At 40.2% G+C, this 60,948-nt stretch overlaps 3 protein-coding genes across 4 annotated transcripts; all 3 read left to right on the plus strand.

Annotated features, from left to right (window-relative positions):
• The first annotated feature begins 34,505 nt into the window (after positions 1-34,505).
• Positions 34,506-38,317, plus strand: LOC309697060 (uncharacterized protein). Its single transcript, XM_082518694.1, has 4 exons — positions 34,506-34,624; positions 36,922-37,256; positions 37,352-37,432; positions 37,513-38,317. The coding sequence occupies exons 2-4, from the start codon at positions 36,941-36,943 to the stop codon at positions 37,791-37,793; spliced, it is 678 nt and encodes a 225-aa protein (XP_082374820.1). The 5' UTR covers positions 34,506-34,624; positions 36,922-36,940; the 3' UTR covers positions 37,794-38,317.
• Positions 38,318-39,264: 947 nt separating this feature from the next.
• On the plus strand, positions 39,265-46,414 carry csad (cysteine sulfinic acid decarboxylase). Of its 2 annotated transcripts, XM_082518691.1 has the most exons (14): positions 39,265-39,769; positions 39,853-39,997; positions 40,075-40,201; positions 40,276-40,366; positions 40,860-41,082; positions 41,199-41,278; positions 44,312-44,366; positions 44,467-44,583; positions 44,670-44,734; positions 44,823-44,904; positions 44,993-45,192; positions 45,428-45,479; positions 45,567-45,656; positions 45,825-46,414. In XM_082518691.1, the coding sequence occupies exons 2-14, from the start codon at positions 39,866-39,868 to the stop codon at positions 45,996-45,998; spliced, it is 1,488 nt and encodes a 495-aa protein (XP_082374817.1). In that variant the 5' UTR covers positions 39,265-39,769; positions 39,853-39,865; the 3' UTR covers positions 45,999-46,414. The 2 variants fall into 2 exon arrangements, with proteins under 2 accessions (XP_082374817.1, XP_082374818.1); XM_082518692.1 differs by having other exon boundaries at positions 39,265-39,997.
• Positions 46,415-46,627: 213 nt separating this feature from the next.
• znf740b (zinc finger protein 740b) lies at positions 46,628-56,228 on the plus strand. The gene is made up of 7 exons (XM_082519100.1): positions 46,628-46,759; positions 48,475-48,624; positions 48,791-49,024; positions 49,198-49,326; positions 49,417-49,546; positions 52,345-52,463; positions 54,058-56,228. The coding sequence occupies exons 2-7, from the start codon at positions 48,580-48,582 to the stop codon at positions 54,205-54,207; spliced, it is 807 nt and encodes a 268-aa protein (XP_082375226.1). The 5' UTR covers positions 46,628-46,759; positions 48,475-48,579; the 3' UTR covers positions 54,208-56,228.
• Positions 56,229-60,948: the final 4,720 nt, after the last annotated feature.

Below are 60,948 nucleotides of genomic sequence, written 5' to 3' on the forward strand. Positions count from 1 at the left end.
TTCTTCCATTGTCAAATTTTGATGAGTCTGAGCAAATTGTAGACTCGGTTTCCTGTTCTTATCTAACATAATTGGAACCTGGTTTGCTGCTGTAGCCCGTTTGCTTCAAGATTTGACTTGTCTTGCGGTCAGAGATATAACATACCATGGTTGTAACATGGTTATTTGATTTAGTGTTGGTTTCCTGTCAGCTTGAAGCAAACTGGCCAAAGCAGTTTATTCTTTCCCCTCTGACCTCTGGGATCAACGAGACATTTTGGATGTTTTTTTTAATTTTTCGTATGGTCCTCTGTAATGTAGAGAAGGCTGTGTGGAAAATTTCCAGCAGCTCAGCAGTTTTGGAAATACTCAGAACAGCACATCTGGCGCCAGGAATCTAGACATTCAGAACCGCTTAAATGAACTTTCTTCTTTCTTGACCAGCTCTACACACCTAAAGTCACTGAGTTGCAGTCATGTGATTGGCTGATTAAATATTTATAGCAACATAGCAGTTGATGCATTAATTGCTATATAATATCTCAGCTGCTCATTAACAGTTGAACAGATATAGTTAATGGCGTAGCCTCCAAACGCAATCAAATAACACAAGTATTCTTTTTTAAAGATATTGAGTGACACTACAGCCAGGTATCATATTGTAAGCTATAAAAGCTGCACAGTTTAGATGGTTTATAAATATATGTGTGTTTCTGTAGACAACTGCAACAAAACGCCCAAAAAGATAGGCCCTGCCCACCACACAGTGGTTGTGCTTAATAAGAGAAAGATTTATGGTTTCCAGACAAAAGCTACTTTTATTTGAGGAACATCATTTGAAAGTGGGCAATCTGCAGTTGTTTTCCTTCAGAAAATTTATCTGTGTAGCAAAAAGGATTGTTGTCAAGAAGGTCACCTATCTTTAAGAGGAGCACCTGTGTTTTGTTTAATGCGTCGACATTTTCAGGTACTTTAGCATGTCGAAAACAGGTGAAAGCAGCTTGTTTTTCCACTCAGTCCTATTCCTCCATGTGAATGTCTGCAGCTCTCAGACTCCAGACCTGCACATTTCTGATCTGAGCTGCCTGACCAATTTGCTTGATGTTTATTGTTCAGTGTTTCTTAATGTTCTTCTTTTATCTCTCTGCTATCCACTCACCCAAATCGCATTGGAAGACATTATACAACATTATAATTTAATGATCACTTTGAGAACAAGGGAGACGGGGGGGACTGAAAGTCTGCTCACTAATTTGTCCGTACAGTTTGTGTTGACAAAACATCAGCCTAATATCTGCAGGCAGCTGGCTAGCAAGCATTAGCTGTTTGGCAGGGAGAAATTGAATGAAGTAGAATCTACATACTGTGAACTCAGCGTTGATGGCTTCAGATAAGTAGTGCAGTGCTGTGAGAAAGTATTTGCCCCCTTCCTGTTTTCTTATTTTTTCCCATTACTTACTGGTTTCAGATCACCAAACAAATGTTTACTATTAGACAAAGATAACCCAAGTTAATATAAAATGCAGTTTTTAAATGATGATTCATTTATTAAGGGAAGAAAAGCTACCCAAACCTACTTGTCCTAGTGTGAAAAGTTTACCCTGAACCCAATAACTGGCTGTGCCACCCTCGGCAGCAAGAACTGCAATTAAAAACTGCTGGTAGATTTGGTTAGCTGTTCCCTTCAAACTACATTTTGTATTTACTCAGGCTAGCTCGGTCCAATATTAAAATTTGCTTGATGATCTGACAAATAAGTGTAACAAAATAATAAATCAGAAAGGAGCCAAATGATTTTTCACAGCACTAGATCTCAAAAGGAAACACAAACACAGAATCAGTGGGTGTATAGACCCTGAGTCACCCCAGTGCCATATGGTGGGTATGGAGGGTTAACTCCTCTCAGAGTTCAGCTTTCATCTATACTACTTACTGACTTAAATTAATATTTTTGCTGCAAGCTTTTAAAACTTGATGTTTGCAAAGTGAACATTTAGCTATAACTGAAGCACTTAAAGGAACAACTTCATATTCTGAAAGTTTACATGAACTATGGATCAGAAATATGACTTCTTCAATTCTTCATCCACCTTCAATGTGCTTGATCCCCAGTTTACTTTGCATTGAAGTAGAAAGTTTTTCCATCTCACCTTCTCCTTCCTTCCTCTTTTCTCCTCCCCCTGATGTCAGTGACTCTTCATCAGGGACCACATTAAAACTCAATCAATTACACACACACACCTCCCAACAACTGTCTCTATGTCATCTCTGGGCTTAATGCCAGCATTTCTCCCCGAGTCTCTCTCTGTGCAGTGTTGTCCTCATCTCTCTCATTGTGATCCGGTGGCCTTGCTGGCCCTGGCATTCAATTTAGCTGTCATCCAGATGCATCCGTCTCTGCACAGACAGACACACACACACAAATGGATTTCCTGTCATGACAGTTTGAGACCAATCAGACTGTAGTATGGAAGCGTGGCCAGATGAGGGCTAAAGGCCATCAAGGGACACCCCAGCACAATAGAGTACAGGCTTTAGACACACACACCCACACACATTTAAGGACAAACTTACAAGACGCACACCACTGTTACAGACACATCTGAGGTAAAATCACGTGTTGTATACATTTACAGTGACATATATTCTATAACTTGGATAACATCAGTTTTACTTTGCTCAGTTTTTTGTCTGTATTTATGAAGAGCGCCTCCATTCTGTCATGTTTCCTGTCATTTCTTGTTTTATTTTGTAATCCCAGTTTTTTGTCTGCCCTCTTGCAAAATGCGCAGCTCTGTGACTTTATTGATGATTGTCAGAGTGACAATGCCCAGATGAAAAATTTTAACATTACTAGAAAAGCATAGTGACAGAGAAGACTTCTTATGTGTGAGTGTGTGAGTGCAAAGTTGCCTTTAGGCGCCATCAGGGTGTCACACAATATGGCTTAGCCCACATCCCAGAGGAACTGCTCAGTTTCTAAGAGCAGAGCCAGCAGTGAGAGACAGAGGAGAAGTGACAGACATGCAAAGACTGATGGGGACAAAAGAGTGGCACAGAAAAAGAAGGAGGGACAGACACAAAAATGTGAAAGCCCTTGATGGAAACAGAGAAACAGCAGGGAGGTTAGGATACAAAGCTGGACAGGAGACAATGCAGCACTTAATGGAGGAGGATATCCTGCAAGAAGGAAGAGCATTTTAGATAAGCGAGTCAAGCAGATTTCTTCATCTTTGCCACAGAAAATGTTATTTTAATGTGGCCCAACATCAGCAGCAGAAAATTCAAGAGAATCATAGCAAAGACAGTGAACCTGTTATCTAGCAAATCACAAAGAAACTGCTGCGACTTTTGTGTCCATTTATTACTGATTCACTATTAGTGATTCAGTTTACAGTTGTATGTTTTTAGTAATGGTGATGACGCATAGAAACCAGTCACTACTCAACCAGACCCAGACTGAAACTGCTTCTTCAGAACAAATCTTTACAAATTACATTATAAACCACTGGAAAAAGGAGGAAAGAAAAGAAAATCAGTTTTAAGAAGTGCAGTAAACCTGTTTTACTGAAATTGTTTTTCAACAAATCAGTCTCTGCTCACATCAGTTGCCAGCAAGTGAGCTGTCAGTTTAGATATCATTAATTGAGGACGCTTGCTGCTATTTACTTGTTTATGCTGCTTCACAGTTCACTGCCTCTGAATGCAGTGCATTAGAAAATAGCTCCAGTGATGCAACACTGTGCAATGGAGCGTTTTTACAGCAAACCTGAAAACAAACTGGTTACTGTAAAGTACAGAAATGGTTCTGACTTTCTATATTGTAGTATGCCAATAGTGTAGTAACTGTAGTATAACTTCACATGATAGCTGCATGATATTTAAATTGTGAGTATTCTTTTTCTTTCTTCTTTCAGCTGCTCACTTGAGTGGCCACCACAGAGGATCATCTGGCTTCATCTCATCTCTAGCATCCTCTTCTGTCACTCCAACCCTCTGCATGTCCTCCTTCACTGTGGTCTTCTTCTTTTCCTGCTGCCCGGCAGCTCCATCTTCAACATCCTTTGTCCATTATAGCCATTATCCCTTCTCCATGCATGCCTTGCCACTCTGATTCTATCAAAATGTGTTCTACCTGAGCTGTCCCTCTGATATCTTCATTTCTAATCATGTCCATCCTGGTCACTCCTCTTAAAAATCTTAACACCTTCAACTCTGCCACCTCCAGCTCGGCCTCCTGTATTTTAATCAGGGCGTCCATCTCCAAACTGCACACCATAGCAATGCAGTGATATTTTAAATCTACAATTCATCCCTCTGAAATAGGATACCTTTTTTGTTATTTAGCTAAGCAGAGTTAGCCAGATAATTCATTAGGTCAAGCCGGGTTTTGACTTTTCTCAAACATGGACGGATCTGGAGCCGCACATTTCTTACACCTTAAAACAAGCTGTTGAGTAGATCTAAGAGTAAATGCAACTGCACACTGGTGTGAAAAAGTGTTTCCCCCTTCCCAGTTTCCCCTTTTTTATGTATGTTTGTTGCACTTAAATGTTTCAGATCATTAAACAAATTTAAATATTACACAAAGATAACACAAGTAAACATAAAATACAGTGTCTAAATGAAGATGTTAATTATTAGAGGGGGGGAAATCCAAACCTGCATGGCTCTGTGTGAAAAACCCTGGTTAGGCTATCTTCAGCAGCAACAACTGCAATCTAACATTTGCACTGAATGGCAATGCATCTTTGGCCCAATCTTTCCAAGATTGTTCTAATTCAGACACATTGGAAAGTTTGAGCAGTAACTGGATTTTTCAAGGTCATGCCAAAGCATCTCACCACATTCAGGTCAGGACTTTGACTCGGCCACTCCAAGGTCCTCATTTTGTTTTTTAAGCCATTCAGAGGTGGACTTGCTGGTGTGTTTTGGATCACTGTCCTGCTGCAGAATCCAAGTGCGCTTCAGCTTGAGGTCACAAACAGATGGCCGGACATTCTCCTGCAGGATGTTTTGGTAGATGGCAGAATTCATGGTTCAACTTACCACAGCAAGTCTTCCAGGTTCTGAGGCAGCAGAACAGCCCCAGACTGTAACACTACCACCACCAAATTTGTCTGTTGGTATGATGTTCTGTTACTGTTCTCTGTTACTTTTACACAAGATGCAATGGAGGGCAGACCCAGCCCTCAGGTTTTATTCCCTCTTCAAAAAACAACATTTCTCAGCTTCCCAAATGTTTCCACGGTTTTTCCCAGACTTATTTTCTTAATCTACTTTCCATACCTTCCTCTTTCTCCCCTAATTAAAGTGTGCTATCTAGATGACATATGCTACTAAAATTAATATTTTCTCTCTGTATAAATAATTAATATGTATGCTTAATTTTTTATGTTTATGTATAGCTAAATGCATGTGTACTATGAATAAATAAGTGTGCATATTTGTTTCCAGTCACTGGACCTGCCCTGGGTGCAGGCCAGAGGCGCTGATTACTAGTTGACCGTGGGGCTATTTTAAGGCCCAGTTTAATTTGTGGTGATTGATTGTGATAATTAATTTTCCGTAGGTAGATGATTGTGGTAATTAATTTGCTGCTGCTTGATGATTAAGGGTTGCTGGTATCCCGTTGTGACCAGTACTGTTTGGCCGATTAGCTCCTTCCCTGCCACATTCATTTACCGTTAGAGTGCACCTCTGTTCACAGCTGCACCTCGGGCCCACAGTACTCCGGACCACGTGAGAAAGAAAAACTTTGAACCAACTGTAGTTGGACTTAAATACAAACTATAAAAGTAGTAAATTTAAACCTAAAGAAAGTTCGATCAAAAATCTTTCGTTTGCCTTCTTTGCTCTCGTTTTTTTAGCTCTCGCTCCGCCCAGCTCTTACTTTCAGCTTTTCTTCCTTTCAATCTGACAACTAAATCTACACAATCGAGTTTGACCTGTCATCTATAAGTCAATGATTTTACTGATGTCAAATTTCACTGCTAAATCAATGCAGCTGTCCTCGACCCAAATCCCCTTTCGAGCTCGAGACTCCCTCTGAGGAATTACTGTTCAGCGAATGATATTCATTTCAGTTTCTATTAAGTTTAATTTACATAATCCCAAAACACAGCAACAGTTGCCTCAGTGCACTTTATAATATTAGAAAGCAAACTCCAACAATCAGAACATTTCCTGTGAGTAAGCACTAGGTGATGGTGGAAAGGAGAAACTCGCTTTTGACAGGAAAGAAACCACCAGCAGAACTAGTTTAAGGGAAAGAGAAGAGAAAACGAAAGCGTAGGTAGACAGGACGGATACAAACTATACGAGAGAAGGCCAAATTTTATGTCATGCAGCAGTAAGGTGTTTAAAGAGCTGAAGCCTGAAAAGCAGTGAGTGGAAAAGATGTACTCAGTGCTTCAATCCTCCAGCAGCCTGAGCCTAAAGGGATGCAACTAACGGATGCTTTAGGATCACCTGATCCAGCCCTAAGTTTGATCTTAAACAAAAGAGAAAGTTTTAAGTCTAATTTTAACCTCCTAAGGTCCGAACTCTTCCACATTTTTAATTTCTTTTTGATATTTGGGCTGATTGGGGCCTGATGAATGTAAAAACAAAGAATTACCAGATTTATTTTCTTATTTTCTTATTTATTTTCTTTTCTTTGCAAGCTCCTTTGACTACCAGATTTATTTATTTTTTTTACCTAATTTTAGTTTCTAAGAAAAATCAGAGCCACATATGAGGATATTCATTTAAAATTTCGATAGAACAGTAGCAGTATAATGTCCTCGTGAGTGGATATCAGGCCCTTGTAGAGCAAAATTGAATATTTTGGTCTAAATAACCCAAAATGTGATGTCCATATGTGGACGCAGGTCCTAGGAGGTTAAAGGATACATGGGGTTAGTCTCTCAAATTCAAACTGGGAGATGACAGGAGAGGGCCTGATAGCTGAAGACTGCCTCCTATTCTGCTCCAGAAACCACAAGTTAGACTCCAGTCTGAGAGTGAAGAGCTCTGATAGGATGATATGAGACTACAGAGGTTTTAAGAGAAGACATGGCGTGATTATTCAAGATTTTGCAATTACGGACCTGGACTGCTCAGCCCATGTTTTGGAGTTTTTACATTTTAGATAAGTTATGTTATCATTCATTTCATTTAGATTCATTCATAGTCTTCTTGTAGTGTAGTTTTGAACCTTTGTGCGTTTCCTTTGTATTTATGTCGTGTCAAGGATGTGCTGCAGTTTGTTGTTTATTACCTTGTATCTCCTGAGTATTTTGAGGCTATGATTATTGGTTTTCTTTATCTTTCTTCGAGTTTGGTGTTTTGAGTTATGCGTTATTTTCATGTAGTAGTATTTCCTCAATTAATACTCTCTTAAGTTTGGTCTTTAGGTTTTCTCGCTTTAGTTTCCTGCTCCCAGACCTCATGTTTCTTGTGTCTTGTCTCTGTGTGGTATTTCCATTGTGTTACTTCAGATTTTGTTTTGTTAGTTTTTGTCACTTGCATCAGTTTCCCTGTTGTTGCACCTGTAAGGCTGTAGTCACCTTCCCTGAATAGCTGTGTGTCTTTATACTTTCTGTTCAATGTTGCATTACCTACTGTTACCCATGTCTTCCCACCCTTTTCAGTTTATTCGGTTTGACTCCCGGGTTTCCATTTAGGTTCCTCACTCCACACTATGACATTTGTATGTGAGGAGAAGGATTTTCAAGTTAGTAATAACTCGCCTAACAATGACATTAAACACAATCAGAGTGACATCCTGCTCTTTTGCAGCTGTTAAAATTCACCAAATTCAGATCGCCATTGGTTTCTTCTAAAAACTACAGAATAACTGAAGCTAATCGAAACTGTAATATAAACTCACAGCTGCATGTGCACACATTTCTTAGAAGCTTGCAGACATGGATAAATAGTGCACACTGAAAGCCAAATTTGTCCTCATTTGTTTCCCATAAAGTCTTCAATATATTCTCTCAATACATTCTAATACCTATATTACAAAATGAACTCTGAGATCTGCAAAATGAGATGGTAGAAATATTGTTATTTCTACCCTCCATTTGCCTGCTATTCCCCGTAGTGTCAGGAGGATTGGTGAGGTGGAGTGCTACTCCATCCAACCAAATGAGACTTGCTGTTCAAATGAGAACAAATGGCTTTTCTAACAGCAATATTATTAAACACACAGCACTGGTGTTTCAAACGCATTAGTAGGACTGATATGAAGTTGTTCGGCTGACTGGCTGAACTCTGGCTAACACTATTAATCAGAATCATAAAGCTATTTCTCATCTGGTGTATCAAATAATGAGGTAGTGGGAACCAAGCAAGGTTTTCCATTAAAGCGTGACAGCCACACAATACCATCAATGTTCACACAGACACAAAACAAAATGGGAAACAAAACATGAAAATATCATTTTTGACACCTTTATGTAAGAAATTGGTGTAAATATGGCTGAAATGCAATGTGATGCAGAGCAGAATGACGAGAGTGCATATTTATGATGCGGTAAAGAAACTAAAGAGAGGTTTTGATTATTCATCGTTTTGGGCTGCAAGGAAAACATCTATTACAACAAATGAATCATTAGCAAGACAAACAATTTACTAGACTAACAAGCGTTGCAACAGTCCATGACAAAGAGTGCATTCACAAGCACTCACTCCTGTTTGCTCGGGGTTTGTGTTGCTGTCTAACTAGCCCCAATCTGTGAAAGCTTTCATGGTGAAACAGTCCAGTGCATATTAAAATTAGACTTACGTGGTGTGTGTGTGTGCGCGTGCGCATGTGTGTGTGTGTCTACAAAGACAAGACACAGAGCATAAGACAGATACTGCATAAATCTGTGTAACAGTAAATATCTGCTATTTAAAATGATCAAATATTGTATAAGAACTCAATGAAAATCCATGTTTACTCAGAAATACCTGTAAACCTGTAAGAGCTACACAAAATAAATGAAATACTAATATCACATTGACTGTATATTTTATTATCAAATGTTTATACAGCTTATCTATTGTGTTTCCTTATTCTATTATATAAAGAGTTCATAAAGTATGGAGTTATCCCGTTTTAGACCTTTTCAAAGTTCTTTTCTACGTTGAGTAGTTATGGTCATTTTTGTTGTTCAGTTATTGCTTTAAGAGTAATGGGTACTGATGCCCATTATTGATTTCGTGGCAGAGACTCATCATCGTCCATGAATTTTGAATAGGGTTGAGGTCGGATATTTCAGAGGATTAATGTTAGCCCGCTTTATCGATTCTAAGACCCATTTTGATTTGTCTTTGGGATCATTGTCCTGTTTGAACATCCAATTGTTTCTAAGTTTTAGTGGTTTAGTTGTTGATTTGAGGTGATCTTGAAGACTTTGGAGGTAGTCAAGGCCCCAGAGCAAAATGCTAACTCAACCATGCTCGAAAGCTGTTAGTGTTCCCTTTAAAAGTCTTATCGTTACTCCTCCAAACATAACGTTTGTCATTGTCACCAACTAGCTCAATCTTTGTTTCGTCTGAGCGTAAAGTTTTCATCAAAAGACATTTGGCTTGTCCATGTGGACAGCTACAAATTCAGTCAAGCTTGAAGGTGTCAATTTTGTAGCAGGGACTTCTTTCTTGGTTCGACGCCCTCTTAATGCATGGAGATGTGAAAGTCGCTTCACTTTGATCAATACAGTTGGTGCTCCAGCAACTTCCAGTTGATGGCAGCGTTGAGTCTGTGTGGTTCCTGCGTTGTTCTTGAACATTATAATTAATTTCCATTCATCTGAGGGTGAAAGTTTGGGGAGGAGACCCAAACTTTTGGGTGACACATCCAAATAACTTCTGTTTATGTACACTTGTTTGAACTGATGGACCTAAAATCTGCAGTTGTTTATAAATGGCTCCAAGAGACCTTCCCAACATGTGCATATCTTTGAACAATTCTTTGATACAATCCCAATAGTAGTGGGGAAATTTCACAACTGGACTTTTTGCACCAGTGGCACCTTATCACGGTCCCATGTGAATTCCAACATTTCACAAATGTTTGTAGAAACAATCTGCATGCCTAGGTCCTCGATTTTATGCACCTGTTGCCATTGAAGCGACTGGAACATCTTAATTCAATGCTTTGGGTGGGTGAGTGAATACTTTTGGCAATATAGTGTAGCTGTACAATCCTTCCACCCTGGAAAAAAAACAGTTAAAATAAATAATTAAAAGCCCAAAATTGCCATGTCATTCATGAATGTATGTAAACGTCTCACCTCATTCATTGTGCCATTTCACAATGAATATCTCACTTAGAGCATATGTGGCAAAGAAAGGAGGATTAAATGTTCAAATAGAGGCAGAGAGACAAGCAATCTCTCAAAACATCAAGCAAAGGTTCATCAGTCACAGTCTGAGAAATGAACAGTTTTCAGTTTTCATATTTCATCTCCAGTTACCTCAGCTGTGTCATTTATACTATAAGGTTACAATTTGCCACATTATTCAGTTGTTCTGTCTTCCTCCTACTGAAGTTTGCAAATCACGAATGTTAATTTGGATACATTACATATGGGAAATAAATCAATGTTAAAGTTTGTTCAGATTTTTCTTATTAGTATTAGTACAGTAATGCTTCTGAGAAGCAAACAGGTGAAGATGGATGGAAAGAGCAGAATTGGTGAACAAAAAATGCAACCTCTGCAGTCTTCTAGACACATTCTTCACAGAAGCAACTGATATTCATAGTTTGTGAATATGACAAATTATTTGGGTGCACCAGTGCGAGTGACTCCTGGGTTCTGACATTCTTGCTAGAAGCACTCAGTGTACAAAGCATCTAAGTAGCTGCATCCCATTTTAATCCACTAATAACATTAATTCCATTAACTTTTTGATGCACAGAAATAAAAGTGAAAAGTTTGTGTATTTCTGTGAATCTGTGAGAAAACAGATTTTAACAGCAACACTGTACTCAGAGCGAATGTAACAGCGCATGCATTCATGTATTTGTCTCAAATTATGTGGTGGTTCACATTTAGTTCGGTATGAAATTTCTTTGGTTTTTAGTTTAACTTCCTGAATTTGTTTTAATTTTTTTGGAAGTACACTTTACTGAGAACACATGAATTCATAAACAATGTAAACTGAGCTTAACAGCTTCAGTTCTGTGGCTGCTAAAAATATAATATAATAAATTAGAGTGAAGCTCAATGGTGTAAATTAGTCTTTATAAATGAAGTCTTCACTTCAAATTTGTTCATGTTTCATAACTAACCTGCAGAAAATATGCACAGACATAGCAGATACAAGTAATATACAATGTATATATAAATATAGAAGTAATAACCAAGTTATTTCAACAAAGTTTGTAAGAGTGATTCCATTTATAGATAAACTACAAAGTTTTTTTCCTAAACCCAAACCTGTCACGGTGTAAATGTTTTTATTGCCCTTTTTCTGATAAGAAATCAAAAACCGACAATGTAAGCATATACAAAATGTGCTTTAATATACCAGTCACTCACTTTACATTTAGAAATCTCAATAATTTTGAGAAACCCTAACACGAGTCCATACAGGTGCCATTTCAACTGGTTACCATTGTCATGTCTTGTTAAGTTTTCCAGAGATAGATAAGGTTTGCAAATGATATCACTTTGAATATAACGTGTCTCACTTTTTTTCATCATGAGTCAATATTTGCCATCTTTATAAAGTTTCTCTGAATAATTTTGCCCAAGTTGGGCCTGCATATAAAAATGACTCCGGATCCCGGATTAGCATTTCATATGAGTGAACTTTAAAATGTGCAAATGCCATTTGCCTTTGGTTCATAGCAGAGGTTTGACTGATTCAAGTGAAAAATGTCAAATTCCTCTGACTTGCATGTGTGAAATACCATCCTTGCAGTCTACATGAAAAACTCCAAATTAAATTAAACGTGTTGGAAAAATTAAAATCAGCAGATACAGATGCATGAACACACTTGCATAGGTGGATGGAGAAGCCTCACACGCTTACACAAACCTCCCGTGACTTGATGAGGTTGTTGTGATTAATAGGGGCGAAAATCACTTGCAATCTAAGAGAACCATTTGACTCTCCTAACGCCTTCAACACACACACACATCACATGCAGAGTGCTCAGCCTTTGGTGCTTAATGGAGCCCTCATATGGGTTATTGATCGGGCGGACCACGGTGAGATTAATTTATTCTTCCAATCAAGCTTTAATTAATAGCAGGACACTGGTAAGACCCCCATTAAAACACATGGTCATTACTCACAGCAGGAACATAGAGGAAACCAATAATCAAAAGATGCCTGATGTTCCCTTGTCCCACATTCAGGATTTCTTCTAGCGGAACCGAGAACACGAATATTTTGCAACAGAATTTTATGTAAAAGAAAAAAATCCACCAAAGCAGCTACTACACACGTGAGAGTTTTGAGCACACATAAGTTAAATTCTCTGTGCACAAATCAGTCTTTTGCCAGTTTTGTGAAACCAAGTGCAAGTACCGATCCTCCTGTGATTACTAACATTTAATCCAATTACATGAGCATGACCTCACTAATAAAGAGCTTTAATTAACCATGTTCCAGTCTACCGCACTATATCAGCTTCGTACAGATTTATTTACATTTTGGAAAGTTTCTGAAATAGGGGTTGTATTATACTGTTATTAATATATACACAGTATATCAGGGAATAAATGCAAATAAATATTCTGTATTTACATTGATCTGTATTATGACTACCTATACAAACCTTCTGCAAATCTAAGGTTTGTGGAATTAAATATAAAAAAAATACAGATATTTATTAAAACCATGTTAGTTTTTCTCTTCAGTCGGAATTCTGACTGTTTGTCACTGTTTGTAAAACAGAAGAGGAGGAGCAGAGAAGAGCACAAAGCACTGTAGAAGAAGAGAAGCAGTTCTCAACTGAGTGCTAATTAGCCTAGAGCGATCAACCTTTGTCCAACCAAAGATGGACAGATGGCAACAGATCCCAAAGGCTGAAAGCACTAGCGGTTCTTCTGCTAGTCCCAGCTGAACTACCAGCTAACCCAGGAAGACTGTCATAAAGATCAAAAATGAGAACCCAAATTCAGTAGGCATGAATCAGATTGAGTTAACAAAAAGTGAGCTGTTTATGGCTGACAAAAGTAAAACGCAGTATGCTTACCAGGCAGAACATGATGTGAAAAAAGCACAGACAGAAGACACTATACATACAAAGAGAAGGCTAATCAGGAAGATAATGAAGATGAGAAAAGAGGAAGGAAATAAAAGAACCCACCCCAACACCTGTCATGTGTTTTTGCAGCTAAGATGGCGATGGTGGAAATACGCAAGGTGCAAAAAAAGCCTTTAGATACGTCCATTTGTTATACTTCCTGTGCTTAATCTTAAACCTAAACCTTTATCGGACATCCAAACCAAGGGTATGCAGGCAGAGTGCAAAAAACAATTGGTGCGGTTTTATAGGCTGAAACTTGAAATATATTTTCTGGAAACATATGAGACTACCATTACCGTTAACATGACTTAAACTGGTAGGATGTAGGACCTCTTAACAGCCCTTTTTTGCTATGTATCACTGGATGTACTGACAGTGCAATCCTTTTAAAACCTGTGGATGCTTTGGCAGGCTTTGCCGCGTCTGCCCCATTAGTCTGCTGTAAGATGTGATTATGAAAACAAATCTCATGATCAGGATTATTGCAAGTGGTTTTATATTAACAGGCTACAAAACAAGGTTCAGTTTGTAGCACAGTGTGTAACTCTGCATATAGTTGGACCAGAATGTGAATTTGTATTTGTGTGTATTCTGCAGCAGCTAATATGCATGTGAAATAATATTACTTACTTGTGTACATGGTTTATTTCGATCACGACTTATGACAACATTACACACACACAGATACAAAAATCGGCATGAAAATAACTAAATAAATGATACACGTGCAATTACATTTTTAAACAAACATGCAAGAACGGGAGTTGAGATGGAGATGGTTGCATGTGAAAGCTGGAAGATTTGCCAGACTGCATTCAACGCGTCATCAATCTCTTGTAATGCTACCCATGCTCAGAATGATTATGCTAAAGTGGATATTGGAACTGAAGTTGGTGCCATTAGCAGGCAGGAAGTAAATACTCAGACACAAGCTTCCTCTCACTGAGATGGGCATTTAGTCCTGAACATGCGTATGCTGAGGAAGCGAGGAAGAGAGCAGGGGGAACTTAACAATTAGCGTTCATAATGAGATCAGGGTTATCAGACGACTCGCTGGTCACGATGATGAAAAGAACACTAATTCAGTTTGTCTCTTCCTTTCTTCCATTGGCCCTGGTTACTTGCTGAGGGATGGAGAGAAAGAGAGGGGAAGGGTGGGGAAATGTCCATATTATGAATAACTCCTATCTGACATGTGCTAAATTATCGCGGCAAAGTAATTTCATTGCTTGCATTAGTTACAATAACTGCAGGCTAAAAATGAGCACAAACCATGATGGCAATCTCATTCTCGCCTATCTGCAGATCTTGGACATGTTCTTTCCAGTTTTAGTCTTCTGCATCCTGTTTACACTCCTTTTCTTTCTTTAGATATAAATACCAAACAGGCTGGTCTGCTGCACCTCAGTTGGAGCTAAATGAGTGTAAACAGCCTGACTGGGCCCGAGGCGGATGAGTGGCATCGCAAAGGGAGGAGGGGGAGAGATGGATAGAGACACAGACAGAGGAGGAGAAGACAGGAGAAGGGAAGTCCACACACACCTCTCTATAGAGTTGCTCGTGAAAACTTCTTCAGCCCTGCCATCTGCTAGCTAAAGAAAGCTGACACATAGGAGAACACCGGCAGTAATCAGTAGCACCCATGCAAACACACACACACACGTATAGGGATTTATTGTTTACTGTTATAATTTCTTCAAATCCTGAAGTAGAGAGGATATCAGCTGGGTGTTTCTTGTTTCAGAGAGTTTTGCCGCCATGCCCGGGACCTACAATCCCATTCTCATCGATGCCCCTCATCAATGAAGTCCAATCATTAAGACTGATTAGAAGACATCTCACTGTGAAAGGACCCCCGCACAAGCCATCTATCACCGACGCACACAGCCACTCACTCACACACACATGCATGGAGACAAGCACACACCAACACAAACATACACACACAGGGGCGTCATCCATCACCCCCCGTGGCTGGTCTATCTGAGGTCTCAGTGATTAGTTGTCCTGCCTGGCTGAATTATGATGTTAATAAGTCACCATTAGTTCCCCTGTCCTCACCCACTTCACACATGTAAGTAAGAGTGCACGCACACACACAACATGCCACTTTCATATTGTGTGGAGAAGCAATAGAGTGAGTCTAAAAAAGAAAAATAAACGATTCCATGCTGTGTTTTCATCATCCTATCTGCACAAAGATCTTTTGAATACTAACTAAGCCTAATTTTAGCAACAGCATTTAAATAAATGACATCATTCTGTAGTAATATTTTATATCTGCACAGACCTTTTCCACAGAACACATTTTTGCCAAACCAGGGAAAACACAGGTGCTGCTGATAACGTTTGTCCTTTTTTTTTACTATACTAATATATTTATATATATATGATTTCTTATACAACCTGCATGCACAGAAGCTGCATGACATTAATAACACATATGGTTTTCCTTATATGACAATCAAATTTGCATATGTGCTTAGGTACATATGCAGAGGTTATCAGTATGCTAGCGATGCACCAATTGATCAGCAAGTGGCTGGAATCAGTTGGTTTTCAGCTGATTGGCAACGACTGGTAACCAGTCGATGAGCCTCAGATTAATCTGTTTCTGTGCTGATCTGTCACAGCCTACATTCATCTGGCCACAAATGTAACTATCCCAGGATGCAGGATCAATCAGAGTGGTAGTTTAGCAATTTAGCAATATACCCTAGAAACGCAGAGGTCAATATAAATACAGAATATTGATTTGCGCAAGATAGTCCTTCCCTGAAACCAAATGTAACATGCATTGGCATGTGACTGTGTATATAATAATATAATACAGCCTCAAATAAATTTCCACAATCAGTGCTGAAAGGAATCTGCAGGTTTTAGGGCAGCATGTGCTCCCATCCGTACAATGCATTTTTCAGGGACGACCTTGCATATATCAGCAAGATAATGCTCGACCACAAACTGCATCTAACAGTGTTAGCTTTGTAGCAGAAGAGTGAGGGTACTGAACTGTACTTTTTAATATGGGTTTATGTGATTTGAATATCATTTTTTCTGGTTTAATTTACATTTTACACAGCATCCCAAATTCTTTGGAATTGAGGTTATAATATACAATGCTAATGTTACAGCCACTAATCTCCAGTTTGGCATTCCCCATTTCCTTTCTTCAACATTCATTCTCTCAAACACAAATATAAAATATTCAGTTGAAACACCTGCTCAGCTCAGTCTTCATTATTTAAGGTGCTTAAAGAAACTCAACACATGAGCACAGTAACATCACCATTTAGTATTTTAGACATGCAATTACAGAGCCACGCACACATGTAAAACATTTTAGACAAAGTGAAACACACTGCAATGCATCAATAGGCGGGTTTTATATGTACAAAAAAATAGCTCTGTCCAGTAACCTTTTTACTAGATCTGTGAGAGCAACCTAGTGTATGTCTGGAAAAAATGTAAATGGTTTTTAACTGTCTGTTTTTTATAGAAAACAACAAGTAAATGATGGAGCCAATTAAAGTTCTTAAGGTTATTACACACCGAGGAAAAAAACAACATGAAATTCAACATTTTTTCGAATGTGAATTTGTCATGTAGTGCATTTACACACACACACGTTTTGTGAACGATTCATCCCCAAATAATGCACCGTGAAACTCATTCAGTTCTCAACAGAAGGCAGAAGCAGCTCCTGCAAACAGAGTTGGGACCACATCTGAGGAGGCAGACCGCTGCCAAATGCAGTGATCTGATTGGTCAGATCTGTTTATTCGCATTTGAAAATCAGAAAAATTGAACATGATGTAAAAAAACAAATGCTGCAAATTTGTCAGTGTGAACGGCCACATTAAGAATAGGTGAGCCCAAAAAATATTTTTAAGGCACAAAACTTTTACACAGTTTCCAGATAACTGGAATAATGTCCGACTTTTTTCATTGGAAAGAAAATTGCATATTCATAATTAACCTATGAGCTTTGTTACTTCTTCATTTGTTTCTTGTTTGTCATGTTTTTGCAAATTAATCTTTAAAAATAATTAAGGAAACTAATTCACATAATATGTCAAACACACATGCGAACATCATTTTTACAGACGATTAAGTAACTTTCTAGAATACACAGACGTCATTATAGCAACAAATAAAGGTCTGTAGTTCTAAAACTGCACAAAAATGCTTGGAGTTTGAACCAAATGCAAATACTGAAACCAAATGAAAAAAATTAGGACAAAATGTTATGAAACAGAAAATCACAAGCACCAAGGTGTGCTGGTGAGTCAACACAAGTCTTTTTGTATGAACCACTCTCTCAACAAGAACACCGTGGAGCTGTGGTGCTAATATCGAACCACAAAAACTCATCACTAGCTAAAATAGAGCTCAAAGAGGAAAGCACTCAACAACACACAGTAAGAACAGAGTTATGAGAAATAAGAAAAGCAGCAAATATTAATCTGACCAAACGTCCAAGGACAAATAAGGCAACTATCTAAATTCGCTACACACAAAACCCACAAAACATGATAAACAACTCAGTTTGCTGTCAAAACGACCAACAGGTTACTTTGATATTACTAACAGCTCAGTGCATAAAGGTGAATGAGGTGATCCATTGATAAAGATATAATGTCTGCAGCCACACACAGCCTATAGCCAAATAGAGTATAACACTTTTTCCTTCTCTTCTTGTGTCAACACAATACCTCATAATATTTCACATAACAGACTTTCAATCACAGCTACTAGGCTGGATCCATCCACACATATTTATGGCTTCGTTGAAGTCTCCCATCTTGGTTTCAGCTGCACTGGTCTGACTTTGAATCAATAGTTATCAAGATTATGGCGAGGATGTCCAAAACCTGTTTTGGCTTCATCCAGCGTTTGAATATCTTCTTACAGCTTGACAACATTATTGGTAACAGAACTAAGCTGTTCTCAGCTCTCTGCTAGCTTTCTTGATATGTTTATAGCACAGATATGAGACACATGTCATAACTATTCAAACAGTTGTTCTTTGTCTGGCCCACACTTGTGTTTCCTCTCAGATTCTCCAGTTATTTTCTTTTCCTAAGACAATTTAAAATGTTAAGCTTGTTCTTTTCAGCATTACCACCATGATTTTAGCGTGATGGTTCTTTTTCACTAACATTCACCTAAAAATATATTTTTGGTCTTTATGTACACTAGCAAAGAAGGAACTCAGGTTACACTCTTCCTCTCATTGCTAATTTTATGTATGTTTTAATATGCAAAATTAGCTTTGCTGCTATCAGTATTGCTTTTCCATTGATTTCAACCCCACAAAATACATTTCATGAACTAGAACCGCAGGCATAACGATACAGGTTTCATTACACAAAGACTAACCTGCATGTATCTTGTAACCATGCATTCTTACCTATGGAAAATTGACACCATGCGCACGCTCAAGCAGACACGTGTGTCCAAATCAATGGGATTTTAGTCAGACATCATTCTTCTCAGTATGAACATACCAATATTGGAGAGGGAACGAGAAAAGCAGGAGTAGACAGATAAACCCATTAGGCCCTGTAAAATATGAATATATGGCTTATGACTTAGAACTGAGTCACTGATTAGGATAAGTCAATAGATATATGCATCATTGTTGTTTTATGAGGTGTTGTACTATTTTAATATAGCCCTAGAGAAAATCTATGGGTAAGGGTAAACTATTGATCAGCAAATAAGGCTGCAGGGATCAATAAAATGTGCACCAGTGAAATGTTCAGAAGAATGTACATCATCAAAATAGATCAAGAGCTAATCCTCATATACCCCATTCAATTTGATTTAACTCATAATCACCTACCTGTAAGGTGTGAGCCCTCTTTGAGCTTTTCTGAGTCGTACACATATTCGGGAGCTGATCCTGTTTTATTTCTACTCCTAATACTTTCTGTTTCCTTTTAGGGAGCAATACAAAAATAGTTGAGCTGCAGTACCTGTCACACGTAGTATGCTCTGACTATACCCCGTCTCTTTTTGTTCCAAGTCAGTGTTTCAAATTTGTCCTCTATTGCATAAAAGTAGTGCGTCATTCAAGCCTGTGTTTCTAATTATGTCAATATTCAAATCCTCAAAGCATCGAAACTTTTCTTTCAGGTTTTTGTTGACAAGTACAGAGGTCCTTTTCAGCAGATTGCTAGGATAACACACTATGATCCAATCGCCGTCAACAAACACTATTTGAATTAATTGCAACATATTGCTTTTTATGTGACGATTCAAATCAGCTCTTTTATTTCTGTTAATACCCAAGGGTCATGCCATAGCAAAGTAATGCCTGAGAAATATTACAGACAATATGTCCTCGTGGTGTTTGTAGGAAGCAAATTCCAGGCAGGGCTTTGGAGGCCATCTGCTCTTGTGTCTCAACATAATGGCTGGCTTATGAAAGCTACATCCCCAAATTTGGCTCCATGTATATGCAGCAGACAATGGGTCGCTTGCCATTTGAATCAGAACAAGTCCAGAAAGATCAGATCATTTCCAACATGCACAGTTATTGGAAATGTTCTGAAGAGGTTCTTCAAACAGCATACTGGTGAAATCTATCAGTCCATCTAATTCCTTAAATGCTTATCCAATTTAGGGTCACAGGGAGCGGTTGGAGCTCACACCAGCTGTCACGGAGCAAGAGATGGGGTACATACTGGAGAGATCGACAGCCTGTCACTAAGATGGCTAATTTAGAATCACCAATTACCCTAGCATGCATGTCCTTGAACTGTCGGGGGAAGCCAGAGGGAACCCGCACGGGCAAAAGGATGACATGCAAACTCCGCACAGAAAGGCCCCAGCTGGTAGATTCAAACCCAGATCCTCTCACTGTGATGCCACATTGCTAACCACTACACCACTGTGCTGTGTTGATAACAATCTATTACCTAACAAAAATAGCACCCAGGATTTATCGTTCCACTCAAGACTCAGCAGCGCTGCGATATCCCTGCGAGGGCAGGGATAGCTCAGTGAGGGCAGGGATAGCTCAGTAGGTAGAGTGGTTGCCCCATGATCGGAAGGTCGGGGGTTCGATTCCCCTTAACAGCTACCCTGAGGTACCCCTGAGCAAGGTACCGTCCCTACACACTGCTCCCCGGGCGCCCAATAGCTGCCCACTGCTTCACTGAGTGAATGGGTTAAATGCAGAGAGCAATTTCCCCACGGGGCTCAATAAAGTACAATAATGTACACACACTTTCATATCTGCATATGTGCTTAGTTTCTCTCATCTGACATTACATAAGCCACCCTTTTTCTTTTTTTTCCTGCCCCTGTGCCTCTCTCTTACACTTTCTCTCCTTCACGGGGAGGTTTCAACTCAACGTAGCGTGAATATGTTTGAATTTTAGCAAGGTACTGAAATCTCCCCAAAGCTGTGAAGCCTGGGTGAAATGGGATTGTCATTTAAAAAAAAGCTGGGATCACATTATTATGCTTTGATACAGCATTGGTAAGTTCAGCTGACATAGTCATGCACAGAGAGAAAACACACGCACACAGAAGCAAATTTTCCTGTGTGCTGAAGTGTGAGAAGATAAGCATTATGCAGCTTCAGTTTCTCTCTGGTAACAGAATTAGCTGAGGTTAATGCCTGTACTGCTGTTTAGGAAGAAAATGGAGAGTGCTGTGCATGTGTAGAGGAGCTTGGCAGGGTTGACCATTTTCTCCTCTTCTGTAACTTCATTAAAGAAATATAAAAAGGCAGGCCATTAGGGCAAACGCATTCACCAGCCTCTTATTGAGAGATGCTTTTAGAACAATCTAATTCACCACAAATTGTATGGCTCTCCAACAACACACGCGCACACTTCTCTAATCTTCCCAATATGACTGTAGCTTTGTGAGCTCAGCGAGTGCTGTAGGAGGTGGAAATGGGTGGCACCGCTTTTCCACAGTGATGAAGTGGCATCTCAAACATGGCTGTCTGCCCGCCCTGCCTGTTTATTAAACAGTTGGGGGAGAGGCTGAGAAAGCAAGAGACCAACGGAGAGAGCAAAAGCAGACAAATTTGAACTTTACACCCATATTTCCTTTCTCCGCCTCCCCTTTAACAGCCTCCGTGTTTTAGCCTCTCTCTTCGCCGTGTGTGCTTCTCTCCGCCATATGAGTTATTAGAGATGAGAGGAGTCATACACTGTGTGTGGTTATTAGTATTGATCTGAGAGCCGTTCAGCAACCGTTTCCTGCTGATTTTCTTGGAGTTTGCCTTCCCTCCTATTCTTACTTTATATCAGTTAATAGTCTCATCCATCTTGGCTCACTACCTCTATAGTGACTTTTTAACATTTTGTCTGCTGTATCTGTTTGATTTACTGGTTACTGTGGTCTTAACGCTGGTTCACACGCACACACATACACAGCTAACTGACCATGGAAACAACAAATTTACACTAACTGTAAGTGCACAGCTGTGTATGTTATTGACCACACTTCATTTATGTAGTTTGTTGAACATGCAGTGATGCACGCTCACAAGCTCTGTCACACACACACACACACACATGCTCAGGAACACACATACATCGATTAATTAAACTATTACTGGTTACCACTGAGTCCTTGATTCTTCTCAGTGGTGCGTGTAATACTGCCTGGTTTCATTTGCAGGACCTGCACATGTAAGAGGCATCCAAAGCAGTGTTGCCAACTTAGCGACTTTGTCGCTATATTTAGCGAGTTTTCAGACCCCCTTAGCGACTTTTCTCTTACTCAGTCAGTTCTTTTACTGTTATGCTGTTTTGCCGATCACAAGGTTTAAAACTACTAATAAACAAACACACACACACACACACACACACACAAAGTAACTACCCCAGAGTGCCTATTTCGGGTCACTTTTGCTGGTCCAAGCCAAAGGAGCAGGGTTGGAATTGTGACATTAAAAAACAATAATTGCTAAAAGAAATTTAATTTGTAGCTCCAAATAAACTCTAAATGCATTTAGGACGTTTTTTACTGACTTTATGTCTCTTCCAAGATGTTATTTCTCTCTCCAACAACATAGGTTACAATTACATTAGCATGACCAATTATGCAAATTAGGCGATGACGTCATTTAGCGACTTCTAGCGACTTTTAGGACAGCCAATAGCGATTTTCCTTACTGAGGAGTTGGCAACACTGATCCAAAGCCACACTAGCGCAACATATGTGTGCAATATGAAAATCAGTGGTGTGTTGCTTTATTATGAATATTATTGATGGTATTAAGATAAATGTTATTAACTCAGTTTTATATTTTTCATGGTGTTTGTTTCTTATAATATATGCAGATACACACAAAGACACAAACCTGAAACATGTCAAAATAACACACACTGAGCATAGATTAAAAGGACTACCGCTTATATGGCACTTTTTCACTCAATGTATTTTCTTACATGCCTCATTCAACCATACAAGTGCTTTTTTCCTAAGCCTAAGCACTCATCGCCTTACATTCTCATAGATTGAACCACCAACCTTCCAGTTAACAGACAACCCACTTTACCCCCTGAGACACAACCACCCAAACCAATGAACATCCAGCCTTTTTGAAACATAGGGTCACTGCATCATTGGCTGGCTGACAGCTTATTGGGAAAAAGTCAAGTAAACCTCACCAAATTCTAACTCTACCCTCAGTCTTTAGCCATAACCTTAACTCCAGCCCCCAATCCACTAGATAATTAGCTTTAGCGTTTTTAGTGCTATTGGCATGTCTGTCCTCTGTGACCATGTCTATTAGTCTTGGTTAATAGAGCAGCCATCAGTAATGAAGACACTCTATATAGTTCCTAATGACTTGTTGGAGAGATGTAAACAAGGTCAAAGTAAAATCAAAACAGCTAATCACAATGAGAAGTTAATGAAAGACAACCAAGACCGTGTAAAACAGTAACTCAGCTCAGAGTAACAGCAATAAACGAAGGTATTTGTAGGCAGAAAAACGAAGGAGCAAAAGGTATTTTCTTGGGGGAAATCATTCTGCCGTGCACGGTTATTTACAGTTCAACCTGACCTGTCCTCTGCTGTCTGTGAATCTCTCCCAAGCTTTGTGCTACTTAGGAAGACCATGAGGACTGTTTTCTAAAAAGAACAACTTATAAATGGAGGCCATCTTCTGAGGGAGAAACAAGGGCAGTTGACACAGCCAAGCAGGGAACTGATTTTCTTTTCATGCAACATACAATACAAATAAAGCAAAAGGTTTCAAGTAGCCTATATATGGCACTAATTACATTTTTTAAAATTGTGCTCTCAGTGCTTACAGTTGCTTACGTAAAGCACAAAACTCAAATCGTTAAAAAGATAATTTCATACAAATTGAAATAAATTATAGCTAAAAGAAAACATTTCTGTAACAAAAAGACCGATGTTGCTGACTACTGTGATACTAATTACATTTCAAACATATCTTTTTGAAAAGGCAGTGGGTGGTGTTTAACACTGTTGCCTCACAGCAAGAAGGTTCTGTGTTCTGGTCACATGTATATAAAATCGAGCACCTTGGCATGCAGAGCGTTTCTGCAAACATTTGTGAAACAACGGGGTCGCTCTCAGGAGTTCAGTGAATTCTAGTGAAGTACCGTGATAGGATGCCACCTGTGCACCTTGGTACTAAATATTCCACAATCAGCCTTTAGTGGTATTACAACAAAATGCACTAGTCTAGGTTTGGCAGTTGCTGGAAGGACAGCACTTGTTTGACTGCATTGTGCGAACTGTAAAGTTTACTAGAGGGGAGATTATGGTGTGGGATTTTTTCAAGAGTTGGGCTCGGACCCTGAGTTCCAGTGAAAGGAATTCTTAATGCTTACCATTAAGACATTTTGACAGTTTCATGCTCCCAGTTTTGTGGGAATAGTTTGGGGTTGCCCCCTTCCTGTTCTAAAAAGACTGAACCAGTGGACAAAGCAAGGTCCATAAAGGCATGGATGAGGACGTTAAGTGTGGAGGAACTTGACTGGTGCCCACAGAGTCAGAGACAGAACATATTTGGGATGAATTAAAGTGGAGACTGTTAGCCAGGCTTTCTCATGCAACATCAGTGTGTGACCTCACAAACGCACTTCTGATTAGAAATCGCCATAAACACACTCACTTGTGGAGCCTTCCCATATTAAACTCTGTGTACTAAGAATGGCACTCGAGTTCATATGTGTGTGAAGGCAAACAAACAAATAGTTTTGGCAATATTATGTGTCATGTATATTACACCAAATTTTGGAATTTGAATTCTAATTTCTATATGAGCCACATGCAAAAATGTCTGTAAAGTATATATATATATATACACACACACACACACACACACACACACACACACACACACACACACACATATATATATATCAGGATGAAATCTTTGAACCCATTATCAGACTACCTACCCTGGTGTAATGGGTGTGGGATGATACTGGTGAACAACAATGTAAGCAGACTCTCCAGGAGTTCAGTGATGCCCTGGATGGACCAGATTCGTGATCTCATCTGGAGTGTTCCTTTTTTTGACCAGTGTAGCAACAATGAAATCAGAATTTCAAAATAAAACAGGAAATTAAACAAGTAATCACAATTAACTGAATTCAGAAGGAGCAGCCAAAAAAATAAAGCTCATGTAAACACGATCACTCACTCACACACACACACACACACACACACACACACACACACACACACACACACACCCTTTGTAGTCAGATGGCCCATTAGCATGGATAGAAATATACAGAGGCACAAGTACCCAGTTATCAGGCTCTAACTGGCTTCTATATTTAGAAAATGGAAAACGAGAGCTGCAACAAGGAATTTAATATTTCTGTGACTTTTTTTCTGTATCTGTTTTTAAAAAAAAACTTTATGCTTCATGGTGGGAATGCTCCCGATGAATGGCACATCTGCATGAGAGATGTTTTTTTTTTTTTTTTACAAATGCAGAATATTAGGTTACATATCGTTCTCTCATTTGTACTTGTTCTCTTTCTCTCGAACTCGTCACCCCCTCTCCCGTCCTCTGTGTGAATGTGAATGATATTCAGTTGCGCGTTAATCCACCCTGGATATTAATTACAGTCTCCATTAACATTTAATAAATACTTCCCAGGTGGGCTTGCTGCTGAGTGAGCTGAGAGTCTTATCAAATATTAGGCCTTTAATTGGCCTTTCACTCCAATGAATGGCTTTTTAATTAGCGTGCAGTTATCATTCCTCCACCAACCACAGGGCCAGGCTGATCAGCACACTCAGATGTGCCAGTTTTGCTGACTGAGGGCATCTTAATGACCTGAGGTAGGCCACCCATTGCATAATATACCATTTATGTGGCCGAGTGAGGAATAGTGCAGTGTGTGGGTTGCAGGCCACAGCCAGACACTAAGTGATTGTCTGGTTATAGGATAGAAATCTATGGGGACAGTTTCAGTTTTTCAGTAAGACAGAGGTATGTGAGGATGTGGGTGCAGCCAGTAGCACACATAGGAACTAGGGGTGCAACGATATTCGTATCGATATTGAACCATTCGATACAGTGCTTTCGGTTCGGTACGCATATGTATCGAACAATACAAAATTTTTAATTTATTTTATCAACTTTCCTTCTGACGATGCTGTCTGTGTTGAGCGCTCAGTGAATCTGCGTTCGACTACTCCGCCTAGGCTCGACAGTGCAGCCTAGGCGGAGTAGTCGAACGCAGATTCACTGAGCGCTCAACACAGACAGCATCATCAGAAGGAAGAGCGCAGGGCAAGCTAGCGAGACAGAAGTTAAGCTCTCCTTACAACATGGACCTCCCGCACCCTCATTCAGATCTGGCGTTTGGAATTATTTTGGTTTTCATGTGACGTATGACCCTGAAGGTAAGCGAGTCATGGACTAAAGTAAAACAGTATGTTGGATGTGCCATGCAATGCTCAATTACATGGGTGGGAGCTAGTGTGTTAGCGCAGTTAGCTCGTTAACGTGTTGGCCGTCTAGCCCCATGCACGGGGCGATCGGCGGTAGCTCGTTAACGGAGATTTGCCGTGTTGTGGCGTTAAGGTCATTTCAACGAGATTAACCTGAAAGCACTAGTGGGAACACAACGAATATGACTGCACATTTACGCCGACATCATCCTAGTGCAAAGACAAGTGGAAGCAGAAAAAAAACAAGCAAGCATGCTACTAACTTTAGCCGAGTCATTTAGACAGCTGTTAGCACATGATTCTCCTTATGCTGCTGAGAATATAGCCCAGAAGAAGCGGATAGTATAGCTTTTATTTTGGAAAGAGACATTTCTCTGTAATAAACTCTCTTTTTCCAAAGATGAGTGATTCCTCAATCAGATACAGGGCTCGCAATATCGCTAGCCCGACGTCCCGGGGCTAGCGATCTTTTCAGTCGGGCTACCAAAATCTATCTCTGCCCTGCCCGTCGGGCTATTGTAGGAAGGAAAAATATATGTCAATGCTTTTGCATTCTTTCAGAAATGTAGCTGGGTAATTATGTCATTGGCATCGGTGAGCCACTGTCAATATGTGACATATTGAAATCGCGTTTGAATTTGCGCTTGTTTTTTTGCTTTCACTTTGCAATGAAAGCACTGATCTGTGAGTGATGATAATTTGTGCACCAATTCCTCTGACATCGTCTTATTAATTGTTAGCTTACTATGCAAACATGACAAGTGAAATCTCCCGCAGCTTAAACATGTGAGAGGTTGATCGCGCAGAGAATCGCTGAGCTTATGTGAGTGCGTGTGTAAAAGCAGCAGGATTTATATTTGACTACGATGACCTTCACAGACAGATATATATTTTAGTTCTGCTGAGCCAAATAAGACTGGTCAGGGTGAAGAAGTGACAGCCAAAGAAAAGCTTACCACAAAACTGAGAAGTTATGACAAATCAGACTGTAAGGCAAAAAGAAAGTGCAGCTTTATGGTTTCATGGACAAAAGAATTTCTGTGGCTGCAATATGACGAGCTAAATAACCAGGGCTGCACATAAGTGGTCCGCAGGTGCGCATTCGCTGTCAAAATAAAAAACACGCACAAGGGTTAGGGTTAAATTTAAAAACTGTACTTTTGAGTTAAAATATATATTTATAATTTTAATAAATGACAAATTAAAAAGGCATGAACATTTTTTTGTATCGAAAAAATATCGAACCGTGACACCAAAGTATCGAACCGAACCGTGAATTTTGTGTATCGTTGCACCCCTAATAGGAACCACATGTAGAGCCCTGTAATCCTCTCATGGACTGCTTAAAATGCACAAAGGCGTGCAGCACAGAGTAAATGTGCTCGATGAAACATCTTAAAATCTGTTTACATTGAATAATTGCAGCGAGTCTGTGCATCTACGTTTTTATGACCACAGCTTGTATGGAGAGTTTCAGTTTCTAGAATTTTTAAGCAGAAAAAGGGTGGAAGCAGGAAAACAAGGTGGGCAGAGATTCAGCAGTGAGGCAAGAAAATAGATAGTCTGTCTGACTTGCATGAATTGGCAATGTGGAATGAAACTTGAGTGAACATACAGAGAACAAAAACAGTGTAAAAGATGGATGCAGCTTCAGGATGTGCACGCCTTAATCCTGCATTCTGTTTAATGGCCACTGGGAGGGGGGGGGGTTGCTCTGTGACCTCAGTAAACACTTCGCTGATGACTTTATGGGCTCGATCACTAGCTTCAGGTCATATTGAATCGAACATTAAGTCAATTTTATAAATTATGAGTGTTCTACTCAGACAGAAGGATTATCCTTGAAATGCTCATTGGCTAATGAGTGGTAATTGATAAGTAATTAATTAGTGAGAGTCCGGTTTCACAGTCAGCTCCGCCTCATATCCAGTTTTAACCCCATAAAGACGACATTTGACAACCTCCTCTGTACCCTTAATGTTGAGCTTTGACACGTCAGTATATATCAGAAGACGGGACTGGTTAGAAGAGGTTCTGGGTTTTTTCCAGGGGTAAGCTGGGTAAGCTGTATATGCAGAGATTACTCTCATTGTTACCTGATGCACAGTCAATCATTTTGACTGTCCATAGTTCTCAGCTGAGAACTATGGACACACACACACATACATATACTGATAAGCACTCACTGACGCATCACCCTCCCTATCCAACGCTACCTCCAACGCTTACCTCCCCCATGATGTGGACATCGGGTCAGCTGGAGGCGCAGTCGAAGATTGCAGCGGTCCCAGATCAGATGTACACACTGGAACACTTTCCCATGTTGCTGTCTGTGTTTATTGTGTTATGGTGTGTTGATACCTGTGCATTGCTGTATTATCCTTTTGTGTTGCACATTTCGATGTTTTTTTCCTCACTACCTAGCCTGACCTGTCTCCCCAATGTGATGTTTGTATTGTATGTACGGTCGGCAAGGTCTGTCATCTCGGTTGTGGGCAAAAGACCTGCAACTGACAAATAAAGGCTCTCTCATCATCTCTCTTCTCATTTTGTTCTCGAAGCAGGACTGAAATATAACAGAAATCACTCAGTTTATGAAAGGAAAACTAGGGTTACGCCTATTAGGCATTCAAGGGGAAAAGAGTTAGCGGATCAAGATGACTTGGTGAAAAATGTCTGTGATTTCATATCTTAATTTCACTAACAAGTAGGTGACGTCATGTTGGTATGTCCATCTTTTATACTAGGGGAGAATCATCACTTAATTTTCTCATTTTGAATTAAGTCATTCATATATTGATTAGCTTTCTTAACACTAGGTTGTAATGGGCGCCATTGGGAGTTGTGGTGCATATAACATAACAGCAACATTCGCTTACAGATCCTAGCAGAAGAGACATGTTTGGCATGTTGTTCCCATGTTGTGTTTCTTCCCCGGTGACATTTAACTGTCCTATGCAATTATGCCTAATGCAAGACCTCCAAATCCAAGATCAATTTTATTATTTACCTCAAGAGTTTATGCTTCTCCTATAATTTCTCATAAAGTATTTGAACTCATCACAAAATTCTAGCAAATAATTATTTGGTCAGTAAGTTGTCAGTTGTTGTTTTTTTTTTACGTTACTCCTCAAGCAGGGAAGTAAACATAGAAGCATATTCCACCCATCCATCTTCTTCTGCTTTATCCGGGGGCAGCAGCCTAGAAGCATATTTGAGTAGTTATATGTCACACCTCTTTTATGTTTTAACTCTTCATCCTGTTAAAGGTTCTGAAGTAGAGATGTTTTTTCAGTTGAATCAGTTAAGATACTTCCTCCCTCTGGGGATGCTGGGTGTGATGCAACACACAAGTATGAATCACTGGCATATCTGGTCTACCAAAAAATGATTATACACACACGCAGGCGCAAATACACATATTCACACCAATGTGGAGTGGAAACACAGCAGGAGAGAGTGACGGCTGTCACAAGCACTTAAAATCACAGAGACATAGACGCCACCTCACAGCTCTGGCTGCACAAACACACAAACACACGGGCAAATCACTCAAGTCATTAGTTTGTGTTGTTTCCTGGAGTTTAATTAGCCTACGTAGCTCAGGGTGATGTGGGGAAAAAAACATAAGAGGGAAACATTATATCCAGTGTAGGGTTTTTACCCGGTCATTGATTTTGCTGTTTTCCCAACACTTACACTGTTATTTGAAAGTGGTGACTTGAACAGAAATGAGCATATGGAAGCAGCATTGATGGTTGGAGGCTGACTGAAAAGAATGAAAGCCATCTGGCTAAGTCATATCATTTTCCTAATGAAAGCACACGCGTTGAATTTAATTCTGTCTCAATCAGCGCCAGTATTGATCAGATCAGTGAAGTTCCAAAGATTCTTTCAGTTGATGATGAGCACAGAGGATCATTTAAGCCTTCAAAACTATTGGTCTTCACTTGATGGAACAAGGGGAAAACAGTTCAATAATAAGCCCTTTGTACTGTTCGGATTTCCTTTTTCTTTTGCCTCCAAATGCTTTTTATCTGTGCTTCATTCACAAATAAAATGAATACTTCTTTCAGTGTTTTCACTGGAGCCTGAAAAACATCAATAGTTCAATAAATATGTATATGAAAATGGAGAAATGGAGGGGTGTGTGTGTGCCCGCTGTACACATAATGGTGTATGCCTGCAATAACTAGTGTGTAACTGCAAAAACAGAATCTTATTAGTTTTAGTTTTCTGTATTATATCATTAATCATAAAGAAACTAAACAGCATGCAGGCAAGTTTGGCTCAAGAAAAACACACACACACAAATTTATGTTCACACTTTCAAAGCAATCAGCAGAAATAGCATCAAAGTTCAGAATTGTATCATAATTCTAATATCATCAGACTTTAAACATAAGGGCACAGACAGGTAGCAATTATTTTCCAAATATGGTGATTATGTAAAATCCTGGAACCTCATTCTCACACATTAACAACATGTAATACAGATTTATGTGGCGTAATTAGCAGTGAACTTACTAAGGAATCAAAGGGATGAGCCATATGTTTTTCTTTTGCCTCAAATATCTCATTAAAAAGAGTGTATACTTGCCAGGTTACACAGCAAGCCTAAAATACTTCAGTGTTAAGTCCCAGCATTTAATGTTTACTCAGTGTTCCAGAGGTTAAAAAAGTCAGGCATCAAGTCTTCTCACAGTCTCTCCAATTCTTACACTGGTCACTGAGTTTAGGACAGACCAAACTCCAAAGCCAGCAGGATGTGGGTTTCTTTCTTGCCACTGATCTTTTGGGAGCTCCAGAAACCTGGCTCGCCCTCTTTTGCCAGAGGGACTTTGTGTCGTCTCATGGCCCAAAACAAAGAGTCTTAGGGATTGAGGGAAGCCTGAGCTTTATGGCTCAAATCACACAAAAGCTATGGTTAAATTATGAGCTGAGTGCATCACCCAGCTAAAAGCGTTTTGATACTTTAGAATGATAAGAGCTCCCTCTAGAGGTCAGCTCACACTGCAGTAGAGCCACAACAAAGCAAAATGTTCCCTCTCCTCTTTCACTTTGTGCCTTTGTCTTTAATGTAATGAGGCAGATTACCTTATCCGCAGACTTCGCTTAATGAATCCTGCAAACAAGGTCTCGACAAGTCGCTGACTTCACTGAATTACAGCAAATATTAAACGCTGACATCAGCCGACACCTGCCTCTCTGGGTGACTTTAGCTGGATGATCTCATGCGATAAGAGCTTTTTCTTTCTTTCTTTTTTTCTTTTTCGGAGCAGTGACTATTTTTTGCTCCTTTGAACTCTTCAACTCTGTCTTCCTCGTTTATTTAAGCTCCCCTTTGACCTCCTTCAAAAAATCTTTCTCAGCCTCCTGCTACATCACACTCACAAACACACACACACACACATTCAGAAACACATACACATCCATTTCCTCCAGGAGCTCCTTCGTGGCTTTAATGCTGTCTGAAAATGTGTCTGCTCTGTCTGTCAGACTCACTGTCTTCTCCCTTCGTTATACTTAAAGGAGGGAAAATGCCTTTGTGTTTGCTGTTTTTCAGTAACTCTAAGTAGGGGTGCTGAGGAGAACACACACACGAACACACACGAACACACAGGTAAATTATTTACACTTCTATCAGCCTTAATGGATCTGTCAATTACATTACAGGCTCAATCTATAAGTCCTCTGCAAACGGTCTTCCTCCCATAATGAACAACAGCTTCATATATATTTGATCTGAGAGAATATATATGACATGATGAATGGTAATGGATGGTCATCCTGCTGTTATCCAGCATTAAACCCTTCTTCCCTCTAAAAGAAGGCATGATAACATCTCAGATAGAGTTACCTAACAGTCTGAGTTGAGCCTGTGATACTAAATCTAGTGTGTTTGTGCTGAAAACTGAAGCTTTCCACCTACAGTTTGTCTACCCAGCTGTAAACAGCAGCATTGCTTTGCCCTCTTTCACTTTCTATCTCTTGCATTGCGTGTTTGCTCTGTTTGGCTGCCCTGCTGCCATGGTCTTTCCTCCCTCACTCTGGTCTTTCATATACAATGCACGTTAAACAAACAGACATGTCAGAGCCACTCAAATATATGTCCATCCCTCCACCCTCTCTACCCCCTCCACCCCCATCCTGGGAGCGGGGTGTGTATGTGTGTGTCAGTGGGAAGGGATGGGGGAACCACATATCAAAGGCCTCCCTGTGCAGAGGTCCATCTGTACTACAGTCGGCTGCAAAAAATATAAACAGTGGATTATACAAGGGGAAGAAAAAAACAGTGAACCTACTTCATCACATCCAGTCATACTAGTGAATAGCAGTTTGGTGCAGAACCCTTAAAATTGCAGGCTCATATCTGAGTTATAACAAAAGAGTGCCATTTCTTTTATCAACAACTTTATCTGTGAAGGAGCTTTGTGTGCATGTTAGTGTCTAAACATAAAAGTCCCAGCTTGTGTACTGTCAGCAAGTGTACAAAGCAGTGTTTGATCCACACAAATGCAGACCCAACTCCGTCTTGTCCCTTGTGGCTCGGAGCGCTAAAGTCTGTCAGTAAGATTGATTTCCCTCGTCACTTACTTTACATGTAAATTTAAATTTCTCTGTTAAGGCATGGAGAGGATAAGCTGCTGCGCTGGCTCCCTCTTCAATTGTATACATGCATAAATAAACACACACACGCACATACACACACTCATCTACAAAAATCCCAATTTTCCAGGTGCAGAGGTCTGTAGAATAGAGCCAGAGCCACTCATACAGAAACTGCATTATTCTCCATCAGCAGTGTGGAGAGTTGGAGCTATTAAACCATCCACCACTAGCATGCACATACAAGTGGAGTTTGCCACTTGACAGAGAGCGCGATGGGGCCTGAAAAGAACCAGGGTGTGAGTGGGATCGTGCTTGATCAGCGGCAAACTAAGTTCATTGTCATTTTCAAACAGAGTATGCTCTACTTGTGCTGCAGTAATGTGATGCAAAATGAATAACTGCACACTTTGCAGGCACATTGTACAGCATTTCAAGTTGAAAGCTCCCTGAGTGTCGGTGTATGTATTCTCTGAGATCAGCAGATCGCTGCCTTTTAGCTTTGCTACGCTGAAGCTCAAGATTGGATATAATTCAAATTTATAACATAATAAAGTCATTAGTAGTACATAAAGGAAGATGAATTTCTCTCTAACACAGAAGCCTCACCTCAGTGGTAAGAATAAATAAGGTGATTTGCTCTAGTCTTTCCACCCACTGTAGGCGAAGCAAAAGCTGGTTTTATTCAGACAACCAATACACACAGTGACTCAGAATGTATACTGTGTATGGATGAAATGGGCTCGAGAGGCTTTTCCACTCACACAAAGCAAATATCTGTTCAGGAATAAGATATTGATTTGTCATTTCCCAGAGCTGGAGCTTTGTAAATAGGCTGAGCAGATGTGTGACTGGTGATTCCCGATAATTGTTGTCCAATAACAGTCAGGTGCCTTTTGATACATTAAACTTGGATGTACTGTAATGTAGATCATCATTCATGATACCTGGCAAGTGCGCACATCCAATAAACACACACAGGCACACGTTCTATTTGGTATGCACGCAACGAGCCGACTCTGCTCAACCAAAAACAATCAAATATTTATTCCCATGTTTACAGCGTTCCATTTTCACAATATTACCAGCAACACATTTCTCCGTGTCGACGTGAGAGTTAGAGATTCTTGCTCTGAGGAGGCGCCCAGGTGGAGAAGCTATTTAGTTTACAGTTTAGCTGCAGTGAGTGTATTTTGTTTTTCTGGCCACAGAATTTGAGCTAATTTTAAAGAAACAAAATAAACTAAACATACATATTTTGTCCTCCCCTGCTGCTTTTCATTTTTGTACTAAAGAAATTATCATTAGACATGCTGCATTATTTATATCCACTTTAAGTTCTGTTGCTTTGTGTTGCATTGTGCATATGCAGTGGCTGTGTATATTGTTTTTATAGCCATTATTCTTTATAACATAGAAAATCTAGAGCTTTTAAAGCTGCAGAGTTTTTTGTGCAAATTTTGCCTTATTCTCCTTAATAACCTGAGGTTTTTTTATGCCTCCCATATAATTCTTTTAGTCACTTCTTTTTGTATTTATTAAAATGTCTCTGTTTCATAATAAAGTCTTATATACTTTTTTTTAATTAAGTATAATTTAAGATTATAGAACACTTCTGTCACTGCAGTGCAATGTGTAAGCATCTCCACCAGGTGACGCTAAATGCTCAGAGCTGGGGCGGTTTCCTGCAGTTAAATCATCCACCCACTGGATGGAAGCAAACAGAAATAAAATGCTAGTGAAAGAAATAACCGGAAATGATTTGACCGGATAAAATAAGGAAGGAAAAGCAGCGGGAGAAAAGAAGCGATGGTGAACTTGTGACGCTGCGTTTGTTTACCATCTGTGTTATTGGGGCTGTTGCATTAAATGGTAAGAGAAAAGCACAAATACGTTCCGCCTGTAGCCTGCTTGGGGCATGAAAGCGAGTCTGTAAAGCGCATCTGGAAGTGATCGACCACAGATGCCACACAAACCCAGGAAGTGCAGAGATTAAAGGGGTTTCGAATTGAAGTGCTGGATGTAGAACAAAGGCTTTGCGTCCTTCACGCACTGAAAGTAATAAACTCTGTAAGCACGTGGTCGTGTCACGTAGGCAAAGAAAAAAGTTGATCAGTGATTGTGCACGTGCTGTGATTTCTGATCTGTGTACATCAGTATTAACGCTTATTTGAACAATGCTACAGTTACTGGTCTATGCTTGAACTGAAAAAAATATTAATGCCACTTAATTTTCTTCATGTCCGAAGCTACAGATAAGATAAGATAAGCACTATTCAACTCCCGTGTATCACAGTGTGAAATACTCACCACTCACTTCATTAGCAGTGGGTGGGATCCCCTCGTATCATTGATTCAACAAGGTGCTGAAACATTCCTCAGAGATTTTGGTCCATAATGACGTGATGGCGTCACACAGTTGCCGCGTATCCATGATGCATCTCTCCTATTCTGCCACGTCCCAAAGGTGATCTGTTTGATTGAGATCTGGTGACTTTGGTGGCCGTTTGGGTACTGTGAACTCATTGACATGTTCAACTAACCAGTTTGAGATGTTGTATAGGTAGGCTCTCCACCACTACAAGGTGCCTAAATTCATCATTTATTGTCTTTTTGCCAAATTCTCAACCTACCATCCAAATGTCGCAGCAGAAATTGAGACTCATCAGATCAGGCAATGTTTTATAGTCTTCTATTAAATCATTTCAATGACCCGATGCAAATGGTGGTTGTAATGAGTGGTTATTTGAGCTACTATTGCCTTCCTCACAGCTATTTTAATCTCTGAGAACTGCCACTCACGTGATACTTTCTCTGTTTCTGATCTTTCTCTGTAAATTCTAAAGATGGCTTGTTAGGGCCATGGCTGGGCATGACTTGCTCTCTTTCCAGCCGTAGATGCTGCCCTTTCTCTGCTGTCCTTTCTATTCAACAATTAGGCGTTGAGTACTTAAGATCAGGGATCAGGTGAGCTCCAGTCCTGGAGAGCCTTTGTAGTGAGCTGAGTTGCGTATGGCTTAACTGCTTATGCCTGCTCTGTGGAGCAGAGGGCATTTTTAACCATTTAACCTTTTTGATGTGCTCTTATGCATTAAATCTTTTGATGCATATAGTGACTTGTCTGTCTTCTTTAGTATAGTTATTAATTTTAAAAAAAACTATTTCATCTATATTTTTGCCTCCTTGTCTCTTTTTTGCCCCAACCTAGATACTTTTTGTTACTTCCCTGCATCCCCTCGACTTTTAGAGGAATGTAACATGGATTTGTGGGAAAATCCCAAACTTTCTTCCCTGTTCTGAGGTTGAATTTGACTGTATCTACATACCTAAATACACTGAGTTTCTACCATATCATTGGCTAATTAAATATTTGAGTTAAGGATCAGTCACACAAGTATACCCAGTGAAGTGATGGTATTGAGGTTGTCATCAGAGATTGTGGTTTTCAACACGTTATAACATATTATGTTACATATTACATGTTAATTTATGTTAAATGTTACAGTTTTATATACTAAAAAAGTAGCTGCAAAATTGAAACATTTATTTATTAGATATCTTAAACAGTCTTGAATATTTCCCATTGTACATTCTTCATCCACTGGATTATTGGAGAGACTTGAATGAGTCATTAAAATAAATGTGAGAATATCACATTTTTCCATAGCCACGTAAATTAAAAGGCAGCCAGGAATATGTTTAGCAGTGATTATGCAGGCATGTGCAGGACAATTAAGTGTTGCATTAGAGCCTGATAGATATATATCAAGTGAGCAATGTCATTGGCTAGTATTGGCTTAGAACAGATATATAAGCATTGATGCACATGCTATCGGTCATGCAGCAACTTGAAAACTCTTTGTCTTTGTTTTTAAAATAATGAGAAGGCAATGAATGCTTGTGGGAATGTAGACATGCTGTCATTGCCTATTTGACCAGCAGAGGGACCCTGACTCTGGTTCCAATACACTCCCTGCTGTCTGCAGCACATTTAGCAGAATAGCGTCACAGCTACAATTATTACCACTAGAAATGTTGGAGAATGGATGGATGTTGGAGCTGTTTACTTTTTTGAAAGTTTAATTTAGTCAAAAGGTTTTTGGTTGAGTTTGTTGGACATGTCACATATACTTTTATTAAAAGAGGTCTTCATCAACTTGTTTTGCCAGGAGTTGATTTAAATCAGTCATGGCTGAGGAATCAGGAGAGGAAATCCAGCTACTCAGAAGTCAGAAGCCAAAGCTTATAGAAATCCTAAGTGCCGATCCTGACTTTGTACTCCAGCATGCAGATGCTCGCCGTCTGCTGCCTCTTCACGCCTACCAGCACGTGAAATCTTGCCGCACTCCTAGTGAAAAAGTGACAGAGCTTTTGGATCACGTCATACAGAGAGGTCCCGAAGCAGCAAAAGAACTACTGGAGCTTTTCAAGGATAACGCCTTGCAAGAAACCTTCCCAAGGCTTGACTTTATTAACAAACTGAAAGTCAACACACGGTCCTCGGGTAGGTTAAAATTTGCTCGTTTTCAGCAATCTTTTATTCCAGTTAGATTTCTATTTCTGATCTATAAATATAAAGATTTTTTTTTCACTTCCAAGGGGGGAAAGAAACCTCAGAAAAAAGAAAACAAGCGCCTGAGATACCAGATGTCATTCCAAACAAAAGGATCTGCAACAATGGTGAGTGGCAATGCACTGAAATATATTCCACTGTCAAACTCTGTAAAACAGTCACATACTTTAACGGCCTCATCCCACAGGCTCTGGCATGGTGAGTGAGAAACAGCTGATGTCTGTGGCCCGTACCATCGGCAAATCTTGGAGGGCGATTGGCAGAGAAGCTCTGGAAATCTCATCTGTAAAACTGGAGCAAATCGAAGAGGACCATAATCTCCATGTGGAGCGAGTCTTTGCCATGCTGCGTCACTGGCGTAACTCACAGAGGGAAAAAGCCACACCCACTCAACTGCATTCACTTCTCAGTCAGGGAGAGTGGATGTTGCCACCTGAAAGCATCGACTTCCTGTTGAAGACTGACTGATTACTTGCTTGGAGTATAAAGGAAATGTTTTTACTGACAAGTCAGATCATAAATATCAGGGCTTAAACAAGAACAAGATTTTATTGTTTACTACTCTGCATTTAGCACTACTGTACTTTATACTGTACATTTTTAAATGATGCATTAACAGTTATCGTAGGAAAGTCATAGAAGTTTTGCCAGAAGTTTCATGAAATCTCTTACAAGAGTTGCTTTTATGTCTGTTTTCTGTTGTGGTATATGTAGTATGATTTTTATTCACCTTTCATTTGAGAAGATAATGAAAAGCAAGCTGTACTTACTTCATTTGAACGGTATTTTCTTTTTATGTTGGGATTATTCATCTTAGGGATGAAGCTCAGCGGTCCACATGAAGCAGCAGAGAAAAGAACATTTTCAAAACTCTTTCATGGAAAACATCTGCAAAGGACAGAAGCAGGAGAACCTTAGTACCACTTGAAATAACTCTTTGTAATTGTATTATTCGTTCAACTGCCATAAAATAAACAATTTTTTATTTTTAATTTTTTAACCAGTGTTTAAGAATTGAGCCACTGCAAATGGGGCACAGGTGACTGGACAGAAAATGGTGTGAAATCGAGTTGAAGGCTGATAAACTGGTGTGTAAATGTTTGGGGGTTTTTTTGGTATTTGAATTTAATCACCAGAGTAACCAGATCAGCAAGTTCAGCCACAGACGAAAGCATCACTGAATGTCCCAGAAACATAAGAGACTATAGAAATCCTTTTTTTTTTTTTTTTGCTTTTTTACCCCTCAGCCGTAAAAGAATGATGGGGTAATGCTGTCACCCCACTGGTACGTGTTGATTACATCAGTTACATTTTTCTCAGTGCTGTTTTACCCATAGAACCAGATATTTTCTCATTTTGCACCAATCTCTGTGAACCCTGGTCGTGGTGGAAACTCCCAGTACAGCAGCAGCTTCTGAAATACTCTGACCGGCCCGTCTAGCACCAACATCCACGTCATGCTCAAAGTCACTTAAATCATCTTTTGTCCTCCTGTTGTTCAATTTGAACTTTAACAGTTCACCTCGAACATGTCTTTGTCAGTGCGCCCCAGGGCAGCTGTGGCTACAATGTAGCTTGCTATCGCCAGTGTGTGAATGTGTGTGTGGATGGGTGAATGACTGAATTTTGGGGTCCTTAGGGACTGAGTAAAAGCGCTATACAAATACAGGCCATTTACCATTTGTGCATAAATGCATTGAGTTGCTGCCTTTTGATTGGCTGACATTTGCATTGACGAACAGTTGAACGGGTGTACCTATTGAGGTGGCTGATGACCGTACATTCGTCCTTGACTAGCTGCAAACTTCTCCTAAACGTTAGCTGTTGCTGCTCATTAAAAAGGTAAATAAATAAAAATCACAGCTGGAAGAAGAAAAGAAGCCATAACTGGGAACAAAGCAATCCTAGGAGTTCTTTTCTGTAAAACTATGAAGGTTTTCTGTCGGAGCAATCTGGGAATCGCTTTGCTCCTGCATTGATGTTTCATAGAGTTTCTGTAGAGGCTGACTTGTGTCTTTTAAGATTCATTTACCTTCTCATGCATATCAGAGCAGATATACAGCCTCTATTGCATAACACTCCATAACTCATCACAGTAAAACGACTGCCTTTAACAATGTTCACCCACAAGCTAATCTGATGCTCTTTGTTGTGAACTGATGAGAATCATTTCATGAATCCACAAAAGTTTTATCCATTAAAGTGCTATACATGACTTATGACTTACTAAAGCATATTGACCTTCTAAAAATGAACTTTTGTGAGCCCATAAATCACAGTTGAGTGTATGTGTGTGCCCCATTGTCTTTTCTCAGCTCAGATAACATTAACTAGAAGTGTGGGACAAAGGTTGCCTCCCTCCCTCTTTTGCCACCTTACCTTTGCTTTGTAGCCATTTTCTGCAGTCTGGTTTCAGAGCAGCACAAACCCGTCTCCATTCTCAGGTTAGTAGTATGAAGTTTGCACCATGTGTCTGTTTCTTATCACACCTTTTGAATTTAAAAGTATTCATGTTTTTTTTAAACAGCACATAAGAGATAATGGAACAAGCTAGTCTCCGTGACCTGAATGAGCCTCTCATTGACCATGCTGAAGGCCAGTTCTTCTTAAATGAAGCCTTCAAAATTATTATGGAGGAAGTGCTCTCCAATGGCACAGATGTCAAACAGAAGGTATCTTGTGAAGCACAAAATAGTTTCCCTGTCTGCGGTAGCTAACAAACTTCATAATCCACACTTTCCTCGTGCAGGTTTGTGAGTGGAAAGAGCCCGAGGAGCTGGCTCTGCTCCTGGATTTGGGGGTGAGAGAGACAGGAGAGCCACAGGACAAGCTCCTCCAGAGAGTAAGAGATGTTGCCAAGTACAGCGTTAAAACAAGTAAGTAGAAAAATGAGCTAAACAAACAGGCACTTGTCCGATCTTGAAGGGACTATTTCTTTTGTTAATTTCAGGTCACCCACATTTTTTTAATCAACAGTACGGTGGGGTGGACTATCATTCCTTGGCTGGAAGATTCCTCACTGAGGCTCTCAACACTAATCTGTAAGAAGGAGCAGATAAGATAAATATTGAGGGGATGGAAGGTTAAGCCTGTAAGAATATTGAACAATAAAATGTGTTAGGCACTGATCAAAGGAGATCAGAGTTTCTGCTTTGGTAGCAAACTGTAGAAATACTCTAGAAATAGGAATAAGCAGAAAGAATAACCTCCAACAGTGAGGTTATTTTAGGTATTTTGCATATTTTTAGTGTATCAGTGTTTAATAAACCGAATTTATTAGAAAGCATGTGCAAAAATATAAAGTCAAAGTGTTTCAAAAGGATGTTTGGGTGCACTGTTTGAGTGGTGCTTCTTGGCACCAATGCTGATGACATATTTCACAATGTTGTGGGTTTTTTATATATTGGTTCGTAAGCAAGGAAGGTTTCCTGACTCATAGAGCAGCGCTGCAGAGATTTACAAACTGAAAGATAAAATGAAGACGAGGCTAATCCAGCAAATAACATGATCAGACGTTTTCTGTGACAACTGCAGCTTCACCTATGAGGCAGCCCCAGTCTTTGTGCTGATGGAGAACGAGGTCCTCAGGGGCCTACGTCAGCTGGTTGGTTGGACAGAGGGTGATGGGATTTTCTGTCCGGGGGGCTCAACCTCCAACATGTATGCCATGAACCTCGCACGCTATCAACGCTTCCCAGAGGTCAAAAGCCAGGGGGTGTGGGCTCTCCCACGGCTAAGCATCTTTACATCTCCAGAGGTGAGGGCGACTGTTCACCTGTTTGTCAAGGTGTATTGTTGATGCAATGGAAGCTTCATCAGGTTTATTTCTAACTTCATGACACTGTTGAAACAGACATACTTCTGTTTTTTCAGAGCCATTACTCTGTAAAGAAAGGCGCTGCATTTCTGGGGATTGGTTTGGACAACGTCATCTTTGTGAAAGTGGACGACAGGTAATTGAACTTTTTTATTGTCATTGTACAGTTGCTTGCACAGAGAAAGTAGGTAGCAAGACCACAAAGGTGCAAAAGTAAAGAAATATATAAAGAAGAATATAAAAACACTATATACACAATGTATTAGTTACATTATTCACTGTTGGGGGTGTATACATGGGCATCATAATAAGAACCCTGTAAAGCTGTTCTTTAGTCTGTATGTTTTGCACCTGATGGATCTGAACCACTTTCCAGAGGACAGGATGTTGAATTGGTGGTGGTTAGGACGAAGTTGGTCTTTATAATTGCCATGCCTCTAGAGAAACATCTAGAGGTGGCAATGGAGTCCAGGGAGGGGAGTGGACAGCCGATCACCTTCTCTGCAGTTCTGATGACCCTCTGGAGTCTCTTCAGTGTGCACCAGCACACTCTCAATTGTGGCTCGGTAGAAAGACACTAGTCTGCAGCCTGTTCCATCTCAGGACCCTCAAGAAATGGAGGCGCTGCTGGGCTTTCTTCACTAAGGCGGATGTGTTTGTAGTCCAAGAGTGTCTGGGGTGATGGTATTGAAAGCCGAGCGAAATCAATGAAGAGCATCGTCGCTGAAGTCCCAGGATTCTCCAGGTGATGCAGAACAGAATGGAGGGCAGTGGAAATTATATCCTCGGTGGACCAAAGCTGGGTGGGAGGCAGTCCTTAATGAGCTATAGGACCAGCTTCTCTAAACACTTTGCAAACTCAGGTGTCAGTGCAATGGGTCTGTAATCATTGAGGCCACTGAGCATGGTGGACTTGGAGACTGGGACTTTTGTTTCAGATTTCAGCCAGTGAGGGACAGTGTAACAGGGAGAGGTTGAATAGTCTGGTGAACACAGGAGCCAGCTGGTCAGCGCAGACTTTGAGCACTCTCCCAGGTATTCCGTCAGGGCCAGCAGCTCTCCTCTGATTTACTGCTCTGAACAAACTGTGAACCTGGAGTTCTTGGAGGGTAAATGTGTGTGGGCTGTGATCAGAGGCTATGGGCAGGGCAGTGTGCATGGTAGGGGTGTCTACAGTTCTCTGGAAGTGGGCAAATAAGTTATTTAGTTCTTCTGCTAATGAGATGTCCATGTTATCTGCATTTGTCCCACTGCCTTTGTAATTGGTGAAGTGTTTCAGGCCCTCCCATACCTTTCTGGGGTCGTTATCTGAGAGCTGATCTGACAGTCTACTCGAATAGTCCAGTTTTGCTGCTCTGATGCCTTTTTTAAGGTCTGCTTTTGCTCTTCTGTACATATTCTGGTCCCCAGATTTGTATGCAGAGTTACGTGCCTTTAACAATGCCTGAACCTTACTCGACATCCAGGGTTTTTGGTTGGGGTAGACGCGGAACCGCTTTTCCGTGGTGACAGTGTCAATGCAATACATGATGTAACACAGCACTGCAGCTGTGTGAGTCTCTAGGTCGTCATGTTCAAAGACACTCCACTCTGTGAGGGCAAAACAGTCCTGCAGCTGAGCCAGAGCTTCCTCAGAAATGGTGCTAATAGTTCTGATTGTGGGCTTTGTCCTTTTACTGAGTGGTGTGTATAAGGGGACAACAAGCAGAGAGAGGTGGTCGGACATGCTCAGGTGTGGGAGGGGAACAGATCTGTAGGCCTGGTTGATATTTGAGTAAACATGTGTGTTATTCCCTCTCATAGGGCATGTCACATGTTGAACAAATGCAGGCAGCACGGTTGTTAAGCACACTTTGTTGAAATCCCCTGCGATGATGTGTACTCCCTCTGGATATCTCCGTTGCTGTTCAGAGATCGAGTCGTGCAGGTGGGCCAGGGCTGAGCTAACATTAGCGTTTGGAGGTATGTAGACTGCTGTGATTAGCACTACAGGCAGTTCTCTAGGCAAGTAAAAGGGTCTGCACACGACAGACATCGTCTCTATGTCCGGGGAGCAGACTGTGGTGATTATCTTGGTGTTTGTGCACCAGTTGTTATGTGTGTAAATGCACAAACCTCCACCTCTGCTTTCACCTGCTGTAGCCTTTCCGTCGCTGCGGTGCATTGTGCGGCCCGCTAGTTGCATCGAGGCGTCGGGAATTTCCTCTTGTGGCCACGTCTCTGTGACGACCAAGGCACAACAGTCGCGGACGAGTGGCTGTGCGGGGAGAAGTGGGTTCACTTCGTCTGTTTTGTTGACGATCGAGCGTGCGTTGGTCAGGAAGATGCTTGGAAGCGGTGGTTTAAAAGGCTGCTTCTTTAGCCTGGCTCGCACGCCTGACCGGCAGCCCCGCTTTTTTTTGCGTCCTGTCCGCCGCCTGGGTTGCTTGGCAGAGCCAATAACAATCCACGGAGCGCCCGGTGTTCTCGCTATCTCCGGGGGGATGTTGTTGATCCTCTGATAATCACTGGTAACGGGGATCTGGCTGTTATAGCCGATGTTGCATAATTCCAGATGACTGTAGGTAAGTTTTGCGTTGCAGAAAGAAAAACGCCTAATTGGAGAGGCTGAAGCTGCTGCGTCCGTGTGCGCTGCCATCTTGGATGCTTTGGATGACTTGTTAGTTATCAGTTGCCCGCTGAAAGAATATTGAGCATTAAAGAAATTGAATTTTCTTCTGTCCTTAATTTATACAATTGCAAAACGAATGCTCATAAAACTCAACTTGCAGATGTTATATGACCTTTTCTATAGACTCAATAATTATTCAAAATACAGTCCCGATAAAAAGTTTAAGAACACTAGAAAAATGGCCAAAAAAATCATATTTTGCATGGTCGGATTTTAACAAGGTTCCAAGTAGAGCTTCAAAATGCAACAAGAAGAAATGGGAGTGAGACAAAGCAATTTCAAAATATTGAAAACAACGCTTAAAATGAAACAAGCCGTTTTCAGGCACAACAGAGTTGCCATTTTTCAAGTGATCTTAAACTTTTGATTGGGGCTGTAAATAATAGATTCATGTTCTGTATTGAAATAATTGTTACACCTTGATCTATTGTAACCTGGAGTTGTGCCAAGTAAAAATAATACCTTTCATCTAATTAAATGCTGTCTCTTGTGCTGCAGAGGTCGTCTGATTCCAGAGGTTCTGGATGAAAAAATAGAGCTGTCCAAATCTCAGGTAGATTTGCTGATGTTTAGCTAGTTTTCATCAAATGTAACATGTAGCTTTTAATCATCATCTCCTGACTCTAATTGTATTTTTGTGTGTTTTCCATTAGGGTGCAGTCCCATTTCTTGTAAGCTGCATGTCAGGGACCACAGTGCAGGGTGTGTTTGACCCGCTGGATCACATAGCTGATATTTGTGATAAACACAAGCTGTGGATGCATGTAGATGTGAGTGCACTTGTGGAAGACTGATGTGTGTTGACGAGACTTGGTTTTGTGAACCTTGTGAGAATCTTTTATCTTTTTTTTGTCAGGCTTGCTGGGGAGGGAGCGTGCTTTTTTCTAAGAAACACAGACATCTGATGAAAGGAGTTGACAGGTATTAAAATGTACATGAGCTTGTACATGAGTGGAGATACAGTGTAAGGCTGTGATGTTGATTAGAGTTTGTTTCTGTGTATAACAAGAGCAAATTCAGTAGCATGGAATCCCCACAAGATGCTGGTGGCTGGCCTGCAGTGTTCTGCTTTACTCCTGAAGGACACCACGGTTTGGCTTCACAATTTAAAGGCTGCAGAATTAATAATCATAAAGTTTGGGTTTGTACGTTTTTTGACAATCATTGACTTTGTTCCAGAATTTGTTGAAGCAGTGCCACAGTGCCAATGCCACATACCTCTTCCAGCAAGATAAGTTCTACGATGTGAACCTGGACATTGGGGATAAGTCTGTGCAATGCAGCCGCAAGGTGGACTGTCTGAAGCTGTGGTTGATGTGGAAAGCTGTTGGCTCCATGGGCTTAGAAGAGCGTGTAGACAAGGCTTTTATTCATGCAAGGTAAATAAAGGATGTGTCACAGGGCGAGCTTCAAGTAAAGTCGTAAAGTCAGATTTGTCTCATTCTAACAGAAGATCAGCCTTACACATCCAGTTAAGACCCCTTGAAACCAGTTGTCTTTCTCTTGGTTTTCACTAACTAATAAATTATGTCTAATATGTTAGAAATATGATTTTTTTTTTTTTTTTTAAATATGGTTACTTTTTGGGTCTTTTGCTAAATTTTTCTCTTGCAGATATCTGGTGGAGCAGATGAAGAAAAGAGAGGGGTTCCAGCTTTTGAGCATGGTAATTTCATACATTTTTCATAAAGCATACCTGAGTTTTTTACCTGCAAAATGTCATTACCATGCTTGCATTTGTCTCTGCGGACAGCCAGAGTTTGTGAATGTCTGCTTCTGGTTCATACCACCGAGTTTGAGAGGGAAGGAAGGAACTGAAGATTACCAGGAGAAACTGGCAAAAGTAAGTTTGTCTGTTGCTGAATAAGAATTAGCCGCCACATTTGAGATATTTTATTCCTTCCGTTGCACACATATTGACATGTACTTAGATGTGGCATCTTCATTTTTTGTAGTGTGCCCATTATCTGAAATGTACAGTTAATTCTGTGTATTGTTTTCTTGCTAAAAGGTAGCTCCTGTCATCAAGGAACGTATGATGAAGCAAGGCACTATGATGGTCGGCTACCAGCCTTTGGGAAACAAGGTCAACTTTTTCCGTGTGACTGTATTCTCTCCCCTACTGTCCCAGAAAGACATGGACTTCTTCCTTGATGAAATTGAAAGACTTGGAAAGGACCTGTGACAAAGCCCATAAGTGAACACCTTGCCCTTCAGAAAATGTGATTGTGCGTTTAATGCTGGTCATTGTAATTTTACAAATAACAACAAACAAGTCAAATTGTGTTCATTTCAATATCTGATTTCCTAGATTCCAACAGCTGTTAAATAAATAAATAAATAAATAAAGGTTACTTGGTATTACAAACTTTATATCACCATGTTCTTTATTGTAAAGGAGTTTAAAACATTTTTGGAGAATGCCTACCCTTTACATTTTATACCTAACTAATTACTGATTTTTTTTTTTTTATTGATTCCAAGAAAAGTGATTGGGAGCTTTTGTTTTGTTTTTTGTTTTTACTCAGAAAAACAGTTCAGGGTCACAATGTCTTTCTGTAAGTGTAATGTAAAACAAACAATAAAACAAATCGTCACCTCTGAGAACCTGCGTTTGGTCTTGTAATGGATTAATTATTCAATTATTTGGTTAGGTTTAAGCAAAAAAATTACTTTCTTTGTGTAGAAATAGTATTCTCAGTCAAAATGTAATATTTATAAAGTCTGCCAGACACAAAGCCTTTAAACAAAACTTCTGCAGCACACCTTACAGTTATGGCCGCAAATCTGGGTCACTCCGCTTCGGTCACGTGTCTTGGCGTACGACCAATCAGGACTCTCCCCGGGGAGCACTTCCGGTGGTGTTTCCTGTCAGTGTTTGTAAACTGAGAAAAAATTGGAAGTGCGACAAGAAATATTAATCTTCAGCACTGTGAAAAGCGAAAGGTAAGCGGTCGAGTGTGCAGCACGTCGCTCGCGGCTCTGTACACGTTTTATTTCTGGTGCCCGTGTGTTTGGAGCAGTTGTAGCTCGCGAGGGCGGCGTTATTTTGAGGTCGGCGCGGAGCCTGCACGCCCTGCCTGTTGTTGTGCTGTCCGGGGCGGGGGGTGGGGTGGGCGCTCACTCACACAAGAGTTGTCCCAAAATCCAACTCCGGGCTGGCTAGCTGCTTTCTGCTTTCGGTTCATTCAGCGGGGACTCTCAGCGTGCGGCACACTTTCATACAGACCCCCGCGGAAATACACAAAGCTGTCTGTCCCGTGTCCCGTGACCCCAGTGGAAAAATAAACCTCTTACTTTCTCTCCCCCCCCCCAAAAAAAGCTGGGATACGTTGCTAGCTAACTGCTGCTAACTGTTTGATCTTTGTAAGATCGATCAGAGAATAAACCCACCAGCTTACAAATGAATCGCAAAACAAAGCGTTTTCCAATAATAGATGTGGTCGAATCAATTAAAATAAAAATCTCTGCCCGTATTATGGAGTTTTCTGTATGGGTGGGTTTGGGTCGTCGAAACAGCCCCCTTTACATTACCATAATAGATCATGCAGTAATCGTGCCATTTATTGTGCATGTTTGTATGCATTCATCATTTAAGTACTTCTAGCACCAGCTTTTGACCTGACTGGGAAGCTGCTGTATGTATTTTATTATCTAATACACGAGTATTAAATGCAGGTAGAACAGACAAGAAAGGAGGGTAAGAGAGCAGGACAGCACACAGGGTTCAAGGCAGACTGGAACCTAAGCCACTGCATATACATATACCCCCCCAAACCCAATGAGCTATACCGACCTCCTAGTAGCTTGGTTTTTACAGTATTTATGGCCTTTACATGTATGACAGAAGCAGCGTCATTCATAGCCTTTGTAATCAGTAATGCATATACTATTATATATTGTACATATATTTATTAGTCTCAGATTTAGCCATTCTTATATTTTGCTTGTTTTACGTTACTGTATTTTGCACAACTCTGTTGCTTGTGAAGCTCGCACACAAGAATTTCACTCACATGTACTGTACCAGTGTACCTGCACATGTGATGTGACAATAAAAGTGATTTGATTTGATTTAATAGCCACATTTGTGTGTAGGGTTTTCAAGACTAATACTTATATCTTGTTATTTTAAAATTCATTTTAAAACATCCGCTGATATTAATTCTCACAAACACACAAAACATAATCAGATTTAAACATATTTTGATAAATGTAATTATTTAAAAATCCACACTGATTTAACGTGTTTGTAATGTGATTTCTAATTTTCTCTGTCATGTGCATGAAAAAGACTTTCAAACAAATTCCTGCTTCATTTAGGATGTTTTTTTTATTACTGCAGCTGTATGAGGTAGATACAGGTGTGTGTTTCATTACACTTGGACTAAAGTGCATTGCAAACCATTTAAAAAGAAGCATCATTTCTATATTCAACTATTGTCATTGAAGGATTTGTTTGGTTAATGAATTATTTACACAGTTGCATTGTGCATAACGAGCTTTTTCCTCATCTCCATCATTTTTCTCATTTTACCTTTTATTGTTGTGTTTTCTGTCAGCCATGTACCGAGCAACTGGTGCTTTCCTGTCTGATAGACAGCACGTATTAAAGCTGCACATACATTTTTAGTCATATATGCATATGCCTTTATTTTCAGACTTTTGCCCCTGATGATTTTGGAGGGTGTAGTCTCATCTGTCACCCCTCATCCCGAGTGAAGCCCCTCTGTCCCCACAAACACACACGCATTCAAAGCACGGCGATGACACACCATTCCAGCAATTCTGTTCGAGACCATATGAAATGGGTCAGTGGAAGTCTCTTCATCTCAAGATCACGATCATGGTTTTATCGTATGCATGTATCCGTTACTCCCATTGTTCAGTCCCCCTCTCCTTCCTTCTGATGCCTCGCTGCGTGAGGAGTCCTGCAATCTCCTCTTTTTCAAAACGACATTTTGCTTGTATTGTCAGGCTGGGTTGCTGGGCTGCGAGGCAGTGCTGTCCAGCATGGCCCTAATGCAAGCCAACAACATCCCAGGCCAAAAGAAGATGATGTCACCCTTGGGTCAGGGGCAAAGGACCAGTCCTGAAAGCCACCAAACCCACTCGCAGCATAGCCAGAACCACCACAGCCACCAGGTGCACCATGGACAGCCACATCACAGCCACATGGGCCATCCATCAACTGGGAGCTGCCCACCCCTGGTGAGAGATGCGTCTTTATTTTGCATGGAGAAATAACTCACTTTAAGTCTGCTGATGTTATTTCACAGTTTTGCTTTTATAAGCCAATTTAAGTCGTTGGTTGACAAATGTACACAGGTTGCAAAGCAGCATTTAACAGAAGCCTGTTGTCACGTTTTTTCATCTTTCAAAAGCTCATCCGGAAAGATGGAGATTATCATACATCAAGGATAATTGAGGGAAAGGGCATGCAGGCAAACCAGAATATGCAGCCCAAGAAGAAACACAAAAAATCCGGTTTAGCCAACAAAGTAAAAGTGGAGGTAAAGAAAGGTTAAAATTATACTGAAATTAGAAAGTGAACAGACTGTTGCTCTTAAGTTAATTTCATCTAATTGTCTTCACGTTTATAGCATTTAGTTCCATCAGTTGATATGGATGACGACAGCTCATTGAAAGTCCAGAAGAACTTCATCTGTGATCATTGCTATGGAGCTTTCCGGAGCAGCTACCACCTTAAGAGGCATATTCTTACACACACAGGTGAGAACTTACCCTCACCTCTTTACTTCAATTGGACTATTTTTTCCATTTATTTTATGTTTTTTTGTATGTCAACTAGGTAAGTCTTTGTGAGGATGTTGCTCAGAATAAGCTTAAAAACACCCACCAACTTCCTTTATTTTTAGTATTTGCTCCTTTAACCAGTTTTGATGCATTTTCAGAGGTTGGTTGACAAGTTTGTAAAATGTGTCTTTTCCACATTTCTTCTTCTAAGTTTGTATGTTGATCTGAGTTCTGCATTGGTCCTAATTTGTAACTCAATTATAAGACTCATACTAAAGTAATGTGCAAAAAATCTTGCCATCATTTTCTTTATAATTTGCTTCTGAGGAGCCACGTTTTGTTATAATCTTTTACAATGGGCTATAGAAGGCGGAGCAGTAGTTCTCCAGTCTTTCCAAGTTTTTCTTTGGACATCGATGCTTTTTCACTCATTTTCAGTATAGTCCTCATTAGGGCTGCCACAAACGATTATTTTGATAGTCGACTAGTCACCGATTATTTATGCGATTAGTCGACTAATCAGATCATCATCCACTGGACGTAAAACTACAGCTTATTGCACCAGCAGCATCTGCTCTTATATAACTATCATTAGCTTACAGCTTTAAGCTTTTAAGGTGCTAACTAAAAATAAAGACAAGGTGATAGTTTATTCAATTTTAATGAAATTTGCAGATTGTTTCGGTGAAGTTTAATAAACTCCTTGCTATCTAAAATATAACAGGACACCGGAGTATATTCTCCAGCATCTCACACTTCTGATAATCAGCTGTCTGCTTGACGTTTATTCAGCTGTGTAAAAACTATAACTTTAATCTCAGACAAACCGATTTACTCAGGAACAAATAAAATACTAAAAAAAAAAAAAAAAAGCCAAACAACAACATTTTTAATTTATCTAAGTGACTCATATATATTTAACCTGAGTAGCGAAAGACGGCGGTGGGTTTGAAAACAATTTGCCGGGAGTCCGGTGTTCTCACGGCTCTAGTTAGCCTAGCCCCCGGCTAGCTATCGAGCTAGTGGGTAACAGACGTCTCCGAAAACGTCGGAGCGCTTTTGAAAATATGTGGTGTCCTGATAAACTGAGCAGATATTTGAGGTTTACACAGCTACATTCTCGGCTGAAAATATGTTAAACGTTTATTTTGTGACCCAGAAAGAATAATAAGAGTAACATTAAAACTAACTAGCTGCCGCCATTGTTGGAAACTGAGCTGGGCCGCGCTATGAATTCTGGGACACAGCTGCTTCTTCTTCTTCTTCTTCTTCGGGGTTTAACGGCAGCTGGCATCCTTGTACATGCAGTGCTGCCATCTTCTGTTTCAGTCCGTTATTACACTCTTAAATCCTGCTACTTATTCCTGCGTCTTTTGTGATCTTACAAAGCTTCAAACGACGCGTCGACTATTAAATCAGTCGTCGACGATTTTGATAGTCGACGTAATCGTGACTAGTCGACAAATCGTGGCAGCCCTAGTCCTCATAGTTGATTTTCAGAGGGGTGGGGTTTCTTTCCTTTGTTAAGCCACATAACACTGAGTATGAATCATTAAAGCATGAAAAGGGCATCTAGCTCAAGAATAAACCCCTGTCATGTCTACACATAACAGACAGCTTAGGAAAGAACCAATTTAAATAGTGCCTTTAAAATCATGTCATTTGTTCCCATTTCTTCAGTTGAATCTATTAAAAAAGGCCAGTAATGACACAGCTTGACAAGCATAAAACAGTATTTAGACCAAACAGGTCTTTCCCAAAAAAGTCTATTTACTGAAAAAAATGAGGAAACTGAAAAAGTGGGAAACAAAAGATGGTAGTCCTAAAAATCTATCTGTAGCATACGAACAGTGTTTGAAAGTCATTTCATGAAGAAAATGGAAGACAAATCCAGCGAAGACCTGACACAGGACCCGGCAGATGCATCTGAACCTTCTCTGAACTGTTTGCTGAACAAGAAGTGAAATTGGTGGAAGGCTGGGTGTTGAGATTAGATTCTTTAGGAGGGCGAATGGAGAGAAAATGCTGTGATATGTCAAATCAAACAAGAGCTACACTGAAAATCAGAGGCAACAGGACTTATGGAGTAGTTAATCCATATTTGAAATTGTTGTTTCAAATTGTCATCAGAATGTACAGAGTAGGTCACAGAGAGGTCAACAGAGTGTCTGAAGCTATCTTTAACACACAGTGGAGGCTCTGTCATGGTTTGGGGCTGCGTTTCAGTCACTGCTGTTGCAGATCTCCTTAAAATTGATGGAATTTTGAAAGCAGAGAAGTAACATCAGATTTTGATCCACCATACAGTACCATCTTAAAATGATCTCATTGGTAGTGGCTTCAATAATCCCAAACTGACAGCCAATGCAGTAAAAGCACAAAAAACGCACAATGCAACACTGTCAGTCTCGGATTGGCCTCAACATTACTGACGCAGTGTGGATCATGTTGACAGCGAACGGAACAAAAAGCAGCCAACATCCAAAGCAGAGCTTTGTGTGTCCTTGAAGAAGAAGACTGCATAAAGAAATGACAAGAGTGCTTGTCTAAGAGAGTTCAGTTGAAAAAAGCTGGTCATATCTAATATCAATTATTAAGCTCATTAGAATTGCCAAAAGTGTGTTTTTGCCTTCTATGTTTTTGTTTGCACCCCTTTTCTCATCAAAGAGGTGTCTCCAGACTTTAACGCAGTAATTTAGATTTAGATGTCTTTTGTGAAATCAGCGATGATTAAATTCATTTTCCCCGTGTGTGGGTTTTGTTTTGTTTTCCAGGGGAAAAGCCATTTGCGTGTGATGCTTGTGATATGCGGTTCATTCAGCGTTACCACCTGGACAGGCACAAGAGGGTGCACAGCGGAGAAAAGCCTTATCAGTGCGATCGCTGCCATCAGGTTATTCATACTTTTTTTTTTTTCACTAATATACTTGGTGTACTTGAACAGATCCTGCATTAAGAGATTTTCAGCTTGTCTCAATCACTCCAACAACAGTGGATTGCAGATGTATTGGTGGACATGGCACTGCATGTGCCCGCTGTGTTGAAACAAAAACGAACACAGAAAAACAAAATAGAAATATTTTAGTTTTAAGCTGGAAAAACAAAAATTACCAAGGGAGGGGGCCTAAAGGAAGCAATCAAACAATGTTTAGGGTGCATAATCTGTAATGTGGGCAGTGCAAGTGAAAAACTAGCCATATGCTGCTAATTTATCTATCTTTGCTCCTCTTTATATTTAAAATCGGTTGTGCATGGAAATTAGAGCAGGGCGATATGACCAAAAATATTTATCACGATATACATTTGAAAATTTCCGATAACGATGTAACTGACGATATAATTGACACGAGACAAAATACTTTACAACTCCACAACTTTATTCGTGCAAAAAAAAAAAAATCAATGTATTTTCACTTAAACAAGCAGCTGTTTATGTGCATTAAAGTTATATAAAATTGTAACAGTGCAAACTCCTCGCTGACAGTTTAACCAAAAGGCATTTCCAGTGGAAACTGGCCGACATATCCTCAGCATAACCATGTATAACATCCACAAAACTTAAAAAGAGGTTATACACACACAATACGGTAACATTATGTTGAAGCACAGTACGTATCACTCCGCGAGGCTCCGCCTATTATTGCCGTAATGCCCATCAAGCTGTGCGGGTTCGTAGCTTAGCAAAGTCGTACTAAAACATTTGACAGATTTTCGAGCGCCGTGCACATAAAATCGTTTCGAGGTCAGTAAACACAACCAGAGTTCATACATAAGGCACACGGGATTATAAGGGGCTCTGTCGACTTTCAGAAAAATCAAAGGATTGATTTTAAGTGTTCCGCATTTTCCAAACAACACGGTAACAACGACGGCCCGCTAGCATGCGCTACCAAAAATAGTGCTTTGTTGTGTATCTGACGGGGGAAAGCTAAACCAGTTCCACACCACTGAAGCTGCAGCATTTTTACAAACCAGTTCTGGTTCGTCCGTTTCATTCAACGATCCACTTTCGCCCTTCTCATTCTCTGTCGCCGCCATGCTTTTTCCGCCATATGCGTATGAAAACAAAGGCACTGCGCATGCGCGTTTTACCCATATTCTATCGCGATATTTCATTTTCTTATCGATGCCCGACATTATACCGGTATTACCGTGAACGGTATGATATGGCCCAGCCCTAATGGAAATTGAGATTTTCTACAGCACTTGGCATCGACCAGACAGTGTAAGCTTTTCAAGCCATTCGATTCTAAATTCTTATCAGAATCTCAGCCAGTTTCTGTGTGCAGATCTCTACTTGAACCACTTTAGCAACTGTTTTACAAGTGAAGTATTTACCAAGTGGAATTCTTATGGAGGTACACCAATAAATGAGCAACAGAAAAATGACAGACATCACCCAAATAAAACTGCTGGAAATGTACTACCCCACCCTAATTCAAATGCTACTTTGGCTGAAGCCCACATGTTTGTTTGCATTGCTTCAGAACTTCTCACGGACAGACAGGCTTCTGAGACACCGACGGCTGTGTACAGTTGGGATGAGCAAAGAGGAAAGCCAGTACTCCCAGGACTCATCTACCCATCCGGCCTCATGGAGCCCCCTACATCCTTCGAGCAACCGTCTGACTGTCTGACCCTCAACTTCCACATAGAGACCCAACATCAGTCTGCAGCTCAGTAACATCACACCTTGGAGTGGTGACCTGAAAATAGCCCAACTTTTCCACAGCCAACCTTTAGTTTGCTCTCACCAGCTCATAGTGGATTTTTATGGTTTTTTAACCTACTGTCACTTTAGAATCCAGGAAGAAGGCGATTGGGGAACGGACTCATTTGCAGTCACGGACATCGTATTGCGGCAATAAATGAAGATTACACAAAATTTGTGACTGCATGGACAGTCAGCACCTTCCGTGCTTTCAGCCTGCAGTCAACCCCAACTCTGCCTGTTAATTCAAACGAACGGTTCGCTAATGTAGACAGACAGAAAACCATGAAGCATTAAAACGTCCTATTTGTTTTGTGTTTCTTTTGTTACTAATTATGTACCGGCTGCAGCTTATAAGCAAAAGGTCACAGCAGGCTTTCTGTGTGCTGCCTCGAGGAAGTGATTAGTCAGTGAAATACTGTAGGTCGCTAACACACGTGAAGCTAAATTTAATGACCTTTTTGATGCCGCTGATCTAAATGTTAAAGATTGTTGGAGAGGAAAAAAACCATCAAATTAGTCAAACATTTTTACTTTATGTGCCGTATTCTTTCTGTGCACAAGTCTTAAATTAATCAAAATATTTTAATCTGCTGTTCATGCTGTTGTACATCTGGAAAAATAACTACACGTCCCTACTGGTAACCAAAACAAACACTAAAGCTGAATTGGATAGATGGTATCTGTACCATGGCAAACACATTTAGAGTTCTACCTTGTTTTAAAGGCATATGGCCCTAATTGTAAGACCTACACTGGCTAACAGCTGACAGATTTTCGAGGAGCTCCAGTTTTTTTGAAGCTGATGTTTACTGGATGTAGGGATGACCCGTGTGTGGCAAAGAATGAGGTTTTTCTTGACGTGCTTCTGTAAAATGACCTGCCGTATGAATGCATTGTGGTTACGCTCCCTTCCTAGAAACCGCTGTCTTGCCTTTTCCTGTTCAGTGATCAGAGATTGTTCTCACTTTAAGACTTTTATTCCCTTCATTGTATTTTGGTAAATCCTTAGGTTTACTCTTACTTAAATATCTATGAAATATTGTCAGAATCATGCTCGTAATATTTTTTAAATGCAGCTGGATCAACGCTCGAGGCTTTTCACACGAGTGCACTGGGGACCTTTTTCTTCAGCACTTGTGTGAATGGCCCAGGTCAACTAGGTCATAATATAAATTGGCTCTATACAGATTCTCACTGCTGAATTGTGTGTTTGCCTGACTGAGTGTGATCTAAATGCAGTTCCATGTCATTTAACACTGAGCATCTTCAGTGAAGATGACAAGTCGTACTTTGTTGTGGAACTTTGAGGGTCGTTTGTATGTTGATTACTGGCAATATGAAACTTCAGGCCTGTATATTGTGAAGTCACTGGACTGCAGATGTTAGTTCAGTTGTAGATGACTATTATTTAGACGAAAGGTTTTTTTAATAATAGACAGGTAGATCTGTTTCTGTCAGACTTTTAGATATGTGAGAAGAGTTTGGGCCCATTGCTGACTGTCTACTGTTTATGAAGTTAATATATATATATCTATAAATTGTTTTAGGGCTAGAAAATAGCATGTATGGGACCTAAACTCCAAAGGCAAATCAAAGTTTTGATGATGTTTTAACCTTTAGTCTGATCATTGTTATTCTTTATTATAGCTCAATAGGCCATGGTGACTCAGCACGAAGCTTGCTTTTAGGACAAAAGTTTGAAAATGTCACACTTGCCCTTTTAGTGCAGCAGCTGTGATTAGTTAGGATATTTTGTTTTCATTTGCATGTATTTGTTGGAGGATCTTTTGTTCATTTGTTTGGAAAATAATATTTTTTTCTTTATCTGTTTTTATTTTATCAGCCCCTATATTTTGTTATGCCAGGAGTGACATCGAGTCAGTTTCACACTGTAGTGAATGGAGTTTTGGGCCCAAAGTAAAAATAAAGTTGTTTCTTTTTAAACGGGTGGTATTGGTCATATATTTACAGCAAAGGTTCAGAATCAGAATCAGAATACTTTATTCATCCCGAGGGAAATTAGGGCTCGTGGGCGATTTTCTAATAACAGTTTTGAAGGATAGTCTGTAAAGTCTGCTACGTTCATCTGTGTAAGTAATGCAGCAGTTATGTCAGCAGGTGGCAGCCATGACCATGTGAGCGTTTCCTCCCAGCCTGTTCATGGAAATGGAAACAAACCTCAGCACAGTGCTCTGTGTGTTGTTTCAAAGAATGCTGCCTCCTTTACACCAAAAGCGTCGCTTCTTCTGACTTCAGTGTGAAGCTGGCGAACAACAAGAAACCCAGCTGTCAAACACACCGAATCTCAAACATACCAATTACTCAACAAGCAAACGTTTTCTTACACATAAGCATGTAAAACCTGGGCCATAATTTAGTGCGTCTTTACAGAACTCCCTAATGCAAAGACACTGATGGTACCTGCACTGTGTAAAAGTGTTTGGTTTTTGGGGTTTTTTTAGTTTATGGGATGTATTTTAGTAAACGCTCAATGGAGGACGTGTTCAGTGAACCTTATCTGGTGAATATGTCATACAAACATATCTGTGTTTAACACATTTATCAGGCCATCTGTCAGGAAAAAAACAGAAAACCTCGGTTAAATTATTTTACCAAATTTTATAGAAAATGTCAAAGGACCATTTCTAAGCTAAAAATGTTATTTTTATTTGGTAGGCGAATAACAAACTGAATTCATGTTTTTATACCCAAATTTTAGCCGGCACACTGGACTTCTCTCAGAAGTCATAAATAAATCAAAGATTACATTTTTTGTAAAACAAACAAATAGAAAATTCATGGATAACAATAATTAAGTTTCAGCATCATTTAAGAGCTCGTTCATACCGGTGGATTAACCATCACAGAAATGTTTTTCTTTTAATGATTTCGGTAATTACCGATATTGTTGATTCAGTTTAGGGCAGCTGTGGCATAAACCTTATCTGGGGTTAAACTCTGTAAATCATCTGCTTGGAAATTCTGCTTCTTGTAAAAATAAGGTAAAATTTCCCATAAATACACTTTTGGTCAGAGCAGAGTTGGCAAATCAAATTTCAAAACCTGCAGTTTGCAGTGAAGAAATGTGAAATATACAACAGTCGTTCATACAGATGATTTGTTTAACAGATTTCTTCCAAAGGACCCAATCAAATGGACGTAAACGCCTCTGTGGCTTTAGCCAGATTTAAGAGAATGGGGAAGAATTTCTTCCATCCTGCTGCCCTGTAATTCGAGCTGCATGGGTATTGCTACATCAGTTGTACCATAGGAAGTGCAGATCATACCCTTTAGCACCTTCTTTGCTATTGACCAGTTCTTTAATTACACAGCATTAGGATAGGCAGGATGAGATCAGCCTGAAGGCTGCTGGGAGTGTGCGCTTTCCCCCATGGGAGACATCCCCTCCCTCTGCAGACTGATTTACAGCACCCACAGGCCCCCGGCACTTAACAATGGACCTCCTTAAGTGAGGTAGATGGGGAGGAGATCAGAGAGGGGGAGATAACACTCCATCTTCATGCACAAAGTGCTGAAATCATCTAGGTTTGAAATCATCTCTGCACGACAGACTGATCATGGAGTCAGTCCAGAGGTAAAGTGTGGGAGTGCTGCCTCGTCCTCAGTCTGGCTCACTCTATCAGGGAGGAGAGCTCTCCTTAAGACTGATGGCCAGTTCTCTACATGCTCACCTCTCCCCTCAGAGGGATGCAGAAAAAAACATAGGCTTGACAAACTGAAATCTCCCAAACAACCGGTAAATCTCAGCTAACTGTGTATGCCGGGGCTCGTGTCATCACGTAGGTGGTTCAGAGGTTTAGGAAAACAAGTGCTCAGCAGCAGAAAGCCACTGTCTCCTACAAATGTTTGGTTGCCCTCTGATCAAACACATCACAGGCTTGCTGCAAATGACTCAAACCCTCCTAACAATAGCTCCTGCTATCTCCTTCTCCCCGAGGTGTGGGAGAGCCTTTTCATCTCAGGCTTTGATTAATAAAGGAATCGCTGGTTGGTTGAAAGCAACGATCTGCCCCCTACGAACATCCATCATGCGTGTGACAGCCCACCTCTCTGCGTTAATTAGCACTGATATTTAAGCTGTCTGAGGCGTACCATGACTGTCAGCGTGCAGTGCTGCTGCTCATCATTAAAATTTCAATCCCTTTGCCCAGGTTACTCCCATTTTCTGTGACACCTCAGTGAACACGTCCTAAAACGTTCACGCAGAAGCACGGGGCCACGGCAGAAATGTAAAGAACAGCTAAAAAAGACCTTTAAATTACAATAATTCATGACTCTGTTGGTGCACCCTGCCTTTCTCATGCATTTGAGAGTAAAAACATCAATTTGACTTATCACACTCGCTCAGTTATTATTTGATATTACATGAAAGAGTCTGACATTAATCTAAAGTTCTTGTCAAACAACGAGCAAAGAAAGTGTGAATGCATTACTTATTAATGATTACCAAATATTGTAATATTCTCTAATACCAGGAGCTATTATTCAAGAATAAATTATTTATGCAGCCGATTCTTGGTTTATGTTATAACCAAAAGGCATCCTGCACCAAAATGATAACTTCAGCGGGGGCAGAAATAAAGAATTGCTGAATTAAACGAACATTTTTAGTCAAAGGCAGCCATCTTATGCCAATCCATGGACAAAATGGCTTCCAAAACGTACGCAAAGTTGGTGTAGCGGCGTCCATAGGGTGCCAGTGCACGACTCTCACCGTTAACAAAGTCTAGTAACTTGTGAAAGTTAAAAAGGGGTTGTCTGCCCACCTCAAAACGATCTCTCTAATGGGAACGTTCAGTCATGTCATGCTTCATATTGTCCCATATTTAGATGGCTGCCAACTCTTTTTTAATTAGTGCAACTCAACAAGATTAATTAGCCTCGGCACATCATTCCCAGTACTCAAAATACAACACAGAGGAGAAGAGGAGCGAAAGCTTTCACCCGTCTGACGGGTAACGAGGGAAAAGTTTGTATTCAGCCCATGTGTGCGATGATAGATCCGAATCATGAATATTCATACGTGAAAATGAACCCCGGGAACGGTCAGAAGTTGAGAGCTGAATTTTCTAAATTCCCTCATTGCAATATGCAATTAATTAAATAAGAGAAACTGGATGTGGGGTTAATGAAAACAGTTCGACTGCCTGGCAGTTATATGAGTTTCATTTACCAGCCTCGTCTTGGTGGTCCTGGTGTCTTACTGGGACACATGAAACGTGTTTTTAAGGCTTCTAATCAAAACTTGTGCCTGTCAAGTCAAAAATGTCCACTCTGACAAAAAAGGGTTAAGTCACAACTTTGTCTGAGTTCCTAATTGGCAGGCTCGTCCAGTACTGCCAGGACACATCAAATGAAAGATGAAGAGAGCAAAGCGTCCGCTGGTTTCAACAAGAATATAACAGGAATAAATGAATTATATCAATTCAAATATCCTACAGTATGTGCTGCTGATGTTGGTCATCTGCTACAGTGCTTTCAAAGAAAAAGTCAAATGTTGTTCTGTCAGGATATCTTTGTTTGCAAAAAGACTTCCAGTCGTGTGGAAGTCTAAAGGAAAACAACCCTTTTCCTTTAATATCGTTTATCTGAAAATGAGTGCGGCTGGTGTGGAGCGTAGACTGCTTAAAAAGTTTGTGTTTACGGTTTGCTGAGGGAAACTGTAGTGTTTTATTAGCAAATATGAGTGTCGTTGCATTATATAGATTTTATGGATGCATCTTGCTAAAGAAGCTTGCTAGCATTGGCTAATAGCATGACTAATAACTTGATATTTCAACAACAATGAAGATGTATTGAACTGGGGCAAAACGTGACTCATAGCAACTTATACATGATCTCATACATTGAGCAGCATATAGGGCGCCCTGTATGCTGCTCAATGCCAAGAAATGAAGAAATGCCTTTCAGTCTTTTTACAGTTGGGTTTTCCCCCTTTTTCCCCTTTTTTTTGCCAAATGCCTGCCTCGTTTCTCCAAAGGCAAAAAACCTCAGATTTCATGATTTACCATCTCTCCTTCACTCCTTGCAGCAGGTCCAGCAGGTGCCCTGCCTAACACGAGAGGCCTTCAATCTTCTCACACCAGTGAGTCTGTGGTATGTAACTATTACATTATGTGAAAGCTTTTGGTTGCTAGTCATTGTTGACCGTAGAGAAAAACAGTACTAGCTTTGTCTATCATGTCATCCTTCCCAGAGTAATAACAGCATCCTTCTCTTATTCCTCTCTAAGCAGTTAAAATGGTTTAGCTCTGCCGAGGAGCAGACGTGGCAGCATTATAGGTCATGACATGAAATGAAACAATGTAAAATGGCCAATTGCATTAACAACAATCAGAAAGATAAATAAAAATGAATCTGAAAGTATCTGAAAATATGCTCTTTCTAACACCACTACAGTTATCACCTGGAATTATTTTCTAAAACTTGCTCGAGACGTTTACAGATTTGATTGAAAGGTCTAAACAACTGCTTTGATAGATTGCCATGAAAATTGGTACAAATGTCCATGTCTCCCTCACAATGACTAATGACAATTCTGGTGATCTTTTGACATCGTGAACACTGGCAACTCAATCCACTGCTGTGCTTTGGTATAGCCTCAGACTATGTTGTCTCTTTCACTCAAGATCACTGTTTTCTT

This window comes from Aulonocara stuartgranti, assembly GCF_965226115.1.
Source record: "Aulonocara stuartgranti genome assembly, chromosome: 20".
NCBI classification, from domain to species: domain Eukaryota; kingdom Metazoa; phylum Chordata; class Actinopteri; order Cichliformes; family Cichlidae; genus Aulonocara; species Aulonocara stuartgranti.

Coding starts and splice junctions, on each gene's coding strand:
- LOC309697060 (XM_082518694.1), top strand. CDS start 36,941: ATGGCTGAGGAATCAGGAGAGGAAATCCAGCTACTCAGAAGTCAGAAG. Junction 37,257..37,351: donor AGTCAACACACGGTCCTCGG/GTAGGTTAAAAT, acceptor TTCACTTCCAAG/GGGGGAAAGAAACCTCAGAA. Junction 37,433..37,512: donor CAAAAGGATCTGCAACAATG/GTGAGTGGCAAT, acceptor CTCATCCCACAG/GCTCTGGCATGGTGAGTGAG.
- csad (XM_082518692.1), top strand. CDS start 39,866: ATGGAACAAGCTAGTCTCCGTGACCTGAATGAGCCTCTCATTGACCAT. Junction 44,584..44,669: donor AGCTGTGGATGCATGTAGAT/GTGAGTGCACTT, acceptor TTTTTTTGTCAG/GCTTGCTGGGGAGGGAGCGT. Junction 45,480..45,566: donor GGTTCCAGCTTTTGAGCATG/GTAATTTCATAC, acceptor CTCTGCGGACAG/CCAGAGTTTGTGAATGTCTG.
- znf740b (XM_082519100.1), top strand. CDS start 48,580: ATGACACACCATTCCAGCAATTCTGTTCGAGACCATATGAAATGG. Junction 49,327..49,416: donor CCAACAAAGTAAAAGTGGAG/GTAAAGAAAGGT, acceptor TCACGTTTATAG/CATTTAGTTCCATCAGTTGA. Junction 52,464..54,057: donor AGTGCGATCGCTGCCATCAG/GTTATTCATACT, acceptor GCATTGCTTCAG/AACTTCTCACGGACAGACAG.